Below are 70,764 nucleotides of genomic sequence, written 5' to 3'. Positions count from 1 at the left end.
GCTTGACTACGGAAACTCTCTCCTCGTCACCCTCCCCAACTCTTTCCTCCACAAGCTGCAGATATCATCCAGGACTCTGCAGCTCATGTCCTCTCCCGCACCAGGCTCCGTGACCCCATCACCCCCACCCTCGCCTAGCTCCACTGGTTCCCATCCCTCAGAGAGAGTTCAAAATCCTCGTCCTCACTTTTAAGGCCCTCCATGGCCTCGCCCCCTCCTATTTCTCTGATTTGCCGACCTATCAACCTGTCCGCTCCCTCTGCTTTGCTCCAGGTTTCCCGCTCGACCCGCCCTATCATCAGCGGCCGGGCTGTCAGCCTCTCTGCCCCCACCCTCTGGATCTCCATCCCATATTCCCTTCGCCTTGATCCCTCTCTTGCCTCCTTCAAGGCATGACTCAATACCCCCTTTTGGACTGCCTTCGGCCGCCCTCCTATCCCCTCTGCCCTCCCTCATCCCAACCTTGTCTCCCCACATGCTCGGGTCATGATCCCTGAATGCACAGCGCCTTGGGACGTCCTCCCAATGTGAAAGGCGCTTTACAAATGTAATTTTGTTGTTACTCCACAAGACCTCTGTTTATCCAGCAGTAAGTAGGAACCCAGTTGTTAGAACCCGATTAGGGTATCACTTTCTGGGGTAATAATCCCTCAAAAAAAATTGGGATCACTGAATCCATGCAATTGGCTGCCACGTTTCACCCAGAGAATACACAGTCAATCCACTTTACAGTATATGCTGTGAAGCACTTTGTGATAAGGCGCTGTATCAAATGTAAGGATTATTATTATTTTAAACTGGATTGAAAAAGTAAATCCCGATCATTACTTTCGAATGCAATGAGGCATTGGAATGAGAGGACACAGATTTAGTATTGTAAAGGGAAAATTCAGGACAGAAATCAGGAAGTATCTCCTTAGTCAGAGAGGAATTAACAACTGGACGAGGTTACAAGTGATATCTCCATAACGTGCAGTAACAGGTCGCCATACACAGGGGCATCCTTAGGGGACCTCACTGAGGACAACAACTTGCATTTATATTGCGCCCCTCACTCAGGGTAGCTTCCCAGAACGCTTGACGGTAATAACCAGAACTACGGGTCTGACACACACAATCTCTCTCACAGTCTCTCTCTCACACACTGTCTTTCTTTCTCTCACAGGGTCTCTCTGTCTCTCACTCACTCTTTTCCTTCCTCGTCGATATCGTCCACTTCGTACCTGGGAAATAAAACAGATATTTTACAATTTGATCATCTCCTCACTCTCTTCCCAGGATCTGGCTCCATCAGATAGAGGAAGCTTCCCCCCACCCCACCCTTGTGCCTGAGGTTGTCTTCAGGTCCCTGGGGAAGGTGAAAGGGTAGAAGCGCCCAGTCCCCAGCAGAGAGAGGAGCTGGGAGAGCGAGCGGTGTTCAAGTAGGTCAGAGGGGTGAAAAGATTTGCAGATGAGGACGAGGAGCTTGAATTCACTCCGCTGGAAGCCAGTGGAGGCTGGCGAGGACTGGGTCAAAGGGTGTGCGGAGTTTAGTGAGAGTGAGAACCTGGGAGGCAGGGACTTACTTATTTGCTGTGTGACTGTAACTGACCACCTCAGCCAGGATCCACTGCTCGTCCCCATCCACACCTTTCACCCTCGCGGCAACTTTATCTCCTGGTTTAACTACGTAATCGCTGGAGGCTGGGATAGCGCCACACAGCGGTGGAGGCCTGAGAGAGAGAGAGAGAATGTGGGAGAGAGAGATTGAGATCCTGAGTGAAAGAGAGTGAGAGAGGCAGAGAGAGAGAGAGTGTGTGTATGTGTGTGTGAGACAGGGAGAGAGATTGTGAGAGAAAGAGTGTGAGATAGCATGCGAGGCGGACAGAAAGTGTGAAGGAGACTGTGAGCAAGAGAGTTCCTGAATGATACAGAGTGAGGGAGGCAGAGAGAGAGAGAGAGAATGTGAGAGAAAGAGAGGATTGAGAATGAGAGAGAGAAAGAAAGACTTAATATCACTTGGCTCAGTTGGTCGTCCTCTCATCTCTGAGCCAGGAGGTTATGGGAGAGGGAGAGGGATTAGTGGAGGTAGTGAGGGAAGGTAGTCAGGAGAGGGGGGGGAAGTGGGGGTTGGAAAAGGAAAGGGAGAAGCTTGCTCACTTGTCTCCGGGTTTCCCGATCCACAGGGGCAGTGTCATGGCTGACTGTTGAAGTAGAGTCATGAGGACTCCACGCCTCATGGTTTTCCGGGGAGGCTCAGTATCGTTGTAAAGCCCAGCGTTACGTGCCGCTGTGGGTGAGGGGGGAACAGGACAATAACAGTAACATCTCTGTAATTACCCCAACCATCCCACCAAACCATCCCCAATTCAACCCCACCCAAAGTTCCACCCCAACCCCACACTAGGTCCCACCCCACCCCCACCCCAGGTCCCACTGCAGCCAGCTCAACCCCAACTCACCCCAACTCCAACCTAACCATATCCCATCTCAACCCCAACCAACCCGTCGGATAACACTTACCAATCCTTCTCTCTTCTAGCAAAGACTTGATTTCCGCAATTTTTCCCAGGGTTTTCCTCAAAATGCTTCAAATAAAAGAGAATAAGATTAGAGACTAATAGAGAGACCGATAAGAGAGACAAAGAGACGGACAGAGAGCGAGACGTCACAAGTTCCCCAACACTTACTTGCATTCAGCCTCAGCATCTGCTTTTGCTGTTGTGTACAAACCTCTAAGCTTAGTCCGGTAATAGGGAGAAACTGTGAGGGGGGGAGGCGAGAGAGAGAGAGGGAGATTTAATTTAATTGTTTATATCCTATTTCTCCCAAACACAAAAAAAGATGTCTCACCATCTCTGGCCCCCACCCCCGGCCAGTGTGTGTACCACTCAAAGAGAAAATTACCCATAGACAGAGGAGAGGTTGAGAGCGTTGGGAGATGGGTGGACAGTCAGAGTGAACGGGGAGGGGTTGGTTGGTTTCCATGTGTGTCAGACACCCGGCTGATCACGGTAATGGGTTTCCGTGTGTATCAGACACCCGGCTAATCACGGTAATGGGTTTCATGTGTGTCAGACATCCATCCGGCTGATGATGGTAATGGTTTTTCGTGTGTGTCAAGACACCCGGCTGATCACGGTAATGGGTTTCCGTGTGTATCAGACACCCGGCTGATCACGGTAATGGGTTTCCGTGTGTATCAGACACCCGGCTAATCACGGTAATGGGTTTCATGTGTGTCAGACATCCATCCGGCTGATGATGGTAATGGTTTTTCGTGTGTATCAGACACCCGGCTGATCACGGTAATGGGTTTCCGTGTGTATCAGACACCCAGCTGATCACGGTAATGGGTTTCCGTGTGTATCAGACACCCGGCTGATCATGGTGATGGGATTAATTTTCAAATAACTCACTCTTTTGCTCTGTCTGCATTCTCTCATGGGTTTTCTGAATGTTTAATAAATTGTGTTCACTTCTAGAACGTTCCTCCTGTACAACAATAACAACAAATTGCATTTGTACAGCTCCTTTCATCCCAGGAGGGCATTAAAGCGCTTCATAGGATTCACTGTAAAGTGTAGCGACTGTATATTTTGAGGGCAAAACGCGCACAGCAACAGCGTGGCAAGTGGGAGTGAACGGGGAGCCGGTGGTTCGAGAGTGAGGACAGCGAGAGTCTCTTACCTGAGTTTGCTTGATCAGCTGGTGCAAATTCCCCAGGAATTCTGAGATACGTGTATCAGTCGACACCAAAGCCATGGTCAACCTACAAAACACGGGATAACAAGCACTAGTAAAGGAGTAGGAGGTCATTCAGCCCTCCCAGCCTGTTGCACTAGGTTGTCAGATCTTTTAATCCCTTTTCCCTGCCTTTTCCCCAAACCCCGACCTCCGTTACTTCCTCAGTCCGTGTCCTCCGGAGCTGAGCTGCCTCCAAGTGACGGTAAGGTGGGGATCGAGCCCAAACCTCCGCGGCAATCCCTCCAGATATTATTTTCCGGCAGAAATCTACCCGAACTTGTTCTCGAAACAAACAACACTTGCAGCTTCCGCACATTTACTGCTCGCTCACTGCAGGCGTGTTTCCCCATTACCAGGTAAACACTTATGCTATCAGTGCTGATAACATCGCAGACACCGCGGTCACCGGGGGCCCCGCGGGAGTCATCCCACTCGGCTCCCGTTAACCCCGTTACCCTCACGGGTTGGGCGGTCCTGGCTGGACAAGCAACGGGAAAGCTTCCCAGACGGCGGTATCAATGGCCAGCCACGGACGGGGGCTTTAGCCGGTTAGACTCCAGCAGTTACCCCCCACCACCCAACAACGCACACGCTGGGTTTCCGCACGGGTCGGGTCGGGGCAGACGGTGGGGGGTGCAATCCTGGTAAATAAACACCGCCAGCCCCCAAAATACCCCTCCAGATTACAAACACCAACAAAAACCCCCCAAAGAAACCATTAAAACTGCTTACCCGGTTGCAATGGGTTTTTTTTTTGAGGGGGCGGTGGGGGGGAGGGGGCGCTGCAAACTTCAATCTCTCGCTCCCAGCGTCCAGTGGCGCGCGGGTAGTTGCTGGGGATTTGGAACGTTACCCGGGGGCGGTTGCTAGGGATTTGGAACGTTACCCGGGGGCGGTTGCTAGGGATTTGGAACGTTACCCGGGGGCGGTTGCTAGGGAAAGCTCGCGTTGCGGGTTCACCAGCGCAGTCGAGCGCCTCTGACCCGGCACCGAATGCAGAGCTTCGGAAGAGGCGGGGCCAATGCAAAAGGGGCGGTCCCAGCGCTCCCGGGCACCCGCGCATGCGATAGAGCTACAAATTCTGCATTCAGTGCATATTCCCGCGCATTTAATGCGGCTGCAAAAAAGAAAGTTGTCGCTCAGAAATCTGCAAAGGTGGAGCCCGGGTTGGCCTCCAGCGCAATGCACACACCTGCAGAATCTGCAGTCAAGTGCAGCACTCCCGCCCCCGTGCATTGCGCAGCGCAAACACCGAAATCCCTGGCATCTGATTCAGTGCCTTTCACCCCCGAGAGGACAACTCAAAACACAGAATATATTGTAAGTAGTGATGACTGTGTTTTTGCCCACAAACTACAGTCAGTTCACGTTGCAGTATATTCTGTGCAGAGCTTTGAGATATCTCAACGACTTGGTAAAGTGCTGTATGAAATGTAACGATTATTATTCCCTCCCCCCCCCCATAGTGCCAGAAGGTGCAATTACGCAGTGAGTCTGGCTCCCCTACTCCATTCCTCCCCCAGGGGTGGGTGGTTGCTGAGGATTTCACAGACAGGTTTATAACATAGGCATATGCATACATCCACGACAGCATGAGCTTCCCCTGTGCGCACTACAAGCATAATTCTTGCATTCCTCTCTCTAGGTTGAGGTCTTCTCTAACCTATTAATAATCCTTGCAAAAACATAAGTCGCTGGGAACACTCAGCGGGTCGCCCTGTCGGGAATCAAACCCCAGTCCTCTCACTTGAGAAGTGAGCGCTTTAAACAATACGCTGTAGATTCCATGTGAAACCGTGGTCCAGTCTGCCTGTTCAAGTGAACATTAAAGATCTGTTGCGACACTGTTTAAAAAGAGAAGGGAGTTTTTCTCTCCCAGTGATCTGGCCAACACACCCTCAGAATAAAATCGCTTGCTTCCTCAGGGAAGCACCAGCTTGCTCGCTGTGAGCAACACAGTCACTACACTTGACAGTATATCCTGTGAAAAGCTTTGAGACGTCTCAACGATGTGATAAGGAGCTCTATCAAATGTAAGGATTATTATCACATTTATATCGGAGTCCTGTAGCTCAGTGGTTAGAGCACTCGCTTTGCCAGTGAGAGACCTGAGTTCAATTCCAGGCAGAGGGCGAAACCTTGGGCAAGTTTCCTTACTCCACACAGAGCCTAATAATAATCCCTCCAAAACCCAAAACAATAATAAATTGGTCATTTTCAATCCACGACTGTCTGTGGGACATTGCTGTGCGCAATTGGCTGCCGCGTTCGCCCACAAATATACAGTCAATTCACTTGACAGTGTGTTCTGTGAAGCGCTTTGGGACGTCCTCCCGATGTGAAAAGCGCTACATCAAATGCAAGGATTATTATTATTATTATTATATTGACAAATAAATACTCATTTCCACTGGCAGGCGATGGTTGATGCAAATATATAATGTTTTATCCAATCGCATTACCACAGGATGGCTCCAGGGTGGCAGTGACGCTCCACCCCAAACAGTGAATTTATACTGCGCTTGAGAGAGTGATCAAATGAGAGAGGGAAAGTGGAGGAAGAGAGTTGACGTTTAAATAGAAAAGTTAGTTCTCATCCAGGACTTGATGTCTAACAGACATTCTGTCAGCACAGCAGTGGTCCTGGAGTCAAGGGGGAGGCAGAGAGGTACAGTTGATGTCAGTAGAGATGAGGTCACCAAGAGGGAGCATATAGATATTGATGAGGAGGGGACCAAAGACCGAGCCCTGAGGAACACCACACAAAACCGTGCAGGAGTTGAAGAAGAAACATTTGTGGATACAAAGTGGAGACAGTCACAAAGGTAAAATTTGAACCATTAAACTAACCTTAAAAGAAGAAAATGCTTTTAATTTATAACTAATCTTAACCTGTGGGCCACATCTCACACCCTTAACTCTAAAGCCAAAGGCAAAAATTAAAGATTAAAGCCACCAAACCCCAATTTTGGGGTCAGCCGGGTATCTGACACATGCAGAAACCTGTCACCGTGCTTAAGGGTATCCAAACCAGACTGACAATTCCACCATTCTCCTGCTCACAAATCAGACAGACCAATTGAGCGAGGGTCCGACGAGCTGGAAATACAGATTTTCAACTGCCGCTTTTTTTCTCTTTGCATCCTAATGAATAAGATCCAAACCCGGGATATAGATGATGTGAAAAGCGCTATATCAAATGCAAGGATTACCATTATTATTGATTATATATAAACCTGCGTCTCACAAATCCAGACTCCAGGTAACACCTTCCAGCTGCTGTTCTCTCAAGCCACAGTGTTTCTGAGATCCCCACTTCTCACTGCTTCTAGGAAATAGTCTGAAAATAAATCATTCAACACTTCAAATGTTGATTTCTTTTCCTTCAAACCATAATAGCTATGTGTTTCACATTACTAATGCAAGACCATTACACAAACAAGCTGAGGTTCTGTGCAATACCATGATTTTACACTCCTGCACTTCTTGCATTAAAATACCATCAAACTGCCCACTTCACACATCATAGTTTGAACCAGATGTAGTCTCTGCCAGGCTTCTGTCACTAGTTTATCTCAATGGAGTGCACACCATTGGCGGCAAAGGCAAATATCCATACTGATCTGGTGTGCATATATGCAACTCACAGTCCTCTTTAAATACTCTTAAGCATGGTGATGTGTTTCTGCATGTGTTGTTTTTTAATTTAACAACAAGGTTACATTTGTATAGCGCCTTTCACATCAGGAGGACTTCCCAAGGCGCTGGACAGAGTACAGCATTTCAGATCCGAGCTGGGCTCGGAGGGGGTGGGTGTGTGGGGGGAAGAGGGGAGTGAAAGGGGGTAGCCGATGGCATGGTCGAAGAGGAGGGTCTTGAGGCGGGACTTGAAGGAGGCTAAGGAGGGGGCGAGGCGAAGTGACTGGGGGATGGAATCCAGAGGTTGGGGGCTGAAGGCTCTCCCGCCAATGGTGGGGCAGGTGGGTCGGGGGACGTGGAGCAGCCAGAGCCGACTGAGTGGAGGCGGTTAGGAGGTCGCAGAGGTAGGGTGGGGCGAGGCCATGAAGGACCAGGATCTTGAACTGGATACTTTGAAGGATAGGGAGCCAGTGGAGTCGGGCGAGAATGGGGGAGATGGGGTCACGGAGTTTGGTGAGGGAGAGGACACGGGCTGCAGAGTTCTGGATTATCTGCAGCCTGTGGAGGGAGGAGTTGGGAAGGCCAACAAGTAGGGCGTTTGCATAGTCGAGCCTGGAGGTAATGAAGGCATGAACAAGAGGTTCAGCGGCCTGAGGGGTGAGGTAGTGGCGGAATGTGGCAAAATACAAAGATGTCACAGATTATTAACTCATCACATTGAGTCTATTGATTCAATCTATACAATATAATACAGTTTATAATTAAGAGCGCTTAACAATTCTGGCAGAGCCCAAGAGCTGAGGGTGGGAGCTGAAGGGCTGGAGGAGGCACAATTTGAGGTATGCCTTAAAAGAGGGAAAGGAAAGGGCAAGTCAAACCTGTATTACAAATTGCTGCATACAATTACAAGTAAAATCAGGTCTCCAGAAGCTGAATAATGTTTCCATTCATTAATTTCTGGAATAACAGCCTTGTATTCCATGTTGTTAACTTCAGCACTAACTCTCCTGGACCTTACACATATTTATGTGTGATTAATGGCACAGTATGTACTTTCCAGAAAAATCTGAAGGCTGAATAAATAGTTGTTTTCTTTACTTTTGAACTAGACTCTCTCCTTTGTACAGAAATTACGACTCCTTATTAAATTACCATCAGAGGAAAGTAAGAATATTATTTAAACAAGGGTTTAAATAAACAAGGATGCAAAATTAAATATATTTTTNAATGAATTTACTGCACCACAGCCATCAAGGGGGAATGCTCTGCCTAATTCCGTTAATAAGATGTTTTGCTTTCTCTCTCCTGAAACTTTTTGGTTTACTGTAGTCGTTCACAGAGTAACTTGTGGCCATTCTTTATTCTGAGCAGCAGCAAAGGTGATGTAACATTGGGTTGTCGCAAGCAAGCGAAATTCCAACAAATATCATTGAATGGATATAAAAAACAAAAAAACTCGTGTTTTTGTATTGTTTCTAGTTTCTAACTCAGACAAAAATGATAGCAACTGAGCCAACCTGTCACAACACTTCAACTGGGTCATTGCAATCAATCCCATCATTTATTTGAACTACAGTCATCTACTGTTATTTTCCCCAAGGTACTTTTAAAGTCTAGTTCAGGGCTAAATTAACCCCTTAACTCAATTCAATCAGCTGATAAACAAATAAGCCCAACATGTCCCATTTTTCAAATGTATCCGTTCAATATAACTATAAAATCATGAAATAATGACAGTTCACAGTTATAATCTTTAAGGCACAAAATATAAATATATCTGCATACAAGGAAAATCCACAGTAGTACAGATGATTAGGGATTTGCCATAAGAAGCATCTCTCCAGCACAGGTTCGTTAGGTTATACATGTGGTGTAATTTACATTTAACTTCAACTCACCACCTCGCACCTCAACCCATGAGTCAGAAGGCTTTTGGTCCATTTTCTATGTCCTAACGTATCTCATCCTGGCAAACTTTTCTAATGTTGACCCTCATATACGAATTCATAACATTCAGGCTCAACTACACAAACTCCCTGCTTGTCAGGCTCCCCAACTCCACCCTCCGTAGGCTGCAGAACATCCAGAACTCTGCAGCCGGTGTCCTCCACCGCACCAGTCTCCGCGACCCTATCACCCCCATCCTCGCCCGACTCCATTGACTTCCCATCACACGGAGGATACAGTTCAAGATCCTGGTTCTCACTTTCAAAGCCCTCCATGGCTCCCCCAGCCTCTGCAACCCCCTACCACCCTGCCGGCTTCCTCCACTCATCGGGCTCCGATCTGCTTCACGTTCCCCCATCTCACCTCACCATTGACAGGAAGGTCTTCAGTGACTCTGTTCTCACTCGCTGGAACTCCATCCTGCAGTCCCTCCCCCTCACCCCCTCCCTTCCCTCCTTCAAGTCCTGTCTCAGGACCCTCCTCTTCAACCGTGCCTTCAATTACCCTCCTTCCCCCCCTGCCCTCCACCCTCCCTGATCGCAACCCCCGCTTCGATCCGAAACATTGATTGACCAGCGCCTTGGGACGTCCTCCTGACGTGAAAGTTGCTATGCACATGTAATTTTTGTTTGTTTGTTCAGGAGACTGTACAACACCCACCAATACACCTGGATAATAAAATAATGTCTTCTCCCCTCCCCACCCCCAGCTCAGCTGCCAATCCATCCATTTGGCAGATTCTCTCCTTGTGAAAGGCGTTATATGAATGTCAATTTGTATTGTATTTCATTCTCTCAAATCAGTCAAAATAGTCTGTCATCGAGACAGCTTGGCTTAGTTAATGGGATAGCCTGGCACCTTGCCTACAAGTCAGAGACGGTTGTGGGTCCAAATCTCACTTAGAACTCACAGTCTAACTGGCACTTAAAAACAATGCTTGCGGAGGGCTGCATTGTTGTGAGTCCTGTCCTTCGCATGAGATGTTGAACTGAGGCCTCGTCTCCCTGTTCGAGCAGATATTAAAGATCCCACATGATTATTTGAAACGAGAAGGGAGTACAATAACAGCTTCCGTTTATATAGCACCCTTCACGCAAAGTAACATCTCAGAACGCTTAACAGCTTAAGTAGGCATTTCCTCCTTGTTTTGTCATGTTCTGGGTGGCCAAATGGCCTGTTTTGGTGGTGGACCTTCTTCGTAAAGCTTTGAATCTAAAATGAAACATTCTTAATTGTAAAAATCCTTCTGGATGGTACATAACACCAAGTTGTTTTCTTCATCAGCTGCAGAAATAGAGGGGCTGAAACATGCTCTCAAATCAAAAGGTACTGTAAGAAGCCAACAGTTTAATATAAAAAACAGAAGTCGCTGGGAGCACTCAGCAGGTCAAGCAGCATCTATGGAGAGAGGAACGTGGGTTCACGTTTCAGGTTCTGATGAAAGGTCATTGACCTGAAATGTGAATCCACTTTCCTCTCAGGGTTGGGCAAGCTTTCCGTCCTTCTCTCCCTGCTCTTGAACATTCCTGTCGTCCCTGCATATCACCCACACTACCTTCAAAACTCACCTTAAGACCCCCTTTTTAACTGCATGTCGGTTATCGCCCCTTCCCCACTCCACTCCCAACTTCAGCTCCAAGTCAGTCGCATGAAGCATTTAATTCTAATAGAATTATTTGCCAGAATCACAGAGGTAATAGATAAAGGGTAATTGATTCATGTCGTATTGATGGGTTTTCATAAAACAATTGACAAAGTACCACAGTTGTTGATGGTTACGAGTTCAAGCACCATGTTAGGATGTTCAATTTATACGGTTTAGGTTCATACCACAATGTGAAGTGTGTTGCATTGTTGAAGGCGATATCCTTCAGATGAGGCATTAAACCAAATCTACTTCTCCTGTTCCAGCTGCCACTTCCAGGCCGCTGATGTCCTGTCAGCTTATTTGATGGACATCAAGGCCTGGATGAGCGCAAATTTCCTGCAGCTGAATGTCGGCAAGATGGAAACCATACTCTTTGGCTCCAGTCAATGTCTTCTCTCCTGTGGGTCTGAAGTCCTCAACCTCCCCGGGATCTCCCTCAGACTCACCGAACCCATGCGCAGCTTAGGTGTCAGGTTCGATCCCCAGCTCTCCCTTCTACACCACATCTGGTCCCTGACCAGGACCACTTTTTTCCACCTCCGTCACATTGCTTGCCTCCATCCCTGTCTCGCAACCAAAGCAGCCGAAACCCTCGTCCACACCTTTGTCACTTCCCAGCTGGGCTATTCCAATGGTCTCCCCAGTTCCACAATACACAAAATCCAATTAATCCCAAACTCAGCCGCCTGGACACTCACCCGCACAAAACTCCGAACCTCCATCACACCAGTCCTTGCCAGGCTCCACTGGCTCCCAACTTCGGATCAATTTCAAGATCCTCTCACTCATTTTCAAACCCTTTCATGCCCTTGCACCTCCTTTTCTATCCGATCTGCTTACTCCCCACTCCACCACCCGCTGCCTCCACTCGGCTGGCTTGGGCCTCCTGTTTGTCGCTCGTGGCCTCAGCTCCACCATCGGTTGACATGCCTTCAGCCACTACTCCTTGAAACTCCCTCAATCCCTCCTCCTTGCTCCCTCCCTCCCCACCTTCAAATCCTGCCTAAAGATCTTTTTCATTCTGCATACGGTCATCTTCCCCCTGGAGATAACAACAACTTGCACTTATGTAGCGCTCTCCATGCAGGGTAATGTCTCAGAGCGCTTAACAGTGGTGGAGCCTGACTCCGAGCCGAGTTGAGGGTGGGGGGGTGGTTTTAGGGAGTGTAGAGGTGACCGTAAGCACGGTTGAAAAGGAAGGTTTTCAAGCGGGACTTGAAAAAGGGGAGAGTATGGGCAAGGTGAAGGGATTGAGAGAGAGTGTTCCAGAGCATAGTGGCTGAAAGCGCAACCTCCAATGGTGGGGCGGAGTGTGCAAGGGACAAACAGGAGGCCGGTGCCGGTCAAGCAGAGGCTCCAGGTGGTGGATTGGGGAGTGAGGAGGTCGGAGAGGTATGAAGGTGCCAGGGAGTGAATGGATTTGAACACGAGAGTGTGGATCTTGAAGTCGATCTGTTCGGTGATGGGGAACCAATGGAGCCTGGCCAGAACTGGTGAGATGGGGTACAGAGTTTGATCCGGATCAGTATGCGGGGGCAGAGTTCTGAATGAGCTGGATTTTTTCAATGGTGGAGCTGGGCAAACCGACAATGAGTGCATTTGAGTAATCCAGGCAGGAGGTGACTCACACATGCTTGAAGATTTCAGCTGTATTTGGGGTAAGGTATGGTCAGAGGCGGCCAATGTGGCGGAGGATGGTCCTGGTCAGGCACTGGATACGGGAGAGGGAGGACAGCTGGGGGTCAAACTGGACACCTAGATTGTGGTCTGGTTTGGTGAGTCTAAGGAAGAGCACAGGGAGGTTGAGGAGTTCAGATCCGCAGGAGCGAAGGTGTTGACGGGAGCCAAAAAGTATGGCTTCCGTCTTGTCCACATTCAGCTGCAGGAAGTTTGCACACATCCAGGCTCTGATGTCTGCCAGACAAGCTGATAGCACATTGGTGGACCTGGAGATGAAGCTGGAGGAGGCAAAGTAGATTTGTGTGTCATCCGCATATATGTGGAAGTTTACCCTGTGTCTGGAAGGGGTGAGAGGCAGAAGGAGAGAGTTCCAGTGGTCATTGCAATTGTAATGGGCAATTAACAACTGGAACAGATTGGCATTAAGGGAGGTAAAAGCCAGGACACTGGGATTCATTTAAAAAGCAGCTTGATACAGTAATGTGTTCGATACAGTAGGGTGTGTGCTCTGGGAGGAAGAGATTTCATGGGCTGTGATCTTGAGGAGTGGCTGAAGTATCTCTAGTTTTGACAATTTATGTCTAAACCTCATTGTCTTATATTCTTATTTTACCTTTCCAGCTGTTGTGAAATTGGATTCATCCAGCGCAGATCCACTCTATAGTGTTTTGTCTGGAAACAGCAGCTTGACTTGGCAAAGTACACCAGGCCAAAAGAAGGCTGGCCATACCTGGGCCATATGGGCCATTGATGCCATCAGCTCTGGGCAGCATTATTGGGAGGTGACTCTAGAGGGCTCTGCTGTGTGGTTTGTGGGTTTGGGGAGGAAAACTCTAAAACTGTCTTGGCTGTCCAGACCCAAACCTCAGGATGGCCAATGGGCTATGATGATGTGGAACAGGGATGGTTACCAAATCAGGTCGTTAGGCTCAGACATAGTTTTAGTTCATCTGAATAGAATCGGTATCTACATGGATTATGAGGGGGGGAAGGTTGCCTTTTATAATCCAGACAATCACAACCTTCTCATGGTACTCAACGGGCCTTTCAATGGACAGATTTACCCTTTGTTCAGACTCTGCGTCAGCGGCCAACAAAACATCAAACTCACAATTTCCTAATCTCCTAACATTTGCTTCTGCACTGAGGGGACCAACTGCACCAAAGGGTGGTGGGGGGGGAACCTGCTGCTGCGGGGTGGGGGGACACACACACACTGCATAAGTTTCTATGATTTTATCCTGACCTGTCACTGAAGGAAAAAGTTATGAACCTTTTATTGCTTGAAAACTAATTTGTTCTCGCTTACCTCTCTGTTCATTTTGCTGAAGAAAATAACAGATGTGATTCTATGATCAGTCTGACATATGATGTTCAGTGATATACTGGTGCTGTTGATGGGCACAGTATTTATCTGGGGAGTGGGAAACAAAACATTCTGTTTGCTCAGCGTAATGTTTTGTACTATGTAAGAAACCAAATGTCTAACTTGTTCTAAAGGCACACTATGCTTGATAATAAACTATCTTCCAATTAAATTTCAGTCTGAGGATGCGGTTCTAGTCAGGGTCCAGATATGGGGGAGGAAAGACAGCTGAGGATTGAATCTGCCTCCTCGGTTGCACACAGGTTCAGTGAATCTGAGGGATAGACTGGGAAGATTCAGGTAAGAGCCACAATTGAGGAGACGTTGACGGGAGCCAAGAAGGATGACTTCTGTCTTGTCAATATTCAGCTGCAGAATGTTGGCGCTCATCCAGACCTGATAATAACTTTTATTTGCCGGATGGTACCATGGGCTCATTAACGTGCACCTGAACAGGCAGATGATTTATCATCTCATTCAAAGGGTAACACCTTCACAAGCCAAACGGAGAGTTTCATGTATGGGCACATGATAGGCTCAGTCTCCAAGTAACTGCTGGAGGTTATATAATAATCTTTGCATTTCATATAGCCTCTTATCTCATCTTCTAGACGTCTCAAAGCTTTTACAGAATATACTGTAAAGTGAATTGACTGTATATTTTGTGGGCAAAAGATTAATTACATATAGCGCTCACGCACAGCAGTAACATACACACACTGTAATCTCACACACACACGGTGATTGTTGGATACTCCTTTAAGTGTAAATTAGCTATTAACAAAAGGACCAATAAAAAGAAGAGCAGGACATACTAAAGGACACTGTGACAAAGTGTATGGTGGATTTCCGTGTGTTTGGATTGACAAATAAAGAAGTTGCTAATATATCCTTGATTTGAAGCGAGTTATGTTACATGGTGTCAGAAGTGAGCTGACTTTGGATGGAATTGGATTACGAGATTGGAAACCGAATTAAAGAAACAAATGCAGACTGAAACAAAGAATATGAGGCCGTGATGAGGTATGTGCAAATACCAAGACCGCTGAAGTTAACTGGCAACCTGAAGCATAATTGGAACCGGTTTGAATGAGATTTGCAGTATTTGTCTTAGCCATTAATATACTAAAGCAGGGGGCAAGGGGGAGAGGGACTCTAGGAAGGAGGGAAGGAAGCGCTCCAGGGGGAAGGGGCTGAGGGAGGGAATGATGGGGAGGTGCTGCAAGATGGAGCGGGGTGATGCTCTGATAGCGATGGGCTTTGGGTGGGAGGAGGCGCTCTGGGAGGGAGTACAGGTCACTACAGACAATTGTCTCCTGGTTTCAATTCTGTCCGGAAATGCAATGTGCTCCCCGCCATCCTGCGGCAGTAATCCTCCTCAAACATCTGGTTCTGAGCCACAGTGAAGTGTGTTTTCCAGTTTCCCACAATGCCTGTGAGGACAGAGCTCAATGTCACAATAATAATTCATTTATAATCGTTGCATTTGACACAACACCTAATCACATCGTCGAGATGTTTCAAAGCGCTTCACAGGATACGCTGTAAAGTGTAGTGTCTGTGTATTTTGTGGGCGAAACAAAGGCAGCCAGTTTTCACACTGCAATGTCCCATTTAGGGGATTGTTGTCCAGGACACCGGAGAGAGAGAAACTCCCTTCTCTTTTCCCCTGAACAGGGCACAGACGGGGAGTGGGGTTTAACGTCCCATCCAAAAGACATTGTCTCCGAGTATGTGGGGCTCTCTCCCAAGCACTGCAGTGTCAGCTTAGACTGTCATTCAAAATCCCAACATGAGGCTCAAACTCACAACCTCCTGATTCAGAGGCGAGAGCACGAGTGACTGAGCCAAAGTCTGAGAGACTGAGACTAGAGAGAGAGAGCAAGAGTGAGGAACTGAGAGAGCAAGTGAGAGACTGAGCCACAGGCTGACACTGACTCCTTGTGTACCATCACGATCTAAGATGTGTTCTCTTACCTTTCCTCATGAATGGAGATGTTCTTTGGTCCAACACATCAAGCGGAATGGTTGAATAGTTGGTCATTGGGTTGAGTTTCATGGCGTTGAAGCTGGTGTGAGCAACGATGGTGTCCAGTTCCTTGCTGCCCAGCTCCTTGCCCAGAAACTCAGCCACCCGCTTGATTTCACGCCTCGGGTCCTGTTGCGAAACTGGGCAGTGAAATAAGCTGGCCGATTTAGATTTAGTAAGCAACAACACAGGCCAATTTGGTAGCTAATCACCAAATTAGCAGTAACCAGGGAGCCAGAGTCCTCAATCTGCAGGATTATTGGCCAAAACACTGGGAGAGAGAAACTGCCTTCTCTTCCCTTGGGATGTGGACAGACATGTAGAGAGAGCAATAACTTGCATTTATATAGCGTCCCTCACACAGCGTAATGCCCAGTGAGCTTGACAGTGGCGGAGCACATCACCAAACCATGGAGAGGTGACTGTAAAGATAGTTGAAGAGGAAGGTCTTCAGGTGTGATCTGAAGATGGGGAAGGAGGGGACAAGGGGGAGCAATAGACCAACAGAGGGAGTGTTCCAGAGTTTCCGGATGCAGTGGCTGTAAGTGCGGCCACTGATGGTGGAACTCGGGGCATGAGGGATGTCCAGGCCGGAGCCAGCTGAGCAGAGGAATGAAGGGATTTGAAAATGAGTGTGAGGATTTTGAAATCGTTCAGTGATAGGCAGCCAGTGGATCCTGGTGAGGCTGGTGTGATGGAGGTACGGAGTTTAATGGGGGTGAGTTTGCGGGTGGTGGAGTTTTGGACTTACTGGATTTTGGGGGGAGATTATAGAGGAATGCATTTGAACAGTTGAGGCGGGAAGTGATAAACACATGGACGAGGGCTTCGGCTGCGTTTGGGACAATGTATGGTCAGTGGTTGGATCTAACCCTGACCTGGGAGTGTGGACCGGCAGTGTGTGTGTGTTAGAGGATCTGGAACATTGTGACCTCCGACCCCAGTCTTTACCTCCTTCATGTCTTCATAGAACATGTAGAGAATGGGAAAGTTTCCTCTCTGCTCCCACCATCCCTTCACGTGATCATGCCACAACCCATACGTGACTAAACAGGGGAGGAAACACGCGTGTAAAAAGTTGTTGCATGTATAGAGAGACACAAAGAGAGAGAGATGGAGAGAGGGATGGAAAGAGAGCACCTCCCCACCCCTACGGGACGAACTGACCATTTCCCGTCAGGAATTTCTGTAAAAATTCCTCCCAAGTCCCGGGATCCGGCTGCAACATGTTCATTCGGTCGAAGTGGAAAAACGAAACCACATTATCCTTGGCGTTTCGAGCGCAATAAATGATCTAGTGAGAGAGAGAGGGTGTGTGAGACAGAGAGTGAGAGAGAGACACAGAAGGTCTGTGTGTGACAGAGGAGAGTGTGGGAGACGGAGTGTGAGAAAGGAGAAAGAGTCTGTGTGAGACAGGAGAGTCAGACAGAGAGGAGAGTGTGAGAGAGATGGAGTGTGATAAAGGAGAGACAGAGTGTGAGAGGTGGAGGAGTAGGGAGGGAGCAAGGGGAGATGTTTACCTTGCACTGTTTTTGAAGAAAGGATGTGGGAATGAGCTGGAACGGGAGATGCGTCTTAATCGGTTTTGGAGATGGAATCTCAGCAAGTAATTCTAGCCCTGAGAGAGACGGAGAGAGTGAGTGAGACAGAGAGAGCGAGAGACAGACAGAGAGCACAAGAGAGTCAGTGAATCAGAGAGTGAGTCAGAGAGAGAGTGAGACACAGAGAGAGTGATTGAGAGTGAGTGAAATAGCAAGAGAGTGAATGAGACAAAGAGGGTGACTGAGACAGAGAGAGAGTGAGACAGGGAGAGGGAGACACAGAGAGAGAAACAGCCAGAGAGAGTGAGTGAGACAGAACGTGAGGAGTGACACAGAGCCCAAGAGTGAGAGACAGAGAGGGATAGGCAGCGAGAGAGTGAGACAGAGAGAAACAGACTAGGAGAGGGCAGGGCAGACTGACCACTGGGCATTTCCGGGAAGAAGGCCTCGAGGAAGGGGCTGCGGTAATGGATGGGGCTTTGTTCACACTGCCTCACATCCCCTCCATGGAGCACACAGTCCACTATCTCCTGCATCCAGGTCGTGCCTGATCCCAGCCAGAGACAGTAACATTAACATAATTGTTATTATTAATACAAATGCCAACAATGGTTGCAAGAAATCGCTTCACAAGAAATACTATAAAGTGTTGTGACTGTGTATTTTGTGGGTGAAACCCGGAAACCCAATTGCATACTGCGACGTCACACAAACAGGCGTGGATTGAGTGACCAAATTATTTTATTTATTATTATTTTTTTGAAGGGATTATTAACCCCATACAGCAATTGACTAACAATCAGGTTCCTACTTACTGCTAGGTAAACTGTTAAGAATATAGGAATTTACCTGCATTTTACATACACATACATTTTGAGGGCAAGCAGGGATAAGGGAAGTACAGAGTTAACAAATTGGTAGGTGACACCAGTTGTGGTCTAAATCACGAGGTGTGTTCCAAGTGATCTGCAGGGTATCTGGACTCACCTGAATGATTTAACAGGCACTCGAGATGAGATAGAAAAGGTTTATGATTTAACAAGCAATAGAAGTTAACATTTTCATCTCAGGACCTGGTGACCTCAAGGCCTGGGCTGCTGACCAGAGCTTGTTTTTTTGGTTCTGTTAATAAATCCTTATGTACTGTGTGTATAAATGATTCTACAACTGTTTCACTGACATTGGGATTGTCAAGTCAATCATTAGCTAAGGTAATCTGGCGGTTTTCCCCCAGAAACCTAATGAAACAGAGCCATTTGCCAAAGAGAAGTACTAAATTAATTTAATATAAATTAAAAATGGTAATGGAGAAAAGAATGTGACTAAAGATAGATAAATCTGCAGAACCGGATGGATTCCACCCCCAGGGTATTAGAATAAATTGGAGAGAAAATTGTAGATGTGCTAATCATCATTTTCCAAAGCTCTATATATTTGGGAATGGTGCCCTTGGATTAGAAAATTGCAAATGTCATCCCATTATTTAAGAAGGGGAGAGAGAAACCAGGTAACTGCAGACCTGTCAGCTTAACTTCAGTCGTGGGGAAGTTACTGGAATCTCTCATCGGGGACAGAGTGACTGAGCACTTAGACAAGTATGAGCTAAGCAAAGGGAGTCAGCATGGATTTGTGAAGTGTAGGTCATGTCTGAAGAATCTTACAGAATATATTGTAAAGTGAATTGACTGCGTATTTTGTGGGAGAAATACGGCAGCCAATTGCGCACAGCAGTGTCCCACAAACAATCGTGGACTAAGTAAACTTATTATTATTTTATTTATTTGTTGTTTATTTTATTTATATGTTGCATAAACTTGGGTCTGTATTCCCTTGAGTGTGTAAGGTTGAGTGGTGATCTATCTGACTGAGGTGTTTAAAATAATAAAGGGATTCGATAGGGTAGATACAGAGAACCCAATTTCTCTGTTTGGGGAAATTCAGAACAAGGCGCCATCATCTTAAAATTAGAGCGAGGCCATTTAGGAGTCTTTCTTTCACGTTCTCTTTCCCGTCAGCGGTGCGGAGAACTTTAACGTCCACGCTGTGATAGACAGGGAACCAGAGAGTAAAAGAGAAATGTACTGACCTGCCTTTGGGTAGGTTGCGATCAGAACATCAGTCTTATCCGCCTCGAACTCTCCAACCTTTTCCATGTTTTCCAGAAAATAATGCGGGAGCGGTACTCCGCGGAACGGGATCAGCTGTGATTTCCTGATCACTGACGGATCCATTGTCCAGGAGAGAAGCAGAGAGAGCGATTGAAAGAGTGAGACTGCGAGAGACACTGACTCACAGATTCCTTTAGCGCAGATTCCTTCGGAGTGGAGGATATGTCAGTGAAGGCAGAGTGCCTGAGCAGAGGGTGAGGACAGGTTTATATAAGTACAAAAGTGAGATGATAACAAACTCTGACTCAATCTCTTATCTTATTGTTCAGGCCCAAACTGGTGAATGCAGCTCACACGCAAGACTTGTTTACAAAAACTATTGTGAAATACCAGGAACGTAACCATACCAACCAACCAATTAAAATTGACATTTGTGTCCTCCCAGCCTGGCTCAGTCCCTCTCGCTCTGTCTATGGCTCAGTCTCTCTCTGTCTCAGTCTCTCTTTCAGCCTTTGGCTCAGTCGCTCACGCTCTCGCCCTTGAGTCAGAAGGTTGTGGGTTTGTGCCCCACGTCGGAACGTCGACTCATACTATCTAAGCTGGTGCTCCAGCTGTGGGAGAGATCGCCACATTGTTAGAGACGCTGTCCTTCAGATGAGACGTTAAACCTCACTCCCCGTCTGTGTCTTGGGAGATCAGGGAGGACTTTAAAGATCTCCCATGGCGGGGAGGGGAGAGAGGGTGAGACTGTGCCTTTTCTCTCTTTCAGTGTCCCAGCAGAGATAAAACTGCTGGCTCATTTCATGAGTATTTGCGGGTACATCGCTATGTGCATATTGGCCACCTTAAACAGTCACTACACTATACAGCAAGACCTGTAAAGCGAACTCCCGGGATGAAAGAAAGAAATTAGCTGTACCCATTGCAGTTATTTTTGTAACCAAAGGATCCAATATGAAATGTAGATTGACACACATAGACGTTTCATCTTTATCTATACTCACGTGGGAGGGCTCCTGTGGGAAGACTCATTTCTTTGAATGGGCAACTCAATTTGGCGCGCTGGTGCAGCCGTGCTATTCTTTGTTCTTAGGTTTTATTTAATGGGCCTTCCCTCTTTTGTCGAGGATTTTTACTTTGATTTTCGCTTAGGCATCTTTATAATGATAAATATCAATATTTCATTTATAATCACTGGGACGTCCTCCCGATGTGAAAGGCTTTAAAAATGTAATTCTGTTGTTGCCGCGGCTTAGCTTCGTCTGTGTTCTCTGTTTTATTGCTGCTGCCACTTGGCTACGTGCGTGCTTTGTGATCCACAGCGCCACTTTAGCGAGGTGACCACTGGGCGTGACCACTGGGCGTAACCACGGTGAAAAACTGAAATATATATTTAGGCCATAACTCATGAACAATAGGAGATACTAGAAAACAAATATGCCCATGTCACTCCAAGTTGCAAGACGTTCCCGATGAGGTATAAATCAAGTCTCTACGTCATTCGGTTATCGTGATCCTTCTTGAAGCGCACACAGCCACAGAGACATTTCTGTTTTATTAATATAGATAATTGGTATCCATACAGCAGCCAACATTCAAGGAAGCGTGTCAGGAGTGTGTAACACAACAAGTGAAAAGCAAAATGTTTATTGTTACCAGGAGGAATTTCAGAGATGGAGGTCTCTTTGACGGTCTCTTTGACCGTGCCTTCAGCTCCCCTCTCGACTCTCTTCCTCCTCCTCGCTCCCTCCCTTCCCTCCCCTCACCCTGACCATTTCCCCCTCCTCTCTCCCTCCCTTCCCTCCCCTCACCCTGACCATTTCCCCCTGCTCGGGTCATGACCCAACTGTGCAGCGCCTTGGACGTCCTCCTGACGTGAAAGGCGCTCTATAAATGGAATCTTGTTGTTGTTGTTGAGGGGCGAGGAGAGGGGAAGAGAGAAAAAGCGAGTGGGTGGGGGGGAAGGAGAGGGGTGGGGGGAAGAGAGAAAAGGAGAGGGGTGGGGGGGAAGAGAGAAAAGGAGAGGGGCGGAGGGGGAGTAAAGGAGAGGGGCGGGGGCAGAGAGAAAAGGAGAGGGGTGGGGGGAGAGAAAAGGAGAGGGGCGGGGGGAAAGAAAAGGAGAGGGGCGGGCGGGGAGAGAGAAAAGGTGAGGGGCGGGGGGAGAGAAAGTGAGGGGTGAGAGAGAGAGAGTCGGGGGGGGTGGGAGAGAGAAAAAGAGAGAAAGTCGGGGGGAAGAGAGAAAAAGAGAAAGGGGCAGAGAGAGAAGGGGAGAGACAGAGAGAGAAGGGGAGAGACAGAGAGGGGGAGTGGGGTTGGAGGTGGGAGGTGACACACCCCGGGGGGGAGGGGGTCACTTTTTCTTGGTATCTTTACAAGCCACCACGTAGCGCTGAGCCACGTTCGGGGGGCGCGAGTAGCCATCAGAGTATGAGGTGTCTTCAAACAGCACCGAATAGTCCTCCTGTGGCTGAGAGAGAGTGAGGGGCTGTGTGTGAGAGACTGCGTGTGTGCGTACACACGCATGTGCGTGCAGCACCTCAGGCCCGCATGCACACAACGCCTCTCAAAGGACATCTGACGTGAAAGGCGCTCTATAAATGTACTTTTGCTGCTGCTGTTGTTGTCTGGAAGTTGACCCCATTTCTACAGATGAAGTCACCAAGAGGGAGCATATAGATATTGATGAGGAGGGGACCAAAGACCGAGCCCTGAGGAACACCACACAAAACCGTGCAGGAGCTGAAGAAGAAACATTTGTGGATACAAAGTGGAGACAGTCACAAAGGTAAACTTTGAACCATTAAACTAATCTTAAAAGAAGAAAATGCTTTTAGTTTATAACTAATCTTAACCTGTGGGCCACATCTCACACCCTTAACTCTAAAGCCAAAGGCAAAAATTAAAGATTAAAGCCACCAAACCCCAATTTTGGGGTCAGCCGGGTATCTGACACATGCAGAAACCTGTCACCGTGCTTAAGGGTATCCAAACCAGACTGACAATTCCACCATTCTCCTGCTCACAAATCAGACAGACCAATTGAGCGAGGGTACGACGAGCTGGAAATACAGATTTTCAACTGCCGCTTTTTTTCTCTTTGCATCCTAATGAATAAGATCCAAACCCGGGATATAGATGATGTGAAAAGCGCTATATCAAATGCAAGGATTACCATTATTATTGATTATATATAAACCTGCGTCTCACAAATCCAGACTCCAGGTAACACCTTCCAGCTGCTGTTCTCTCAAGCCACAGTGTTTCTGAGATCTCCACTTCTCACTGCTTCTAGGAAATAGTCTGTAAAAATAAATCATTCAACACTTCAAATGTTGATTTCTTTTCCTTCAAACCATAATAGCTATGTGTTTCACATTACTAATGCAAGACCATTACACAAACAAGCTGAGGTTCTGTGCAATACCATGATTTTACACTCCTGCACTTCTTGCATTAAAATACCATCAAACTGCCCACTTCACACATCATAGTTTGAACCAGATGTAGTCTCTGCCAGGCTTCTGTCACTAGTTTATCTCAATGGAGTGCACACCATTGGCGGCAAAGGCAAATATCCATACTGATCTGGTGTTCATATGTGCAACTCACAGTCCTCTTTAAATACTCTGAAGCATGGTGATGTGTTTCTGCATGTGTTGCTTTTTAATTTAATGTGGCAAAACACAAAGATTTCACAGATTATTAACTCATCACATTCAGTCTATTGATGCAATCTATACAATATAATACAATTTACAATTAAAGAGCCCTTTTTAATGTCCCAAATTGCTTGACAATTCTGGCAGGGCCCAAGAGCTGAGGGTGGGAGCTGAAGGGCTGGAGGAGGCACAATTTGAGGTATGCCTTAAGAAGGAAAGGAAAGAGCAAGTCAAACCTGTATTACAAATTGCTGCATACAATTACAAGTAAAATCAGGTCTCCAGAAGTTGAATAATGTTTCCATTCATTAATTTCTGGAATAACAGTCTAGTATTCCATATTGGTAACTTCAGCACTAACTCTCCTGGGACCTTACACATATTTATGTGTGATAGTGTGTACAGTGTGTACTTTCCAAAAAAAACCTGAAGGCTGAATAAATAGTTTTCTTTATTTTTGAACTAGACTCTCTCCTTTGTACAGAAATTATGACTCCATATTAAATTACCATCAGAGCAAAGTAAGCATATTATTTAATCAAGAGTTAGTCTTGATGCAAAAATAAAATATATACTGTATGAATTTACTGCACCACAGCCATCAAAGGGGAATGTTTTGCCTAATTCCATTAATCAGATGTTTTGCTTACCCTCTCCTGAAACTTTTTAGTTTATTGCAGTCGTTCACAGAGTAACTTGTGGCCATTCTTTATTCTGAGCAGCAGCAAAGGTGATGTAACATTGGGTTGTCGCAAGCAAGCGAAATTTGAACTATTGTCGTCTCTGCCAGGCTTCTGTCATTAGTTTGTCTGATGGAACGCACACCATTGGCACAAAGGCAAAAATCCATACCGATATGGAAATACCATATGGAAATACCAGATGCAAATATCCATACCGAACTTCCGTTGCAGTTTGAATTCACTTGATTCATGTGGCCCATGATATCAACGGCAAATGCAAAATCAGAGAGCCAACTTGCATCATTCAGCTGTGGGAAATCCGAATCTTTTTGTTTCATGCCGAAAAATCAATCAATCTCTGTTCTCAGTTCCCACACTCTTTTCAAGACCTTTCCTAAACTAAGCCATTCATGTGATACAGGACATCTGTGTGCTCAGATGCCAATTCCTGAAGCAGAGTTATAAATTGCCTGTGGTTTAATCCTCTTGCTTGAATGTAGTTGACCACTTTCGTAACTGTGTCCATGACATTGCTGAGTTTTAGAACACTCTTACAGAGGACCTCTTGGTGGATAATGCAGTGTAGAAAAACAATATTCTGTTCTGGATTTGTTTCTTTGACTTGATCTTGAAACCTTTTTTTGCTTGTCAGATTTGGGCTTCCATCAGTGGTCACATCCACCAATTTTTTCCACTCCTAATTTTAAGATACACTTATTTACTGCCTCCAAAAAGTCTTCTCCGGTTGTCGTATCTTTCATTGACTGCATTGATACCAATTCTTCTGTGTGCTCCAAATGTTTGGTGATACCTCGAATAAAAATTATCAACTGGGCTGTGTCTTTGACATCACAACTCTCATCGAGTGCCATTGAAAAACATGCAAAATTGCTTACTTTATTTTGTAACTGCAGATACAGGTTATCAGAAATATCCTCAACATGTCTCAGAATAGTTCACCTTGACAAGGTAATGTTCCCGAACTGGTTCTTCTGGTCTGGGCATAAAATCAAGGCAGAGTCAACTATACATTCCTTTATAAATTCTCCTTCAGAGAATAGTTTGCTGTTCTTGGCGATTTTGTGTGCAATCACGTAACTCACTCTTGTAATCTCATCCTGGGACACAAATTATTTTGTGAAAATGCTTTGCTCTTTTTGGATTTGAACAAGCATGTCATCAGCTTTCCTTTTTCTTCGGTAGAAACGTTCTTATATTTGTAAGCATGTTTGCTCTCAAAATGACGATTCAAGTTGTAGTCTTTGAGCACTGCCACACTTTCTTTGCAAATTAGGCACACAGCTTTTCCACCCACACTGGTAAAAAAAATTTAGAAGTCCATTCTTTGTTGAATAATCGGCCTTCGGGGTCCACTTTCCGCTTCTTTGATAAACTCATTTCAAACTACCGGCCTCTGCAGTGAAAAGTATTGCCCCTGTTGCTGCTGAAAAGTATTGCCGCGCGCGCGAGTGTTTGAAAATTCGCCATTTTCGACGTCAGCCTGATTCAACACGTAAGGGAACGTGTGCACAACTAAGCCGTGTGATTGCCTGATGTTCCCGGTCAGATTCAAATAGGAAATTTGTGTGACTTTCTGGGACTGAACCAACTGTAATTTTTTCTATTGCCGGACACAATGACGGGCCGGATAGAATCATATGGCGGGCCGGATATGGCCCGCGGGCCGTCTTTTGCCCACCCCTGCTCCGACTCCTGCTGCTGAGCCTGGCCCCCTGAGCTGCCCTCCGCAGAGCCTCGCAGTTACTGCGGAAACGATTGCTTTTATTCCCCAAGTTATCGATGGAAGAAAACTTTGGTTTAGTGTCGAGGTCCGTGCACCTCGGACACGGAATCCGATAAAGCCAATTTAGCCGCCCTTCACCCGAGGCCCCGCCCTTCAGCCGAGGCCCCGCCCTTCACCCGAGGCCCCGCCCTTCACCCGAGGCCCCGCCCTTCACCCGAGGCCCCGCCCTTCACCCGAGGCCCCGCCCTTCACCCGAGGCCCCGCCCCACGCCCTGTAGTTTGAGGATCTCGCGAGATCTTGAGCTCATTCGTCACCACAGCCCGGCTCCAGGACCCGCGCGGCTCACAGGCAGCAGGTGAGACCCTGACACACACACTACAGGCAGAGACCCTGAGCGGGTGTAACACACTGTACACACACACACACACTACAGGCAGAGACCCTGAGCGGGTGTAACACACTGTACACACACACACTGAGCGGGTGTAACACACTGTACACACACACACTACAGGCAGAGACCCTGAGCGGGTGTAACACACTGTACACACACACACACACTACAGGCAGAGACCTTGAGCGGGTGTAACACACTGTACACACACACACTACAGGCAGAGACCCTGAGCGGGTGTAACACACTGTACACACACACACACACACACTACAGGCAGAGACCTTGAGCGGGTGTAACACACTGTACACACACACACACTACAGGCAGAGACCCTGAGCGGGTGTAACACACTGTACACACACACACTGTACAGGCAGAGACCCTGAGGGACAATGTACTCACACGGACGCAGAGCGCGCGACTGAGAGAGAGAGAGAGACTCTCACTGCGTCCACACTCACTGCACAGAGACCCTGAGACACTGTCCACACACAGACCCCGCGAGCGAGAGAGACACTGAGATAAGGAGCAGACGAGGAGGGAGAGGCCTCGGGCTGCTGTTCTAACCCGGGGCCGAGCCTGGCGCTGCCTGGCGTGTATATAGCGCAGAAACGGGGGGCGAGAGAGAGGGGAGAGCCTGGGCCCCGGGGGGGGGGGAGAGCCTGAGCCCCCGGGGGGGGTGAGAGCCTGAGCCCCCGGGGGGGGTGGAGAGCCTGGGCCCCGGGGGGGGGGGGGGGAGAGCCTGAGCCCCCGGGGGGGGAGAGCCTGAGCCCCCGGGGTACAGCCCTCTGGAGAGGGAGCAGTTCCAGCAGGTGCTGTAAAGCGTCATCACAGCCGGATCTGGAGTCCGGCTCCTGTTAATTTCTGAGTAAAGTTTGTGGACAAAGGGCGGCTCATTGCTGTACAGGCGGGGAGGGGGCACAGGCAGCTCCAGCCCCACCTGCGGCTGTTGTTATGTTGTATTTCTTGTTTGTGGTGTAAACTGTCCAAATCCCTGACTGTGCAGCGCCTTGGGACGCCCTCCCGACATGACAGGCTCTGAGTAAGTGTCATTTTGTATTGGTTCTACAATCACTTAACTGACTGCATTGTTAGATTACAGAGGTGCATAACAACAACAACTTGCATTTGCACAGTTCATTCAGGCGGAGTGGCGTCTGGAATGAAACTGGAATTGCCAGTTGCTGTGGTGGTTGGTGTGCAAGAGGTCAGAGATGCTGTGGGGCAAGGTGGTGGCGGTATTTGAATGTAAGGTTTTATTGGGTTTGAAGGTGCGGTTAGTAGTGAAGTTAACCACTGTTATAATCTTATTCTGTTAGCCAAAATTTTATATTAGAAACTCAGTGAACAGAGGAGCCAAAGTCACTTGTATTTCATATTTTATTATTATTATATATTTTAAAGCTTGTTTACTTGATAAGGCGGAAGAGTTGCATTAGTTCAACAACATGGTTATCATACAACAAACAATATTTGCTGGTATGCTCAGGTGTAGCTATATTATTTGTAATAACAATATTAAAGTCAATATCAAAGTTCATAATTATTAGGCAAACAGCTCAAGGCGAAAGGTTGGGCAAGTTTCTTTACTCCGTATGCCTCAGTTTACCTAGCATTAAGTAAGAACCCGGACGTTAGTCGATTGGTGGATTACCTTTCCGGGGGTACTAATTTCAAAATAAATAAAAATAATTTGGTCACTCAATCCACGATATTCTGTGAAGCGCTTTGACACGTCTCGAAGACATGAAAAGGAGCTATATCAAATGCAAGTATTATTATTATTATTAGCTCATGCTTGGCTTCATTCGAAGGTACAGCCAGTACAGTCAGCAGTGGAATTAATGAGCGTGTTGAACCTGGGAGGTTCAATAGTAGCATTAACGCTCTGTTGAGCTGACAAAGCGAGTGTTAAAACAAAGGCCCAGATATTGCAGCTGTATGCGCATATCATTGCAGTTCTTCTGTTCTTTTGCTTTTTCCCCAATTTTGCTTGAATTTGCCAGAACCGAGGTCGAGTGTCTTGAGTCTCAAAACCTCAGGTGGAAGTTCTGTCTTCCTGGAGGAACAGAAAACGTAGTTTCTCTCACTGACTCGGAACAGAACACTCAGGTAACCAACTCAGACTGAACATAGCTTAGCTACACCTCTGTTATCATTGTCCTTTTTTTAAACATCGGGATGGTCCGAGCAAATCTGCACGTCCTCACCCACCTGATAGCTGTTTTCAGGCTGGTTTGAATAAGCCGAGATTGTCCACGAGTACAGTACCCGTGAATGGATTTGAATTAAGATATTGCAGGAGCGTTACATCAACAACCAACCACCGTAATAAACACATTGCTTACTTCTGAACCATTTGATCTCATCAAGGCATACATGCTATTATTTTCGCATAACATTTTATCTAAAGTTACACCAAAGTCCCCAAAACACACGTCATCCTCAGACATCAACTCTACAATTTAGCTGATTCTGTTTAGGCTTACAATGTCTACAAATCATGAGGGGATTTGATAGCATAGAAAGGGAAAAACTGTTTCCACTGGTGAGTGTGTCGGTGACTCGAGGTCACAGATTCAAAATAGTCTCTAAAAGAAGCCGAGGGGAGGTGAGAAGAAATTTTTTCACGGAGTGAGTTGTTCGAATCTGGAACGCATTACCTGAAAGGGTGTTTGAGGCCGATTCGATAACTACTTTTAAAAACATGGTGGACGGGTATTTGAAGAGGATGGGTTTGCAGGGTTATGGGGAAAAGGCTGGGGAGTGGGATTGACATTAATTGCTCTATTCAAAGAGCCGGCGATGGGCCGAATGGCCTTTTTTTGTGCTGTACGATTCTATGAAATCATTCCAATAAAGACTAATAATTGCTAAAGCATTTCTAACTGAACTAAAATATCATATTTTTGATTCCAACATTCCCCCCCTTGAATTCGGGAATCTTATTAATATTCTGAGACTCACACACACGTATATATTATTGCTGATTTGTTTTTGCAGATTGTTGGTGATGGTCTGCCTTTGTGTGCCACTGCTACTGATTTCTGTGCTTTTAACCGTTTAATTTCTGGATCTAATTGTTGCAAAACTAAGCTAAAAATTTTGAAAACATGTAATATCCAAGATAAATTGTTACCGTTGTTACCACAAACCCTACCAACCTGGTCATTCCCTTCACTAAGTGGGCACCTGTCTGCTTCATGTCCCCCACCAATCAACGGTTGGGCTTTCAATGTATTTGCCCCCACTTTCTGGTACTCCAATTGTCACCTTCCCTTGCCTCCTTCAAGGTTAATCTCAAGACTTCCCTTCTGACTATGCTTTTCCCTCCCCACTCCCCTTGTCCCCTAGCTTGGGTGCAAACCTTACTGTCCAGCACCTTGGGATGTACTCCCAATACGAAAGGCGATATATAAATGTAAATTTGTAACGTATATTGGGCTCTGTAGTGTAAATGGGCAAATCTACATCACCAGGGACAAAAGGCTTATATTTGAAGCAGCTCTGCATTGTTATAATATAACGTCAGCTGTATATTCCTGGCTGAAGCACACGATAGGCAATTGCAGAGAAGTCTCTTATGATCTTCCAAATGCTTTTCTGGATCTTTGTCACAACATCAAAGCGCTATAAGAAAAAAAAGTAAGAATTATTATCATTTACCTGCACTCCTATCTCACACCCAACCACGTAGCTTGTCATTGAACCACTCTCTGGCAGGCATCCTCCTGCACCTTGGACCACTAGTCATTATTTGGTGACGATCCAAAATCCTATTTACCATTGATTTAGCCAATTATGTGGTCAATTTTCATAAAGGTCAAATCTCTGAATACGGTTGATTTAGAATATCTGTTTTTGTGCGTTTCTTGTTTACTGCATGACCGGCGTTGATCAATGGTATTTTTGCAACAGACCTTAAGTTTTTCTGGAAAAATTAGAAATGGATGTTAGAGAACTTGAGTTCATTGTTTGGTAGCCTGTTGGGAGAGTAGCATGTTTCCTTATAATTTTGTGTTGCTTTGTAATTCAGAGGAATTAAATTACATTATAAATATACCAGATCTGGGCAAAGCCTTCCACTTGGAGACAATACTTTGGAGCTTATATAAACTGGAAACTATTTGAGGATGGATTGGATCTCAGAGGGGGTGAGCCTGGTATTACAAGCCTGTCATAGAATCGTACAGCACAAAAAGAGGCCATTCAGCCCATCGAGTTTGTGCCGGCTCTTTGAATAGAGCAATTAATGTCAGTCCCACTCCCCAGCCCCTTCCCCATAACCCTGCAAACCCGTCCTCCCCAAATACCCGTCCACCATGTTTTTAAAAGTAGTTATCGAATTGGCCTCGACCGCCCTTTCAGGCAATGCGTTCCAGATTCCAACAACTCACTCCGTGAAAAAATTTCTTCTCACCTCGACTTCTTTTAGATACTATTTTGAATTTGTGACCTCGAGTCACCGACACACCCACCAGTGGAAACAGTTTCTAACCTATCAAATCCCCTCATGATTTTGAAGACCTCTATTAGGTCTCCTCGTACCTTCTCTGCTCCAATGAGAATAATCCCGGCCTCTCTGGCCTTTCCTCATAATCAAGGTCCCTCATTCCTGATACCATCCTCATAAATCTCCTCTGCACCCTTTCCAATGCCTTAACATCCTTCTTATAGTGCGGTGCCCAGAACTGAGCGCAGTATTCTAACTGAGGCCTAACCAGTGTTTATATGGGTTAATCATAACCTCCTGACTCTTGTACTCTATGCCCCTATTTATAAAGCCTAGTATCCCATATGCCCTTTTTACAGCTTTATCTACCTGTCCTGCCACCTTCAAGGATTCATTTACCTGAACCCCCAGGTCTCTCTGATCTTTTACCCCCCTTAAGATTGTATTACCAGCCTATATTGCCTCCCCTCATTCTTTCTACCAAAATGCATTACCTCGCATTTCTCCACATTGAAACTCATCTGCCATGTGTCGCCCATTTTACCATTCTTCCTGCAGTCGGCTACTACTCACTGTTTACTACCCTACCTAACTTTGTGTAGTCCGCAAACTTGGAAATGGTACTTGCTATACCCAAGTCCAGATCATTAATGTATATTAAGAAGAGCAGTGGTCCTAATACCGATCCCTGGGGGACACCACTGTACACTTCCCTCCAGTCAGAAAAGCAGCCGTTCTCTGCTTTCTGTCTCCCAGACAGTTCTGGATCCATACTGCCACTGTCCCTTTTATACCATGGGCTTCTATCTTTCTTACAAGTCTTTCATGTGGCACTTTGTCAAATACCTTTTGAAAGTCCATATAAACTACATCAACTGCACTACCTTTATCCACCCTCTCCGTTACCTCATTGAAAAATTCTATTAGATTTGTTAGACAAGATTTGCCTTTAACAAATCCATGCTGTCTGTCCCTAATTAACCCATATTCTTCTAAGTGAAGATTTATTCTGTCCCGGATTATAGTCTCCAGGAGTTTCCCCACTACCGATGTTAGGTTGACTGGCCTGGAGTTCCCAGGTTTGTCCTTCTGTCCCTTTTTGTACAGAGGAGTCACATCCAGTCCTCTGATACCACTCCTGTGTCCAACGAAGATTGAAAAATTGTAACCTCTGCTATTTCTACCTGTGCCTCCCATTGTTCACATGGTTCGAGTCCGACTTAACCAACCGCCAGCACTTCATCTCGGCCAATGATTTTTTCCTCTCGCTACCGCATGGTCACCTGCAGGGTACCCCAAGGCCCCCTTCTTTTCCTCATCTACATGCTCCCTCTCAGCGATGTCATCCGCAGACATGGGGTCAACTTCCACATGTATGCAGATGACACCCAAATCTACTTCTCTTCCTCCAGCTGTGACTCCCAGTCTACTGATGTTCTGTCAGCTTGTCTGACATACATCAAGGCCTCAATGAGTACAGGACTCTGGCTCCCATCAATGACTTCTCTCCTATGGTTCAGACCGCCTCATCCTCCCCGATCTCTCCACAAGACTCACCGAACCCGTGCGCAACTTAAGCATCAGGTTCGATCCTCAGCTATCCTTCGTAACCCACATCCAGTCTCTGGCAAGTTCCACTTTCCTCCACCTCCGCCACATTGCCTGACTCTGTCCATATCTCAGTGCAAAAGCTGCTGAAACCCTCGTCCACGCCTTTGTCACCTCGACTACTCAAACTCCCTCACCACTGTTCTCCCCTGTTCCACTATTCCTGAAATTCAACTAATTCAAAACCCCGTTGTTCACATTCTCACCCGTATTGAACTCCTTACCTCCATTATCCCAGTCCTTGTCAGACTCCATTAGCTCCTTATCACAGTGTGGATCGATTTCAAGATCCTCACTCTTGTACTTAAATCCCTTCATGCCCTGGCACCCCCCTCCCTCTCCAACCTGCTCTCTCCCTACCCTACTACCCGCTACCTCCGCTCGACTGACTCCAGCCTCCTCCTTGTCCCCCGGACCGTCCACCCCACCATCGGTGGCTTTTGGCCACTATGCCCTAAAGCTGTGGAACTCTCTCCCTCAGTCATTTTGCCTTGCCCTCTCTCGTCCTCTTTTCAGGTCACCTTTGAAAATCTTTCTCTTTGACCGTGCCTATTTGACCTTTCCCCTCCACCTGGCTCAACATCGGGCTTCGCCACTGTTAAGCACTCGGAAACGCCATCCAGCAAGGAGGGCACTGTATAAATTCAAGTAATTCTTGTTGTAGATCTTTTAAAATCCATCAGAAGAACGGCAAAGGGGATCTCAAATTAACATCTCATCTGAAGTGCCGTTTCTCTGACAATGCTGTACACCTCAACACTGGACTGAAGTGTTAGATTAGTGTATGAGCTAAAGCCCCGCTGTGGGGTCTAAAATAGAGGCAAAAGTGTTCTGAACTGAACCCGACTGTTACATACAAGCTATTTTGCAGAGAGGGAAACTTAACAATTCGTCCTGAGATGTTAGTTAAGCCAACTTGGGATTTTCTTGTGCACCTGTTCATATCGGTAGCCTTGGCAGATCACCTGTCTCCACTCAGCCAAGGAACACCTTAAAGCACAGTTTATAATTTGAAAAAAAATTGGCTTTTCATGGTATGACTTTTATAATGCAATGTTAAACTCCAAGTTGCATCCTTGTTAAATAATCACCAGAAATTATTCCTGTTTTCAGGGTTTACACACTGTATGAGTGCCATGTGCAAGACCTGTACATGTTATATATCATGTTGAGACTTGATTTGGGGGTTTCTAGTGAAAGGAGGTGATGCTTGACTATGCTCTATTCACGTACCTTAAAGGAAGAAGGGCCCCGTTATCTATCCTCTTTGGTTTTGGTAACCCTGACAGCAGCCCTCTACAGTATATTATAGTTACAGACACTGTCTTCAATCTACACTCCTTTCCAGAGTGATTTATCAATGGGAAATGATCCAGGAACATGTCATGGTTCCAGCCTGAACAGTGAGCCCATGCTCCCTGCCTTTGGTACTAAACCTAGTATTGACCAAGAATGGAATCTAATGATTTCCTGTCCTCCCAGCTGACAGCCTTTACACTTTCTACACTTTTTAATGGAGTTAAAGGATGGCCTTTACACTTTTTGTGACCACGCATCTCACCACATGGCTGTTATGGATTATACAGTAACTTTTGAAGAGATGTTAAGATTAACATTTTTTACCATAACAAATTAGTTAAGTACAGAAATATTCCTTGTGAAATCCCCAAACACATTACTTGAAAATAAAAGCAGAGAATTTTGCACTAGTTCAGGAATTCACACTCTTTTCCTACCCCCTCCTCTCCCTGGTGACCCTTTCTGGTTCTCTCTTCTGCTCTCCTCACCGGCTTGTTTCTTTGCTATAACATTTTATATTGTAGATACCTTGTATTCTGCTGTATTTGAACTAAAATCCTAAATGTAAATGTGATATTAAGTGGGCCTCATGTTTTATCTTTTTCCAGAAAATTGGAGGCAAGATGTTGACTTTGAAATATCTTTCATTGGGAGTCCTGGTGTTTCAGACCACCACTCTGGTATTGACTATGCGTTATTCACGTACCTTAAAGGAAGAAGGGCCCCGTTATCTAGCCTCAACTGCTGTGGTCATTGCTGAGATAATGAAGATTGCAACATGCATTTTATTAGTCTATAAAGATTCTGGTATGTTCAATATGTGCATAAAATTACAACACCTTTTTGGGATATTTTTTATAAATCAGATGGAACACTGGAACGTTAATAATAATAATAATAATAATAATAATCCTTGCATTTGATCTCGTATGAATGTTGTGTCAAAGCCTGATAGTCTCACATGTGCAAAATGTTACGAGGAATTGAAGTTTGTAATCTCTGAAACGTAACAGCAATAACTTGCACTTAAATGGTGCTTTTCACATAGAATGATATTTACAACAACAACACTTTCCATTTATGTGGTGCTCTTCATGCATGTATAGCATATGGAGCTAAACTTGGAGTTAAAGATCCCATGGCATTATTTGAAAAAAAAGAGAATTTCTCCTGGAGTCTTGAACAACAATTTCCTAAGTAAAATTGGTCATTCACTTAATGGTTGTTTGGGGGACACTGTTGAATGCAAATTAGCTGAAGCGTTTGCCTACAAATACATAGTCACTACAATGTTCACAGTAAAATCCTGTAAAGGGCTTTGAGACTTTTCGACAATGTACTCAGGCACTATACTAAATGCAAAGATTATTATTGTTACTTATAGGAGGAGCTTAAGGTAGAATTATGGATGTTGACCAAAAGCACAGTTGAAAAGATATGATTTTTGGTGAGTTAATGGAGGGCGAGAAGAAGCAAGCTGAAAAGTTTTCAGAAGAGTTTCAAAGGGTAGAGATGTAGTGCCTGAAAGCTCGGCCATCAATGATAGTTCAGATGGAGTGAGGAATTAGCAGTGAACATCCACTAAACTGAAGGTATCTTGTTTATTTAGTTCTCAGTAGTACCTCCTCACCTTTGGCTTTGATTCGTATTAATATCTCTTGCTGCTTGCTCTGGCTCATCGAGACAGTGAGAAGAGTAGTGGAGAGATTTTGAAACAACAAACCTATGAATATGACAATTACTGGCAGGGTGATCATTTTTAAACAGATTGTTCATTTGTATGATGATGCTACTTTTCTTTGTTTGTCTTAGGTTATAGTTTTCGAACACTAAATAGAGTGTTACAAGAAGAAATCTTCAACAAACCAATGGACACATTAAAACTTGCCATTCCTTCTGGAATTTACACTCTTCAAAATAACCTCCTTTATGTCGCTTTGTCAAATTTAGATGCTGCAACATATCAGGTAGAGTATTAATAATAAGAAGAATATTGCCCTTTTTCAGTGTTATTTTTCAAATCTTTTCTTTAGATCCCTTGTCACTATTTTGGGGTCCTTTTCAATCAGTTGAGGGGTGAGAAGCAGGTGTCCCTGTAGCATGGACTCGTCACTGCCTGTGGGCTATTGTGTCTTGTGTTCATTACTGCAGCGTATGACCTCTTTGATCTGTCTGCTGTTTCCTATCATTCTACTGCAGCTGCTGGTCTGACTGACACAGTGGGAAATCTTGCTTAGTATGAGGCTGGGGTGCCTCTCCAATGTTTTGCTCCAATGTATTCATTATTGCATTGCTGCAGTGCAGTGCATGGTGGAGTGATCTCTCGTCCAATGTCTTTTTTTTCTTCCCCCCTCCCTCACTCATGCCCTGGATTGTTTTTAATGTCCCAATTCTATCTTCGGTCCCACGTTTTGTGTAGTTCATGGAAGTGTACAATTGGATGGCTTGAATAATACAGCGTAGATCAATGCCATGAAGTTGTTCAGCTATCACTGTGGTTCATGGGCTTCCCTGGTTATTACCAATGCTGTCTTGCATGGTATCCTACTGCCAAGGCTGGCTCCCAGGCAGCTTTGGTATAATAATGTAATAATCGTTGCATTTGATATAGCGCTTTTCACGTCTTCTCGAAGTCTCAAAGCGCTTTGCAGAATAGACTATAAAGTGAATTGACCGTATATTTGTGGGCGAAATGCGGCAGCCAATTGCGCACAGCAGTGCCCCACAAATAGTCGTGGATTGAAAATGACCAATTTATTATTGGTTTGTTTTGGAGGAATTATTATTAGGTGTGTGGAGTAAGGAAACTGGCCCAACGTTTCGCCCTCTGCCTGGAATTGAACCCAGGTGTCTCGCTTGCAAGGTGAATGCTCTAACTACTGAGCTACAGGACTCCTGGTTTTCTGAGTGAAAGCTTTCAACAGCTTAGATGCCTAAGTGCCTAAATTTGGCACAATCCACCAGTGTAGTTCCGTTTAATATGATCAACCTTTGTAATTAACTCATCCTGCCTCAGCAGTAGCACTTGCCTCTGAGTCAGAAGGTTGTGGGTTCAAGTCCCATGTCTAGAATCGCATCGCCTAAAGTGATACTCCAGTGCAGTGCTGCATTGTTGGAGGTGTCGTCCTTCGGATGGGATGTTAAAACTGAGGTCCTGTCAGCGTGGATGTTAAAGATTCCATGATGCTATTCAAAAACAAAAGGGAGTTTCTCCTGGTGTCCTGGCCAGGAATCCCCCAAATAAAATTGGTCACTCATATCATGGCTATTTTGGGACACTGCTGTGTGCAATTGGCTGTCTTGTTTTGCCCACAAAATACAGTCAATCCATTTTATAGTATATCCTGTGAAGTGCTTTGAGACATCTCAACGACTTGGTAACATGCAATATTAAATACAAACATTATTATTATAACAACAACTGTTACTAACTAAGTTCACCTCTGTTTTTGTCATGTTACATTGTTTAAACAGTCACTAAAAAAATTAGTGAGAAATGTTCACTGTGTTTTTTTTATATAGGTTACTTATCAGTTAAAGATTCTCACAACAGCCTTGTTTTCTGTGACAATGCTTGGAAAAAACCTGAGTGTTTATCAATGGTTCTCTCTCCTAACTTTAATGGCGGGTGTGGCTCTTGTTCAGGTATGTGCACGGTATTTCAAGGCTTTATTATGTAGGACTGTAACTCAATGTGAAAAGATTCAAATTTAGAAACTTCCTCAAACATTTAACAAGTGAAAATTCAAGTTTCAACACTGATATGACATCACCATCTGTCTTACATTTTGTTTTACATTTTCTTAGGTGGAAGAGTCACAATAAAATCTGGGAACCGTTCATTGAAACTCTTATCTGACAGTTATTGAGAATAAGTTGCCCTCAATTAAGGAGCACACTTATTTATTGTCAACTGCAGCCTATCTGAATACAGGTTCTTTTTCAGGGTGAGATGGGCAGGGAAATTCATGGAATGCTTCATCTTTGACATTTGTAGAAGAATTCCTGCTGCAGAACTTTTAGTTTCCTGTGAACTAGATCATGTTTGTAAAGCTACTGACTGGAATAGGAGTATTACCAGCCCATCTCAAGCCTCCCTTTCCTATCCAAGGTCTATAATAATGAGAGAGCCGTTGCCTCCCAGCTTCGCTCTTTCCTCTCCTCCCACTCCCTCCATGAAGCCCTACAATCGGGTTTCCATGTTCCTCAGGGCTCTGTCCTCGGTCCCCTCCTCTTCACCCTCTGCATGCTCCCCCTTGGTGACATCATCCGCAGACATGGGGTAAATTTCCACATGTATGCGGGTGACACCCAACTCCATCTCTCTGCCTCCACCCTCAACTCCAGGACTACTGGCATCCTGACCGACTACCTGTCCGACATCAAGTCCTGGATGAGGGATAACTTTCTCCAACTCAACGTCAGCAAGACCGAGGCCCTCCTGATTGGCTTGCGCAGCTCGGGCACTGGCAGCATCAGCATACACAGCTGCACACTCAACCTCACTAAGCCAGTCAGGAACCTGGCTGTCTTGTTTGACCCTGAACTGTCCTTTCTCCCCTATATCCGTGTCATGCACTGCCTACCAACACCTCTGCAACATTGCCAGACTCCGCCACTGTCTCACCAACTCAGGCTGCCGAAACCCTTATCCGTGCATTCGTCACATCACTCGATTATGGAAACTACCTCCTCATCGGCCTTCCCAACTCTTTCCTTCACATGCTGCAGATCATCCAGGCTCCATGATCCCATCACTCCCATCCTCGCCCGACTCCACTGCCTCTCCATCCCCCAGAGGATCGAGTTCAGGATCCTCGTCCTCACTTTCAAGGCCATCCATGGCCTTGCCCTCTGACCTGCTGACTCTACCAACCTGCCCGCTCCCTCCGTTCAGATCTCTCTCTACTCCTTTTAGGATCTTACTATCTGGAATATAGATGTATTATACATCCTACCACAGTGAAGTACTTCACATTTCTCTATATTTAAGCTTCATCTGCCAACTGTCTGCCTTCATATGCATTTGGATACATTTACTGCATTTCTTTCCTTTCAATTTCATTACTTTTGACCTATAGTTGGGATCATTAGATTGGCCACCTCTGCCCATTTTAAGATTTAAACATTTATTTGGTGGCTTTTTNAAACTTTCTTACTGCACAAGTCTGTGTCCTGTCTATTACAAAGAAAAGTGGATAACATTCTTCCTTTTAAAGAGCCTCTTGGCCTGTTCTGAATGTTTTGATATTAGTTGCCAATAGAGACCTGGAGCAGAATAGTGGGTTTTAATTTTGCAGATTAATTCGAGATGCAGACAGTCTACACTGAGAGGTTTCTACACATTAAACTCTCTGTTTTAGTGGCCAACAGACAGCGCGGAGCATTTGAAGAAGGAGCTCTCGGCAGGATCCCAGTTTGTGGGGCTTGTGTCTGTTCTCATTGCTTGTTTCTCTAGTGGCTTTGCTGGAGTATATTTTGAGAAAATTTTAAAAGGATCAAAGCAGTCTGTTTGGATTAGAAACATCCAATTAGGTGAGTAAAATAATCATTGGATTTAGATACTCCAATTGCAATTCTAAATCTAGTCTTGTATATGTACTACAATGGTATTTGGCAATTGCCTGGTTGTGAGAGGATTAACTGGGTGAATGTGTTGAAAAAAAGAGTCAAATAGTTCTTTTTCTTTTGATTAATCCAGTGTGCAATGCCGTGTGCAAGCTCATCAGCCGGTTTAGAGCATCCAAAGCAGACTGAATTCCACATCTGTATGTCACCTACGTGTGGAAATGTTCCTGTGCCTTGAATAGAATGTATACTCTCCATTTTTCAGCCTGCCTTGCCTGGCCATCACCACTCAGAAGGTTGGGGGTTGAATCCCTGGAATACTGTAGACCTCCCTGGCCCAGGAAATGAAATAGAGAGATCGCCACTGAGGATTGATTTGATTCCAATAATCCGTTGCCAGGCATGTCACCTCTAAGACAGCTAAGCCATTAAATGACTGCTTACTTTCTCCTCCTCCTCTTCCCCACCCTCCCCCAGGCGTAATCACTAGTTGGTTATTAGCCATCAGACAAGTGACTATTTAAGCTCTCACTTGGATATGAAGCCCTGGATATATGAGCATGTGTTCGCACACCTGGACTCGAGGTAACTCCAGCAGCTGTCGTTTCTGGCTTTACTTGTGAAGAACGTGATGTCTGCAGTGCTTGTGCATTGTATACATACATGCATGGTGCAGTGATATTTGCACGTATGCAGGAAGTAACTTTGCATGTCTGACAACCCAGCAGCTGGATATTTTTTCATGCTTGCTTACAAAGCAGGGCTTGAGATACTGAACCTAGATGACCACTTTAGAATGAACTCCACAGGCTGCAGATAATCCAGAACTCTGCAGTCCATGTCATCTCCCGCACCAAACTCCGTGACCCCATCTCCCCCATTCTCGCCCAACTCCTTTGGCTCCCTATCCTTCAGAGGATCCAGTTCAAGATCCTGGTCCTCATCTACAAAGCCCTCCATGGCCTCGCCCCACCCTACCTCTGCGACCTCCTAACCCCCTGCCTGTTCCCTCCGCTCAGCCGGCTCCAGCCTGCTCCACATCCCCCGACCCACTCTGCCCTAACCTTTGGAATTCCATCCCCCCAATCACTCCGCCTCGCCCCCTCCTTAGCCTTCTTCAAGTCCCACCTCAAGACCCTCCTCTTCGACCATGCCATCTGCCACCCTCCCTTCTCCTCCCCCCCCCCACCCTGACCCCAACTCGGGTCTTAAATGCTGTACACTGTCCAGTGCCTTGGGATGTCCTCAAATGTAATCTTGTTATTGTTGTTGGATATTATTTGAAACGAGAAGGGAGATTCTCCCGGTGTCCTTTCAATAAACTCCCCAAAATATCACCATCACAAACAATGTGTTGAGATTAAGTGATATTTTGGGGAATAAAATAGACCAATGGGGTCCACTGTAAATGGGATTTTATACTTTATTTTATTTTATACCTTGTTATGCAAGTGTTGGCTAACAATTTATTGTACAATGGAGATTAATGGTAAGAACTACTTATAGATACCACAATGTAAGTTTACAAAAAGGCCTACAATTGCATTGTTCTATGCGCTTTGTTTGGTTTTCATAGAACACAGGAAAGGTCTAAATTTGAGTTATGTGGGTTGCAGACTTCATCTGGTAGGAGCTTCAACTCTTTTGGATGTGAACGCTTCTCCAAAATCCAATAAACACCACCTCCAATAAACCTCACTGAAGTTCACTACATATGGCAACAGCCGGAATTGAGCTTGTGTTCTAAGAACTGGAATGTAAAGTTAAAAACAGAAAGTTGCTGGAGTGCAGTTTGCTCATCAGTGTATGAAGAATTAAGATTAGTCAATTTTGCTGTGATTTACTTTTTTTTAAAAGGAACCAGTATTTGGCAACAAAACATAAATGTTATCTTTTAGTATGAATTTTAAGAAATCAAACAACCGTGATGGTGTCCATTTATAAACTTTCTCGTATTGAAAAATTGTTTCATGTGAAACAAATATGTACTTCATTTACAAAATAATGCTGTTCAACTTTGTTTTTGTAGTTTAAAATTAAGCACTTAATTGTTGCAGGTTGCTTAGATTGGCCTGAACTTCCATATTATTACAATAGTCCTTGCATTTGGTATAGCGCCTTTCATGTTTTCTAGGCTTCCCTTGCCTCCTTCAAAAACCTTCCTCTTTGACTGCGACTTAAGTCATCTTCTTTCTCTTAACCTTCCTGAATCCAACCCCCAGCTTGGGTACAAATCCTAGATTTTCCAGCTCTTTGGGATGTCTTCTCGACGTGAAAGGCATTAGATAAATGTGATTTGTTGTTGTTCATGTAATGTGTTTAGAAGTTAATTGGCTGAAATAATTTGTAGACTAAAATGTGCTTTATTCGTATATTGGATGTTGAAATGCTTTTTGTCTCCTTTAGGTTTGTTTGGTAGTATTTTTGGAATGATGGGTGTGTACGTATATGATGGGGAGCGAGTAAAAGAAGATGGAATTTTCCAGGGTTACAACAACCTCACGTGGATTGTAGTACTTCTACAGGTAGGACTTTAAGCACCCTGAGACCCTACCCTGAGGGAAGGGCACATATTGTTCATAGGGCATTGCTGTATGCAATTGGCTGCCATGTTCATGCACAAGGTACACAGTTGCTACACTTTACAGTGAATCTGTGAAGCACTTTGAGACTTCCTCCTGATGTGAAAGGTGCTTTACTGAATGCAAGTAGTATTATCGTGTTCTGGGAATTTTATTTTTGGCCATCTCATAGCATTACATATAATTCATAACATCGAAACAGGCTCATTCAGAGCAACTAGTCCATGTTGGTGTTCATATTCTATATAAACACCAATTTAATCTATCCTAATCTCTAGCTTTGCCCCTTCCTCCCATTCCCTTTTCACTCATGTATCTCAATGGTAAAACTTCTCAGAAATTGCAAAATACTCAAGTATTGGACAATAGTATATGGAAGAGGATTACAGGAATCACTTTTAACTGAGTTGCTTTGTAATGTCATTTCTTTATAATATCCTTATTTTGAACAATTTCTTTTTAACCAGGCTCTGGGAGGTCTAGTAATAGCAGCTGTCATCAAATATGCAGACAACATTTTGAAAGGATTCGCCACATCAGTATCTATTATTCTTTCAACATTGATCTCATACTTTTGGCTGCAGGATTTCATGCCAACCAGGTACTGAGAATGATGGAAGTTGATTGTGTTCATTTCTTTGTCTTGTTTTGCCCCCGGAGTCTATCTTATCTTGCCAAACTTAGAAGCCTGTTGAATGCTGAGAAAGATTGCAGGCTTTTAATTGTTATACTGCAGAGGTTTGAAGGACTTCTTTAGTAATAGTTACTCAGTTTGGTTTTCTAAATCTTCATCTATCTTACACAGGGTTTATATTGTCAGAGGCTGAGTTAATTTGCTCCCAGCAGAATGGCAGTTGGAAAGGGAATTGACACTGGGTTGAAACGCTTTGGGAAGTATACTGGGCCCGCTCATGTTCGTGTAAATTATCTGGATTGAAGACACGGCGCAAGCCAGTTAAATTGACAGTTAACCACGGATATTCAGTCAGTGCAGGAAGCTAAGGTATCCCAAGGAGCTTGACAGGGTAGGCATCTTGGATATTCAAAATGAAGTTCCAATAAACACAATGTACTAAACGCAATGCATCAATCTGATGTAACCCCATTTATGGACCTGAGCGCCAGTGCTAATCTTGAGCTCATCCATTGCAGTTCAGTGCTGCAGTGTTATGAGCCCTCTCATTTGCATTCAATAGAGGCTTGTCTGCCTATTCAGGTGGATGTTAAAGATCCTCTGGCACTATTTGAAGAGAAGGACGTTTCGCACAGTGTCCTGGCCAACACTGTTTCAGATTATTTAATCGTTCACCTCATAGTTGCTTATGGAACCTTACTGTGTGGAAAATGACATTTCATAATAATTACCATAAAGTGTTTTTAAACATTTTGACTTCTAAAACACGACAAAAAGTGTTCAGTAAACCCCTCGGCTTACCGGAATTTATACCTAGCCGGACTGGGCTTAAAACTGAAAAATGGAAGATTTTTGCAGGCTCACAAGCGTGTAGACTCCCGCTGGCTGAACTCCTAGCCTCACCATCCTGGCTGGCCTTCAGAGGTCAGAGCTGTCGACTTTGTCTCAGTTTGACCTGCTTTGTAAATTGTATTGTAAATTGAACGCTTGGAGTATGGACAGCCTCACTGGGGACCGGGAAATGTTGATGAAGCCTGACTGAGCTTCCCCCTTCTCCAGGAATCATATGTGGAACATGCTCAGACTCTCAGGGTGGCAGGTACATGATCATGTGAGAAGAAAAGTATTCTCAGGCTATTTGTGGTTGTGCTTAGTATTGGAACCTGCTTCATTGAAAGTTTGTTAACAAGTGAATTTAGGAGTAACTATGTCAAGCAGAAGATGGCTTATTCACTATCTTCTGTGGGTTTTAGTGTATATTCCTTCTTAAAAATTAGGCACCCTGCTCCGTGGTTTGGGATGGAATTTGCTAAGGGGAAAGTTGAAACCTAAAGAGGTTAGATGGTTTGTTCAAACTGTGTGAAACACGAGGTCAAAACTTAAAACCTTTGATTTACATTAGTATGTAAACGATTGGAGAATTAATATTGCTTAAATTAACTAAGAAATTGTTAATCAGTATGAGATAGCGGCTAGGGGAATCTAAAACAGAATTTAGGAACAACTACGTCACTCAGAGGGGAGTGAGATTAGGGAACTTGCTGCTTAAAGCAGTGGTTGAATCAGGTAATATAGTTATTATAAATATATAAAGGTAATATAGTATGGAGTCCTGTAGCTCAGTGGTTAGGGCACTCGCTTTGTAAGCGAGAGACCTGGGTTCGATTCCCGCAGGGTGAAACCTTGGGCAAGACTCTTGGAGTATAAATGGACTGGTTGAGCCAACTGACCTGTACAGCGAAGAATGCTGTACATTCTTTGTAAATAAATTGGTCATTCTCAATCCACGACTGTTTGTGGGACACTGCTGTGCGCAATTGGCTGCTGCGTTTCGCCCACAAATATACGGTCAATTCACTTTACAGCATATTCTGTGAAGCACTTTGAGACTTCTAGAAGACGTGAAAAGCGCTATATCAAATGCAAGGATTATTATTATTATCATAAATCATGGTTTTTGTAGTAATTGTTGCTGCTAATTCTGTTTTATTTCAGTGTCTTTTTCTTTGGTGCATTACTGGTGATAACTGCAACATTCCTGTATGGATATGAGCCGAAGCCCACATCCAATCCAAGCAAAGCATGAAGTCATGATCACCAGCACTTCTTTTTGTGGGGTTAAAACCCGCAGAACAATGAAACTGCAAGCTGCTACCTGGAGATACTTCAAGGTTACAGACAATAGAACATGTTTTGTTAAAGGACAAAATATTTACTTTTAAGTTATCAAAAGTGAGGAATTTAATGTAATTTCATAGGATCAGGGTGGTATTCCAATAACTTGTGAAATACCAGAGGTGTAGAAAGATAAGTGGTACAAAATAATCTTGCTGTTTTAACTTTGGTACAATGTAAAGTCAGAAAGGGTTCAGCAATCAACAAGGTTTAATTTTCTTTCTTCTCTCATCCCACAAATTGAACAAATGTTAAACTGTTCACATTTTGTGCCTGAGATCCCTTTGATCAAAGGTGCAAACGTTTAGCCTAAAATTCAGGAGAATTGTAATTCTGATTATTTGTATAATTGCATAAAGATCTTCTTGCTTGTTCCTGCATTTTCTGTGCAGGTTTCCACCTGGTTGAGGTGCTCCTGAGCATAGCACATCTCAGTCCATGAGCAATCCAACTTTATCTTCACCAAATAATTATTTTTCATGTTGATATTTAATGTCAGTTGAGGTTAGTTACCAACAGTGACTTTGACCCAAACACCATTGAGTTTTGTTCTTTAAATGACTGTTTTTAAAAAGAACAATTTATATTTTAAGTTTTATCTGCTTTCCACACTTGTGAAAGATAAACCTGGTAGTCATGTTAACAAGCAGGTGAAGGGATGACAATCCTCATATCTATTGGCACTGAAACATTTAAAAACACTTGTGCAAGTTTCCATTTAATACTACAAGAGAAATTCCCTCCAGTGCATGTTTCTTCATTTTGTATTAATATTGGTTATTCATAAAATCTAACCACTGAGGTTAATGTATTAATTTGATCATTGTGTTTCAATTAAGGAATCCATTGTCAGAATTCTAAACACTTTATGGCAGGAACTTCCTCCCAATTACCTTTCAGTAGGAGAGACTAAGTGAAGGTGGTGTATGTGCGATGGAGGATTTGTGGTGGGATAAATATAAACAGAAACCAGGTGCTTTCTCACAGTCTGGTATATTATCCTGGATTGCTCTTCTGATCCTCCTCATAACCAGTAACAAAGCAACCATGTCTCAACCTCGTGCTACTCCCTGGCCTCTGCTCATTGTGGCTGTGATGGTAACTCTCCACATGGAACATTGCTGGTGTAAACCAGGCTTCTTAGCACTGAACTTCAAGTCATCAGGCAGCCATATTTTATATATTTAAAGATTTTTAAAAAATTGGCTTGCTAGTGGCTCATTTAGCAAAGCCACTGAAAATACGCCACACAGTCCAGAAAGGAACAAAACTGTGGAAAGTTTTTATGAAACTCTGCAAGACATTATTCTACATGAAGAGCACCTTACTCTCACCTCTCCTGGAAAGTGCGCAAACCACTCGGTTAATTATAGTGATTATCACGTTAAAAAAAACCTCAAAGCACTTTACAATATGAGATTAATTAGAAATGAATGAATTGTTATGGAGGCAAGTAGTAAAATGTGCCAGCAATGTCTGACAACTACTTAATTAGTTGTAGCCAATTGGGATGAGTATTGAAAGGTTTACTAAGAATATACAGTCCATGCCAGTGTTTATACTCCACATGAGTCTCTGCCCAATCCTATTCTCCCTCCCACACCCTTCTATTCCCCTCTACCTCAAAATCTAGCTTCCTCTTGAATGCATCTATACTATCTGATTCAACTTCTGCTTCAGGCAGTGAATTCCGTCATCCCATTATCCTCTGTGATAAGTAATTCCTCCTAAATTCTCTTTTGGATTCCCCTGTCGCTATCTTATACTTGTGTTCCCTGGTTACGGAATTTGCAACCAATGGAAATAGCCTGTTTATGCTAACTTAATCAAACCTTTTTATAATTTTAAATATCTACCTATCCTGATAGCAGTAACGTGCTAGCTTTGCTATCAAGCTAGTAAATCTATGCTGTACTCTTTCCATTGCTACTTTTTACTTATAGTGTGAAGACCAGAATTGGATCCATTATTCCATATGTCATCTAACAAAGGTTTTGCACAAATTCAACAAAACCTCTTCACTTTTATATTTTATCCCTCTGGACACAGAGCCTCAAACCCCAATGGCTTTTTTATAGCCTTATCTATAATTGAATTTGGGGGGGGGGTGAATAATGATTGGGATCAACTGATGTTCCCTTCCTTTGCTGGCACTCGCTTTCTGACCTTACACATGAAGAGGGGCAACTTGGGCAACGTTACAAAGTGCTGCTGTCAGAATGAACCAGCATTTTTAGGAAAAGGGGGAAAGGAATGTAATTAATTGAAATTAAAACAGCTGACAGGGAAATGTTTGTGATTGTTGAGGAACATTTTACTTCATTCCACAGCTCCAACGGTAAATTCTCCTTCTGGCATAATATTGAATTATATCAAACTAAGAAGGTGTTTATACGATTTCTCGGTATGGAAGAGGAAGCTGCCATATTTGGATATAGTGCTCCCGGGCTGGGAAAGAGAAAACTTGTTCATGATTTTCTCTTCTTGACTGTGCTTGATAGAACATTTATCTCAATTGAAAATTAGATTTACCTCAACTGTGCTGCTGGTGTAGTCAAGTCGGTAGTATTTATGCCCAGGTTCCCATGTGAAGAGTGGCCACTTGAGTAAAATGAGGGGCCTGCTTTCTGGGGAAATTGGAGTTGGGAGAGAAAACTGAACGGGATACAATTTATTACAATAAAAAGAATAGTAAGCTATGTAGAACTGTCCTGACTTTTCTTCTGTATTTAATAATGTAGCTTAGTATTGCCCAGCCCTAGGGTTACTTAATTTTTAAAATATTTTCTGAGAATTGATTCATTTCAAATAGGAGCCTTGTTCTAGTGTGTACACCAGAACAATTTACCATTTTGTGTTTTTCAAATAAAATTTGCCAGATTGACCTAAATAAGACAGAATAACTTGATTGTGTTTTAATATAGGGAAATATAGTAACTGATTTTTGGTTATGTTGTGTTCTAATCTTTAAAATAATTCATTATTTGCACTGTGCAACCTATTCATTTATGAGTAAATGCATCCAGGTTTTCTGTAGAAGATGTTATTTAAAAATGCAAAGTTCAGCAGCAAAAAACTTTGCCCAAAACTCCGTTACCTTTCCCTCTGTTCAGTTTGAAATGAGAAACAAAAGAAGCGGGCAGAGGGTCCACTTAGATAAGGTGAGGAGGAAAAGCTGCACATAACGTCAGGTGGAAAGTTAGCCATATGGGACCATATCAAATCAGTGGCATTTCTGATGTGCAGGTTCTTTGAGACCCTCCAATACAGGCATCTTCATTCATTGGTATCTTTTGGTATTTTGAGATTTTATAGAATTTCTGTTATATTCTTGTGCATAAGTGATTACCTTTCAAATTGCATAGTTTTCAAGATGTCTTCTATTTCTGTTGTGCTTTGTTCAGCTATGTCCCTAGCTGCGGACTAGACTCCCAACAAATTGTCTCTGGAAATTTATGCTACCTTCCGTGATACAAACTGCAATTGTAATGTTTGCATCTCCCACTGTTGAATGTTTATAAACCTCTTATATTAATTTATCTGAAGGTAAAAATGCCGTCCTCTTGCCTCAGGCAGCAGATCATGAAACATACTGTATTTATGTATTGAGGACTATTCCAGCACCTTTCTCAATCCAACATTTTTTCCTGTTCTGACGCATTTTTTCAATAGAAACAATGTTGTTTCTTTCTACAAAATGGTCCAGTAACAAAAATATATTTTTTGAATATTTTCTCTTTTTNAAAAATCACAACTGTCAATATATTACATAATTATGCAGAATATAAATTTGTAGGGTGTTGGTTGGGTGTATCTCAGGCATCAATATTTACTGTTACTTGGATGAATTTGATGACAATATTAATATAAACTCAGGTTTCACTTGGTATGTGTGGGTTTCCAATAGTAAAACCAATGTTATCACCAAGGTTGAGAATTTTTAATATTAGTTTCTAATGATTAAGTTTTTAATATATGATTGAATTGTACATGCAGAATAAGTGGTATCCACAGATGTACTGTTAGATACAGTACTTAAATAAAAGAGATATTTCATAGCAACAAGTGTAGTAGCTACTTGTCAGTGTCGCATTGGGACCTGAAATTATTGTATAATGTACATAAATGCAGAAGCTTGTGGAGAAAAGGAACATTAAAGCTACTGTTTGTGAGACATCACCTTAACATAGGCAATTCAATATAGACACCAAAGAGGTGTGTTGGGAATTCATACTACTCAGATCTGAATTGTCAGACATTGCACGTTGGTTGGAAAATATAAGTAATTAATTATTAACCTGAGCGGGGTGAACTGATTGGGATTCAAAACACATTACTGAAGGTTTCAAGCACAAAGCAAAATTATCTTTCATTTGGTTTTACAGTGCAATATTTTAGCTATATTATTTTGTTAACAACAATCCTTTCCTCCTAAGATTAATTATTCGTCATTAAATTTAGCCACCAAAATTGTTGGGAGTCACATTTGTTAATTGTGGTAATTTTTATACCAATTTTGTTCCAAAAAGCATTTATTGCATCTTATGTCTATGTAAATTAGAAACTGATAGATTAATAATTGCCAGTATATAAATGATCCAACTATAATTTTTTAATAAAATTGATTGACAAGGGTCCTCCAGGTGGGTCAGCGGGTAATGGGTTTCTTGTTAATCAAAATATTCCAAACAACATTGATTAATATCAAGTAATGTAATTAAAATATTCCAGTTATCCATAAGATAATTCTTTATCAATAGACAAGGTTTACGATTTGAACAATCTACATGAAAAAATAAGATTTCTATTATTTGAAAAAAAAGTTTCTGCAACAACGTGCCATATTTACATGGATTTTTCAGAATCCTTGTTTAATCTTGGAATTTGAATGGTAATTGTGTTATATACAACTGTATGGATGCTACTGAAAAAAATAACTCAGTAGGATTCGCTACAGTGAAACTAATGTAGATAATTACAAAATTGCTAGGCAATCCTTTTTACAAGGTAAATTTGGAAGGTTAGTAAATCTCTCCCACAATCTGCTCATGACTAACTATTTCAGCCTCTGTCTTGCAACAACAATAAGATTACATTTGTATAGCGCCTTTCACGTCGGGAGGACGTCCCAGGGCGCTGGACAGTGTACAGCATTTCAGACCCTAGCTGCGGTTGGGGGGAGAAGGGAGGGGGTAGGGAAAGGGTGTGGCCGATGGTCGAAGAGGAGGGTTTTGAGGCGGGACTTGAAGGAGGGGCGAGGCGGAGTGACTGGGGGATGGAATTCCAGAGGTTGGGGGCAGAGTGGCTGAAAGCTCTCCCGCCAATGGTGGGGCGGGTGGGTCGGGAGATGTGGAGCAGCCAGAGTCGGCTGAGCGGAGGGAACGGGCAGGTTGGTAGGGGGGTTAGGAGGTCACAGAGTAGGGTGGGGCGAGGCCATGAAGGGCTTTGTAGGTGAGGACCAGGATCTTGAACTGGATCCTCTGAAGGATAGGGAGCAAGTAGAGTTGGGGGAGATGGGGTCATGGAATTTGGTGCAGGAGAGGACACAGGCTGCAGCGTTCTGGATTATCTGCAGCCTGTGGAGGGAGGAGTTGGGTGAGGCGGACAAATGCCTTGCACAAATTTAACATTTGTTCCATTGCTCTTTAATTGTTTGGCACTATATATAAAATGCAGAATTCCATTTGTTTTTTATGACCTTGACCCTCAACTTTTTTTTAAGAGACTTGTGTATCTATTCCTTGGTCTTGCTGCTCAGCTCTTGTTAATATTATCTAGTATTTTTCTTTCTTTGTTCGTCCTCCCAAAATGTACTGCAGATTTCTAAACATTTAATTCCATTTGCCATCTCTCTGCCCATTCTGCTAAACCAATCAACCTCATAAAATCGTAGGCTATTGCCAATGGAACCACGACATCTGGTCAATCAAGTCTGATGATTTCTTTCCTTCACGTGAGCCACGCTGTCTAATCCCACTTTTTTTTTTTTTGGTCAGCTGGGTGTCTGATACATGCGGAAATCCATCAGTGCTTAACCAAACTGAAAATTCCATGCATCCCACCTACAAATGGAAATTCCAGAGATAGATGGAATGCGCACTCTCTCACCAGAGGGATGCATCCTGCTTATCTAATTCTGGAGTGGTTAGCAAAAACCAATGCTTGGGGACCCCAGAGTGGCCACTTTGTGTAATTCCTATTGAAAAGAATTAAACAGAAATGCCGGTATGAACAGTGAGGCCTAATTATTTTAATTTTCATAAAATAACAAAAGAGTTTTATATTGTAAAGTACAGTCCAGAAACTGTAAACATGCATCTTACCACACAAGGGTCATGTCCTTTCTATTTTGTTTTAGATACTAAACAACCTTTGCCTTCATTTATCCAATTGTAAGCTATCTTTTGATAGTCTTTTATACAAATGTGTGCTCCAAAAATCAGACTCTTTTATACTCCGCCCTTCACTATCGAACATTAAAATGTTGTAATATGTATTTCATGCTTACAGGAGCAGTAATGGTTGGTGATCAATGGGAATTTCTTAAATTGTATTGTGTATAATCCATATCCTGTGACTATTAAAAAAATATTTTCTATGGATCAGTTTCATTTCCATTCACGAGGAAAATTAGTTTACAAACTAACTTTCGCTATACATCAATATAAATCCGAAAGCACAAATATTACTAGAATTCTGAACCTTAGTTGAATTTTGCCAATGTCATACTATGTGAAATTGCTTCCTAGATAGAAATGCTATACTTGTAGGTTGGTGCAAAGTGCCAAGTAAGAATGTATTTTCAAAGCTAGTAATGTTTAATCCAAGATCATGTGCATATTTGGCAAATCGTGAATAAAGTTCCCTGCTGTGCAAGGACTTTTTGGAATATTTATGTAAGATACAGGTTGTTAATGTAAAATAAAATTGTCAACGAGCACATTTTCTGGTATTTTAATCTTTTGGGGAAGAGGAAGGGATGTTCGATAAAGAAAAAAATTGAACAGAAACACCAGCGTGAACAGTGAAACACCAGCCTTGACCTGAGCCCCAATTATTTTCTTTTTCAGAAATATAAACCCTAAACGGGTCCCACCCAAAGTGTTCACGTTGACAGAAATTGGATTTCATCCTGAATGTGAAATATGCATTATTTAAATACTAGATTAAAAAAANCTATGTTGGAAATCTGAATTAAAAAGCAAAGTAATGCAACATCCCAAACCTTTAACCTATTCACTTTCGGATGCTGGTTGATCTGTGCATTTCACATGTGGGTAGCCTGGATCCTATAAATTCATTCAATGTAACACTGCAAGAAGGGGTTGGAGGGAAAAACTGAAATTTGTTTGTTTGGTTGATGATAATAGTCCTTGTATTTTGTGGATGAACATCTGGGGTCAGTAACAAGATAAAATTAGCAAAAGCTTGGAAAAGCAAGAGTTAATTAGGGTACAGATTTATAAAAGACTTGATTTTTTGGGGGAGGAAATAATTGTGCAGATAAAAAACATCTGATGAGGTGCCACTTAAAAAGCTTGTTTCAAACATTAAGACGTCTATTTTGAAAGGGAATGTGGCAAAGAGGGGAGAAAAAGATGGTTGAAGTATGGAAAACGAACAATGTTTTTCAGACTAGTGGAATGTATACAAATGTAATTTTGTTGTTGCTGCAGTCAGCCACATATCCCACGTTGTAAGCTGCGGCTTTTGTTTCACATTTGGACAAAAATTATTATTATTCGCCCACAAATTATTTGCCCACAAATATACAGTCAGCTCACTTTACGTGTGTTCTGTGGAGCGCTTTGGGACGTCCTCCCGACGTGGAAAGCGCTATATCAAATGCGAGGATTATTATTATTATTATAAAATAACATACACATTTATATAGTTTTTCAAGCAGGGAGGACCTCTCGAACCGCCGGCTGTGCAGGCGAGCGAGGGGCGGGGGCCAAAACAGGGTGGGAGGGAAAGGTGACTGAGGGAAAGCGCTCTGGGTCGCTATCCTGCGTGAGGGGGCGCTATATAAATGCAAATTGTTGTTGACGTGGGGGAGGTATGGACCAGGATGGTGGGTCTGGTGTTTGCAGGAGGAGCTGCCGGTAGGCGGCGCTGCAGCTGCAGTGTCGGCGCATGCTCAGCACCGAGTGAGCCGAGGTAACGCCGGGTGATAATCACGTGATCCTGACGGACCAATGGAATTCGTGCCGCGCGCGCGGTCGCCATGGCAGCGGTGAGGGCGGGGCCCGGCCGCCGGGCGGGAGCGCGCTGCGCTGTGTGGGCGGCGGGAGCGCGCCGGGCGAGAGCGCGTTGGTTGAGCGTCGGGGCTGCGCGATGCCGCCATGATTGAGGCCAAGAAGAAGAAGCGGGTTCACCGGAGCCTGATGTTGGCCAAGAAAATCATCATTAAAGACGGCGGGACGGTGAGTGCGGGGGCGGCGGTGAGCGGTGGGGGGGGCGGGGGAGCCGAGCAGCGACGGCGACTCCAGCCGGAGCTGCCTCGGCCCGGCCTCGGGTCCCGGGCTCCCGGCTCAGCCCTCACGGCGGCGGGGCCTCAGGCGGCTCCGTTGGGCCACAAGTTGCCGCGGTTCAGTGACAGCTTCAAGTTTCGGCGCGATCTGCGATCCCTGTGGGTTTTTCCGGATCGCTGTTGTTTAATTCGGCGCACATGTGGGGAACGTTAGTGATGTGGGAATCGGAAGTGTTTAACGCTGCTCTTGCGGTGTGTCTGAGGCCGACCCGAGCAGAGGGCTGGGGAGAGGGATCGTTAACTGAAAGGAAGTGGGGAAGCTTCGACATGAAGAGGAAGGTGTCAGGTCAGAGCAGAGGAGGTGAAGGCGGGTGTGTGTGGGGGACCAACCCAAGAGTGGAACTGTTCGAAACTGAAGATGACGACTGTTTTGTTAATGTGGGACTTGTTTTCGCTTCCAATTCCAGTGTGTGTGTGTGTGTGTGTGTTTTTTTTCGTGTCGGGGAGTGTCTTGACGCGGGCGGAAACCCATCACCGCGCGGAAGAGCATCCAAACCGAGCTTGAGGATTTCACGTGTCCCGCGTGCACGCGGGATTTCCGGAAATATTTATCGTAAGGGAATGCGTACGCTCTCCCTGGAGGGGCGCATCCTGTTTGCCTAATCGCGGAGAGTACTGGGCCCAGGTTGGCAGGAGCCGAGGCTTGGGGACTCCACAGAGCCTATCAGTCTGGCGCGTTTGCCTCCGAGTTAAAAGATTGTCGGTTCAAGCCCCACGTGAGGACCTGGACTCGCAGAGTCTCAGCTGACGGCACCTCTGACAGTTGGTCCCAACCTTTGTGGTTAATTTCCTCTACAGCAGCGATTTTCATTTCAATAGGTGCCTTTCATGTCATGAAGATGTCCCAAAGTGCTTCACACAGGTGACTGAGAGTCGAAACTGGAGGTGGGGCTACGAAGCAAGGTCGCAAAGATAGATCTTAAAGTGGGTTTTGAAGTTGGAGAGAGTGCGGGCAAAAGGATTTCAGAGGTTTGGGGGTTTAGATGTAATTTTCAATTGCTATGTCGAGTGTTTGTTTTAATCTAGCCCCAAGGAATCGGTGCACCGAGTGTTTACCATGCGGTGATCGTAATCTTTCTGGAGTTTTTTGCTTGGGGTCTGCTAACTGCACCGACCCTGGGGGTAAGTTCTTAATGCACTGTTCATAACTAAAATGACTTGATGAAACCTAACTGAAGATTGCTAAACTTTTTCAATTTGTTGATCAGACTTATCCATATCAGGTCAGTTCTATTGTAATGGGAAACGATGAGTAATCTTTTTAACCGATTAGCCATTTTGCTTTTGAGGCATTGGAAAGCCATTGCCAGCTGCCAGCACCAACCTCCCCACTGGAACAATCTACTTCACTCTTTCTCCTCTGCTGTTTCTTCAAACTATTTAATTTTAGTTTTGAAATCCAGTCCAGGCCCATTATAATACACTTCATTATTGAGCTGTTTTACAATGCAATTTACATTTATATAACACCTTTCACGTCTGAAGGACATTTCAAAGTCCTGTAGAGTATTGGTTAGAGCACTCGCCTCGCAACAAAAGGACCCGCGCTTGATTCCCGAGCAGGGTGAAACCTTAGGCAAATTTTCTTACTTCATACACCTCTGTTTACCTTGCAGTAATTAGGAACCTGGTTTGTTAGTCAATTGGTGGATTGTTTTCCAGGGGTAATAATCCCTTTAAAACCCACCCAATAATTTGGTCATTCAATACTTGACTATTTGTGGGACACTGTTGTGCACAATTGGTTGCCATGTTTCGCCCACAAAATATACAGGCAATTCACTTTACAGTATATTATGTGAAGGAGTTTGAGATGTCTCAACGACATGCATCAAATGCAAGGATTATGACCAAAAATGTGGACAAATAGCATAGGCCTTCTGGAAGTGATGTCAGCAGCGACCTGATGCCTTAGAAATTGTCCATGTTTAATATGAAAACTGACCTGCTTTCTTCCCACGTCGCAGAGATGTCATAGGTCCTGTGATTAGTGACATTACTATGCATAAGTGTGACTTGCAGTACAATTTGAGATTTTATGAACCTCAACTACCACATTATTAAGGGGCCACATCATATTTATTTAAATTTCTTTCCAGGTTGGGAAATGGCAGTTAGGGTGGGGAGTGGAGGGAAATGAAGGCCATAGAGGAGTTTTTCACTGGGGAAAGAGGAAGCTTGCTGTAAGGAAACAGCACGGCCCGGCGCTTGGTGTCTGTCCTTGGTTTCCTCTTCCATGATGGCCGAGGGAGGTTCCGATCATTTGTACTTTCATTAAACCACAATACGCTGCTCTCACTTCCCCCATCTCTCTGCTTTCTCTCATACATTCATATATTATAAAGTCCTGATGTGGGAGGGGAGATTAAATGATTACTATATCAAACATTCTAATATTGCTTTTCTGATATTTCTAGGTTTTGCATGAGACCTTTCCCAAGCACACATTTTTGATGAATGGCTTAATTCAGGGAGTGAAAGTAAGTACAAGATTGATGCAATGTATTTTTTATAAAGTGTTAATGCCATAAACCAGTGACATTTATATGTTCATTTATATTGAAATGTTTAACCTTTAGCTAATGCAAGTAAAAAGTCTTGTTATTAATATGAAAATTAAAATAATTCCAGTTGCTTAAATTGAGAAGTGTCCTGGGCAGACATTAAATGTAAGTTAAATTACAAAAAAAAGGCTGAATTTAGCTACTATGCTTAATGACTTAGACTGAATGGGGCTAATACTCAAGAATAAACCATGCTAGGAGAAAAGGACATCCTTTAAAAACAATGAAGCGTACAGCAGAAGGACCTTCCAAAGAACCAATTCGTCAGAAATTTACCAAAAATTATGAGGTTTAAGAAAAACTGGAAGATGTACAGAGTTTGATGAGGGGGTGAGCTTTGGGCTGTGTACATGCTGTACCAAAGTGGATAAACATAGTTTGAAGAGGTTGAAATCTCTTGAAACCTGACTTATGCTCCAGGGTCCCAGGGAAGAGATTGGTTAGCAAACAGTCACGTAGAGCTTGCCTGGTGAAAAAAGAAACGTGTTGTTAATTAGCTTGTCACTTATCATGTCGAAACAATGTGAGATAGATATGATGCTGTATTACATATCATTTAAGTTCAGATCCGGAAATCATGCCCATGTTATATAGTGCACCTGTGAGTGCTGCGTCCAGTTCTGGTCATTGTGACATAACAATACTGTTGTACAGCAACTTATTAAAAACTTTCTGAAACTCCATGTACATACATCACAGTATTACCATTATCTATTATCTCATTTGGTCATCCATGCCGTGTCTAAATTAGCTAATTGTTTAGACCCGTTCTCCTGCCCATTTCCCATACTTACCCTTTATTATTTCTCCTCTTTAGGTGAAGTCAGGTTTCTGACAAATGATTTTGAATGTGCAATATTGCAGCTCATAACCTGATTTTGTTTTAAATCATTTCATTGGAATGAATTAACTAAGAGCATTTTTTTAATTGTTCTATTTCTGTAGGGATTACTGTCATTCTTGAGCGCACCCTTGATAGGTGCACTCTCTGATGTATGGGGCCGAAAGTCTTTTTTGCTGCTAACTGTGTTTTTCACCTGTGCTCCTATTCCATTAATGAAGATCAGTCCATGGTAAGTATATACGGAAATACAGTGAAACTCCCATAAGCCATATCAATTGGGACCATAACGTTTAATATGATTTACGTGAAGTCCCAGTTGCAGGCAAACTGCAGATCATATAAAACATGATTTAATCAATAATCTACATGCATGCATAATTCACTGCAGCCAGTAAGTACACATGTGGTACTTTGTTACTGCAGCTGATAATTGCCCATGCAATGAAGGGTCAAGATTACTTTGCCACCAATTCAATGCGCCTTGATAGGGTTTTAAAGTCTACGAGAGAAGGATAAAGATGGACAGTTTTTAGAAGAGAGTTTCAGAGAGCATGATGGCTGAAATGTTGACCACTAATGCTGTAACCGAATGAGCAATAGACAGAACCAAAAGAGTGTAAAGGATTTAATGGAAGGAAGTTGAGATTCATCCAAAGGCAGATAGAATTATAAGAAGTTACTGGGGCTGTGTGCAGTTGCCTAACGCAATGATGTGTGGCGTTGAGAAACACAGTGTTGTGGGGTTGGTGGCTCAGTACTGCCACTTGTTTGTTATTGGCCATATATTTGCTACTGGCTGAAATATTTGTTCCTGAAACATAATTTGCTATAACCTGAATATGCATTGTGTGAATGTTTATGCTTCAATAATGAAATAATAAAGTAGGAAAAAGTTGAGACAGGAAGGATAACCTCTCAGAAGATTCAACAACAACATTTATATTTATTTAGTGCCCTTCATGTAGGATAGCATCTTGGAGCTGAACATTGGTGCAGCTTAACGCTGAGCTGGGGAGAAAGGAAAGTGACTTGTAGGCATGGTTGAAGAGGAAAGTCTTCGGATATGAACGGGAGCAAAGCATAGAGATTGAGGCAGTGAGTTCAGAGGTTTGGTTGTAGTGGCTGAAAGGACTAACATTAATAATATATGTAATAGATCCAGTGGGACCTAGTTTGGGGTTCGCTCACCTCATTCTATATTTATATTCATACAAACATTCCTTATAATATTTGCTGTTTTCCTACCTTCTAGGTGGTATTTTGCAGTTATCTCCGTGTCTGGTGTACTTGCTGTAACCTTCTCTGTGGTGTTTGCTTATGTGGCTGACATAACCCAGGAGCATGAAAGAAGCATGGCCTATGGACTGGTATGTGAAGCTGTTTAATACACTTAACATTCCAAAGAGGGGCACCTGTAAACACAGTGAAACTCTGATAACTTATCACCCCCAAGGGAAATGGCTCAAATACTATTTATCAGAGTTGATTTATTATCCAAAATGCAGTATCTTGAAAGTACAAAGTACTCAAAGAGTGGAGATTTTGAGGGAGTGAAGACAACAACAACAAATTGCATTTATAAACCGCATTTTCACGTTGAGAGGATGTCCTAAGGTGCTGGGTGTTGGAAACAAGAGAAGGAAAGTGTAGTCTGGGATGATCCAGGTTTCTGTGAGGACGAAGATGTCAAACGTTTTTGTTGACAATGAGGTTGTGGGCGGTGAGGGCTTTGTTGGAGAGAGTGTGGACATTTTGTAGGGCAACACGAAGGGGACGTGCAGCAGAGGAGTTTGCAGGACGGTGGTGTGGGGCGAGGAAGGAGAAGGATTAACAGGAAGGGTGGGAATGTGGATGAGGGAAGAGAGGTTCATTCCTGGGTGCTGCAGCTGGTAGCCCTTTCGGGGGTAATGGGGGATGGAGCAGTCAGGATGGCTGCTGTTGGACAATTGCATAGTGCCACGATTAACCCAGGTAGAATTCCCAGGCTGGAACAGAGGGAAGCTACAGGAGGGAGAGGAGGTGGGGATGGCAGTAAGAAAGAAGAACCAAGCGGACGTAATGGAGTATAGTAATGGAGGCTAGTTATATGCGGTTTGATTATTTATCTCAGAGACTAGTTATCAGAGTTTCATTGTATTTCAGAATAATGTGCGATGATGAACTTACAAAACTGTGAAACACCATTGAAGTAATCTGTCCTTGAAGCTGAATCCTCTTGATTTTAGATCAACATACAGTAGAGAGCCGGCTAATTGGGTTGTTTGCATTGTTGATATGAAAACAGTCCCGATAATGGCATCATGCAAAATATAAACTCGCTACAGCGCTATCTAAAACATTAGGAGTTATACAGTTATTCTTTTGCTCTTTTACTTTCTATCTCGTCTATTGTCTATCGTTTATTGAAATCCTGTACACTGTCCAGTGCCTTGGGACCTCCTCCCGACGTGAAAGGCGCTATACAAATATAATGTGGTTGTTGTTTCTATCATTTTCCCTCATTCACTTTGATTTTGCTTCCCCCACCCCAAACTCTGAGTCTCTCTTTCGCTCTCTCCCTGTCTCTGAGTCTCTCTTACACCCCATCTCCAACTCACTCTCAATCGCTCTCTCCCTTTCTCTCTCTGAGTCTCTCTCTCTCAGACTCCATTTCTCTGATTCTCTCTTTACCTCTCCTTGTCTCTGATAAATTACTGAATAAATACGCTTCTGTGTTGATGGTTCATAGTGGCATTGCTCTGAGTCATTCTCTCAATTTGAAAAGGCCCTTTATGAAATGTAATAATAATTATTACTAAATGTGGATAGTTAGTGCACAGATAAGCAGCATTCTGTTATATTGCACTGACCTTCACACTTGGGATTGGGTGTTGCCCAGACTCATTGGGATTGGAGAGGAGCAGACGGACATTTCCTTCTTGTGCTCTTAAGTGAATAGTTGAAGCAGTTTCTTTGTGTTAGGTGGCTCCTAAATATATACAAAATACTAAATAGGATTGAAAAGTAAACCTAGTAAAACGCTTTCCATTGCAGCAGGACAAGAGGACGTGTTTAGGATTCTGAAGGGCAGTTTTAAGACAGTCACACAGAGAATCCAGCAGATTCATCTATTTGAAAAGTGTGGCAGGATCTTTAATGTCCACCTGAACAGACCAGATGGAAATTGGGTTTAATGTCTCATTTGAAAACTGTCACCTTGCCAATATCTACAACCCTCTGACCAGTGAAGTGAGAGTGTTGCTAACTGAACCAAACTAATGCTGACAAAGTGTCCTTTATGAAAAACAAAGTAAAATATTATACTTGAATTACCATTTTCTGTTTAAAACTTGTACGTGAATGCCAATTCTTCACTTAGACATGATGGCACTTAATTGGTAAAGGTTTGACAATGTAAAATGCTTTCATGTATTGTTTAACCAAGAAATATGCAGATTACTTTGTTTACTTTTTGGGGGTTTTCACCAATAATCAACCCTGACCATCTGAGTTTGTCTTTTCTTCACTACTAGGTTTTCTAAAATGAGTTATGTACCTCTGTTATGTGATCTGAAAGGTTTTAATCATCTATAGTAATTGCATTTCATCAGATTGAAATATGTTTCAAAGTTTAAGATTGTTTTATTCACAATATGTTTCTATGTTCAGAATGTATTAATTTCTGTTGTCTTATATTAGGTGTCTGCAACGTTTGCTGCAAGCTTAGTTACCAGCCCAGCCATTGGTGCATATCTGGGGCGGGTTTATGGAGACAGCCTCGTGGTTATCCTGGCCACAGCTATTGCGCTACTCGATATCTGTTTTATTCTGGTGGCTGTACCAGAATCACTGCCAGAGAAAATGCGGCCAGCCTCTTGGGGAGCTCCCATATCCTGGGAGCAAGCTGACCCATTTGCGGTGAGTGTAACCACTTTACTAATGCTGATTTCTGTAAGGAATCAAAAGTGTTAAAATTTAGCCATGGGGATTATGATTAACTTGAACTACAGCATTGAGTTTCAGATCTTTTTATCTAAATGTTTTAAGGGAACAATGGCTAAGAAATAACTGCAGTAAAACCCCATCTGACCTTTGGATGAGAAGTTAAACTGAGGTTCCCATCTGTGCCTGTTCAGGTGGATGTTAAAGATCCCATGTCACTATTCGAAAAGAGAAGAGAGTTTCTCCTGGCCAACAATCCCACAAATTCTAGTGCAAGTTTTGCACATGTACATGGCTATAAATTGACTCCAGTCATTGTTTATAAAGATCATACTGTATTTACTTGAGCTTTAACTACTTCCACTTAATCGCAGCAGATTTGACAAAATATTGTCAGTCTTGATGGTCCATATTTTATAGAAGGGGAGCTAGATAGACCAATAGTCTGCTGAAACTGTTACTAGATGCATCATATTCTCTTTCATATAACTGTGCTGATTATCATTTATTTTTGTACTCCAGTCTCTCAAGAAAGTTGGCCAAGATTCAACAGTTCTCCTGATGTGTATTACAGTTTTTCTCTCCTACCTCCCAGAGGCAGGCCAGTATTCCAGCTTCTTTCTGTACCTCAGACAGGTAGGAATACCATTTGGTAAAATCTTTCACAAGTTTTTAATTGGATGCTGAAACAAACAATTTTGTTGGTAGGGGAGGTTGATAGATATTGTGTGGTATTGTGTGGTATTGCCTCATACTCCCGTACATCCCCCTGGTACACCAGCCATCTCCGTTCCCTCAAGGCCAAATGCGCCTGGACCAAATCCAAACTAACGGTCCATCGGCAGATTTGGCTTCACCACACCAAGACCTCCCGCTGCACTCTTGCCTCCGCCAAATCCTCCTTCTCCTCCAAGGTTATCTTGGAAGCAAAGGACAACCCCTGGCTTCTCTTTTCCACCACTAACCATCTCCTCCATCCACCTTCCCATACCTCGCCCATCCTCTCCTCAAAATCCAACTGTGAGGAGATGCTGGACTTCCTCGAATCTAAAATCGAGGGTATACGTTCAGCCACCTCAGCCCCGTCCACAGCCACCCCCACATCACCTCTCCTTTATGACCCACCCACCCTCTCTCTCCCTCCTTCCTCACCACGACTGTCTGCAAACTCAAACCCACCACCTGCTCCCTCGATCCCATCCCCATGTCTCCCCTTGTTTCCCAGCTCCACCTTCTGGCCCTCCCTCAATTCCCGCCCCCCCTAAAAACATCCATCATCATCCCCATCCTGAAAAAACCTTCCCTGGACCCATCCCACCTCTCTGGCTACCGTCCCATCTCTAACCTCCCATTCCTCTCCAAGGTCCTGGAACGAGTCGTCGCGTCCCAGCTCCGCTCCTTACTCTCTTGCCATTCCCTCTTTGAACCCCTCCAATTCGGCTTCCGCACTGCCCATAGCACAGAAACGGCCCTGATCAAAGTCACTAATGACGTTCTGAACATCTGTGATCAGGGCTCCCTCTGCCTCCTCGTCCTCCTCGATCTATCTGCCGCCTTCGACACTGTCGGCCACTCCATCCTCATACACCGCCTCTCCGCTTTACTCATTCTTCACGGATCTGCCCTTGCCTGGTTCGATTCCTATCTCTCTCACCGTCTCCAATTCGTTGCTTCTAACGGTTTCTCCTCCAGCACCCGCAATGTCACATCTGGCGTCCCCCAGAGCTCTGTCCTTGGCTCTCTCCTCTTTAATAACTACATGCTCCGCCGTGGTGACATAATCCGCAGACATGGGGTCAACTTACACATGTATGCGGACGACACCCAACTCTTATCTTTCTGCCTCCACCCTCAACTCCAGGACCACTGCTGTCCTGACAGACTGCCTGTTGGACATCAAGTCCTGGATGAGGACAAATTTCCTACAGTTGAATGTGAACAAGACTGAGACCTTCCTGATTGGCTCACGTCAGCAGCTCAGGCTCTGGCAACATCAACCTCCATGGTTGCACATTTCAATTCACCAAGCCAGTCAGGAACCTAGGTGTCTTGTTCGACCCTCAACTGTCTTTTCTCCCTCACATTCAAGCCATGACCCGCTCTGCCTGCCCTCACCTCCATAACATCGCCCGACTCCGCCTCTACCTCACCCCTCAAGCCACTGAACCTCTTGTTCATGCCCTCATCACCTCCAGGCTCGCTATACAAACGCCCTGCTTGTCGGCCTTCCCAACTCCTCCCTCCACAGGCTGCAGATAATCCAGAACTCTGCAGCCCGTGTCCTCTCCCGCACCAAACTCCGTGACCCCATTTCCCCAACTCTACTTGCTCCCTATCCTTCAGAGGATCCAGTTCAAGATCCTGGTCCTCACCTACAAAACCCTTCATGGCCTCGCCCCACCCTACTCTGCGACCTCCTAACCCCCTACCAACATGCCTATTCCCTCCGCTCAGCCGGCTCTGGCTGCTCCACATCTCCCGACCCACCTGCCCCACATTGGCGGGAGAGCCTTCAGCCACTCTGCCCCCAACCTCTGGAATTCCATCCCCCAGTCACTCCGCCTCGACCCTCCTTAGCCTCCTTCAAGTCCCGCCTCAAGACCCTCCTCTTCGACCATGCCATCGGCCACCCCCCCTCCCCTCCCTTCACCCCCCAACCGCAGCTCAGGTCTGAAATGCTGTACTCTGTCCAGCGCCCTGGGACGTCCTTCCGAAAGGCGCTATACAAATGTAATCTTGCTGTTGTAAAAGAAGACAGGTGGAGAGCTTTTGCCCACTTTTGTGTGAATTATATGTCAAATTTGTGGGATATTCTGTCTGAATGTAGTGAACGATAAGGTATTAGGAACAGATAGAGTTCAAAAGGGCAATTAAATAAAGAGTTAGGAAACTTACGACTGAGAGAGAGCAAGTAAAGACCAGAGTTATAACAGGGTTGCCTTGACTTAGATGCTCAGAGATAGATACTTTCATAGAGTTTCTGTTTCAAACTGTATGACATCAATTGACCAAATTAATTTATACCTGGGATTGTTTATCCGAAAATGAATTTGCACCGAATTATAAAGTAACTGAACTGCCTAGCTATATTTAATAACATCTACCCTTGTTCCTATGTTATGTTGTAACAAAAGTTGATTTTTGTTCAGTTATGAAATTGAAGGCAGCTGACTTTTTGTTTTGAACAGGTCATGGGATTTTCATCAGAAAGCGTGGCTGCCTTCATAGCAGTTCTTGGCATCCTCTCCATTGTTGCCCAGGTACATTTATGATTTTCTACCTTTACCCAGGTGCAGCTTTATTACCATTCATAGTCCACTTCAACTGATTACTGTCGATTCCAGCTGTACAACAACAACTTGGATTTATATAGTGCCCTCCACGCCGGAAGGCGTCTCAGAGCGCTTCACAGTAAGGAATCCCAGGACCGAGGGAGGGGGGGGAAGGTGATCAATGGCGCGGTTGAAAAGAAAGGTCTTCAGAAGGGACTTGAAAGTAGGAAGAGAGGTGGTGAGGTGAAGGGAGTGAGGAAGGGAATTCCAGAGCCTAGGGGCAGAGTGGCTGAAGGCACGGCCGCCGAGGGTGGAGCGGAGGATGAGGAGGGGGCCAGACCCGGAGGATCGAAGGCAATGGGTGCTGTTTGAGAAGAGAGGAGGTCAGAAAGGTCGGGGGGTGCAGAGGAGTGGAGGGATCTTGAAATCGATCCTCTCTGGGATAGGCAGCCAGTGCAGTCTGGCAAGGACTGGGGTAATCGGGGAACGTAGTTTGGTGCATCACTGTACCCAGTGATGCGCTTCTGGAGCCTGGTCCACTGCTTTCTCCTAGGTACAATCGAGAAACCTGACCAGAAATTTGCAAATTGGGGTTTTGTTTTATTCATTGAACTTCAAGTTTAGGAGCTTCAAAGTGCTATTCAATACTGTGGAGGGAAAGAGGATGAACATCAACACTAACATTGCAAACCTACATCAATCATTCCACTCAATTCTGTGAAGAGCTTTGGGCATTTTGATGACTTGAAAATGTAATAATTATTATTGTGTTTTGTTTACTCAAGCAAAATTGTCTTTCATATGGGAAGGATATCCCGAGGCGCTAGACAGTCGAGGTTTGCACCCAAGCTGGGGTTTGGGAGGGTTGAGGGCGAAAGGGGGGAAGATGACTGAAGCTGTGGTCAAAGAGGAAGGACTTGCGACATCCTTGAAGATGCCAAGAGAATGGGCAAGGCGAAGGGAGGAGTAGAGTTCCAGAGAGTGAGGACAAAAAGGCTGAAGCTCCGACCACCAATGGTCAGGCCAGGGGATGTGAAGCAGGCCAATCCCGCTGAGGGGAGGGAGCGGGTGGGTTGGTAGAGTTTTAGAGGTAGATTGGACAAAACCATGGAGGGATTTAGAGTGAATGTGGCGGAGGTAAGAAAAAACTGAACATGCTTGTTTCACTTACACTTTGGTGTGAATGGAAATTCATAAACCCAGTGAAACAATAGGCTTTGGAAATTCTGCAACACACGATTGGACAATGTTTAATGTAGAAATTGCACTAAAGCAGTTTTCTAAATGTTCACTAAATTTCTCTTTAAGACTGCTGTTCTAAGTTTGCTGATGAGATCAATTGGTAACAAGAAGACTATTCTGCTCGGTTTGGGTTTCCAGATGTTACAATTGGGCTGTTATGGCTTTGGCTCTGAGCCCTGGTATGTATATCAAGAATTTTTCTCATGAGTGTATCAATATTCATATTATAAATGCTCGGAAGGAATCAGTCAATCCTCTGCCATTGTTAGTCCTGATCTTGAGCCAAGTGGTTCTGTTATTTTAAGGCACTGTTAATGACAGACTGGCCAACTTGTCTTGTTGGTAGGACTTGGAGAGTCACTGGCATTTCCCCACTCAACTTCTGTTGATCCTGCAGGCCAAAGCCCTAATGTAGGTTGTGATCCTAGCTGGACAAGGTAGAGGGAATTTTGCCAGACAGTGTTTGCAATAGTTAACAATTGACATTTTATACAGCACTTTCACATTAGGAGTATATCTCAAAGCACTTCACCCAACGGACTAGAAACCCAGGCTCACTGGTGGGGGGGGTTGGAGAAAGGTGATCGGAAATGTGGTCGAAGGATTGGTCTTTGGGCAAGTTTTGAAGGACGTGAGGGAGGGGGAACGTGACAGATGGAGTCCCAGAGAAGGAGCAGAATGGCTGAAATCTCACCCACTGCTGGTGGGATTGAGTCTGTGGGGAGGTGAATCAGGCCAGTGTTTTCTGAACTGAGGGAGCAGCTGTGGTCACAGATTAGCTAGTTAAACTTCAGCAATACTCTTAATGCACATTCTGGGGTCCCCAATCCTTCGTCCTTGCCAACCTGCAACAAATGCTTTCTGTAATTAGGTAAGCAGGGTACATCCCTCTGGGGAAGAGAGCAGATGCAGCACTCCAAACGAAGAGTGATTTCCATGTGTGGATTGAAGTACTTTTGAGATGTTATCCTATATAATGATTGCTATGTAAATCCAAGTTGTTATCAGGTAGCATGCATAATTGGAACTCAGTCTAGTTCACATCCTGTTAAGCATGCCGATTTGTTTCTGTTTGTATCAGACATATGGCTAACCAAAGAAAATTGAAAGAAACCTGATTATGGTTTGACCTCTTTGACAGTGTTTTAATAAACAGTGTCATTCATTCTTACATTTGCGAAAAATGAAGAACATAAGAATCGCTATACCAAAAAAGACCAAGGTCCATCCAGTTTGCCTTCCACCATCCTGGCAGTCGCATACACATGTCATGTCTCAAACTATATACTATATCTCACGATATTATAAATTTATTTAATTTGCTTTTGAAAGAATCGATATTTTCTGCTTCCATTGTCTCTCTAGGGAGCCTGTTACATACATTTACTAATCACTCACTGAAATAGTGTTTCCGCAGATTTGTTTTGAATTTAACCCCCTTCAATTGTAGGCCGTGTCCTCTGGTTCTACTCTCTGGACAAGATAAAACAGTTTATCATGGTCTACATTATCCAGTTCCTTTAGAATCTTAAAAAACATCTTATCATATCGCCGCTCAACCTTCCCTTTTCCAATGTAAATTTGCCCAGTTTACTTAATTAAATTGTTTGCAATTGATCTTATATGAGTGAGCAAAGTATGATCCTGTCAAGCAGTGTAACTAATATTAATGATTGCAGGATGATGTGGGCAGCAGGCGCTGTGGCAGCTATGTCCAGTATTACTTTTCCAGCAGTCAGTGCTTTGGTTTCACGCAATGCTGATCCAGATCAACAAGGTAAGTTGATTGTGTGGAAACAGACAAACTGGCAAGAACCTACTCATATTTTTCTAAATTTGATAAGGACACCTGTGGTTTTGAAAGTTATCATAACTTTTTGTTTAAAAATGTGTTTGAGAGATGTCTTGCGAAAGTCAGTTGTAGACAGTATATTTGAAATTATTTTAAGAATGAATATTCAGCAGTGTCAAATACGTAAAGCATTTACCACTACTCTCAGTTTGGTGTCATGAAATTGTAGAAATGCCAGCACATTGAGAATCACTATTTATCATCTCATAATTGTTTAGATCTTTTAAAAATCTCAATTAGATACCCTTTAACTTGAATTTTCGAGCTTGTCTGTAACTTTAACTGTTTACCTCTGATATGGTCTGTGTGAACCTATTCTGTATCCTCTCTTTATCTCTGATGCCCTTTCTATAATGGAGCAGGTAGAACTTCTCCAAATCATGCACAACTTGACTACATTGGATGTCAGTAAGAGTCTAGCAGCCGACTTCTTGGAATTGTTACTGACAGAACATTTAGAAACTGAATTCAAACATTTTGAATCTATTTCCAGGTGTTGTTCAAGGTATGATCACGGGGATTCGAGGCCTGTGTAACGGCCTGGGACCAGCTCTGTATGGGTTTATATTTTATATATTCCATGTGGAGTTAATTGAAGTACCAGAGAATGAAGTGGGATCTCTTGACAGCCGGACGACACACAACCATTCTCAACAGGTAAGTACAAGGTATTTGTGGCTTGATGGCTTTGTTTGTGGCCTGGGTGTGGGTACGCAATATTACTTGAGAGGGAAAATAGGCAGGTAGAAACATCAATTTAGTTGCCATTTATTCTTCTGTCTCTAAATTAGTTATTAAATATCAGTCGTCCCACTGATGGGTTGCTTTGTAGCCAAGAGTAATTTGAGCTCCAATTCTGTACGTAGATGCAAGTAATTGAAACTTGCAAGAGTAGGCATTTGCCCACAAAAGACACAGTCACAACATCTTACAGTATATCCTATGAAGCCCTTTGAGACATGGTCTCTGCTTGAAAGGTGCAGTATCAAATGTAAGTATTATAATCAGGTTATTATACACTTACATCCTATATCTCACATTTCTAGTGCAAACTGGATATCAATCTGGGTTTTTAATTGCTAGAATCAGGCTTTTTTTTTTGGTCTCGGGGTATCTGACGTGTGGAAACCATCATCACGCTTAAGAGTATCCAAATCAGACTGCGAGTTCCCAGTGTCTCAAAGCGCTTTATATTGTAAAGTGGTTTTGACTGTGTGTTTTGTGGGCGAAACGTGGCAACCTGTTTGCACACGGTAATGTACCACAAACAGCCATGAAGTCAATGACCAGTTTTTACTTGGAGAATTTGTTGCCCAGAACACCGGAAGAAACTCCCTGCACTTTTTGAACAGTGCATGAGATCTTTAACGTCCACCTGAACAGGCAGACAGGACCTCGGTTTAACGTCCTGTCTGCCGAAGTACAGCACTTCCGATCATACAACACACTCCCAGCACTGATTGGAATATGTGATTCTAAGTCCCATGTGGGGGTTGAATCCAAACCTTCTGACTCCGAGGCGAGAGCACTACCACTGCGCCAGGCTGACACACTGCCACCAACAAATGGAAATTTCTGTTTCTGGAATGGAATGTGCACTCTCTCCCTGGGAGTACGCACTCTGCTTATCTAATTCCAGAGAGTATTAGGTGCAGGTTGGCGAGAGCCAAGACTCGGGAACTACATAGGATACGACTAGAGAACATTGGACTTAATCAGAGTTGTCCACTCACTGATTAATCTGAGTCAGCAGCCAAGATAATTGTTTCTCGAGTGGTAAACAGATGTCAAGGCACTCTGTGCTTGTCCCCTCCTTACATCACCGAACCTTGAGCCTTCAGCAAACTGTGCCTCTAACCTCGGCAACTCCCCCTCTCTACCCCTTTGCCTTGCTTGTCTTTAAATCCCACCTAACATCAACCTATTTAATGGCCCTTAGCTGTGAGCCGTTGATGGATTTGACTGTTAAAACATTTTAGCAACAAGACCTGTTTGATTAGTTTTATGTATAATTATTTCATGTTAACTGTAAATTTTCAGTGGTTCAATTGATAATCGTAACAACAACTTTTTCATTTCCATATACATTTTCGTGTTAAGTATTAAGAATTGCATAAGAAAGTTGCATAAGAAAACATTGTAACTTTTTGTCTTTTTAGAGTTCAATACTTCCAGGACCACCATTTTTATTTGGAGCGTGCTCAGTGCTGCTGGCCTTGCTTGTGGCCTTATTTATCCCGGAACATACAAACACATCTGTACGATCCAGTAACTGGAAGAAACACAGCAACAGTCACGGTCACACACACAACCCACAAGCACCTACTGAGGCCAAGGAACCATTACTCCAGGACACTAATGTATGACACAGGACCCACTGGACCCACTACCGAGCACTGAAAGCTCAGAGGCTGAGTCCTATTTTTTTNAGAAAAAAGAGGCTGTTTATGGTGTTAACCTGTAAAAACGATGCACGTTTTTCTGAATATGGACATCAGGTAATTCAATCAGGATTGTATTCATCCTGTTAAGGACAGCAGCAGGTAAGACATCCAGGACTCTGCAGGTTGGAACTGATTGAGCTTTTACAAAGCATAATGACTAAAGTATTTACCAAAAAAACACGCTCTGAAAGGTTTCTTAACTGTGGTGATTGTTCGAGGATTTGTGACTAGATATTATTCCAAGTCCCAACAACATGGCATTTTTTTTGACACAGTGTTTGGATTTTGTGCCATGTACAGATTAGTCACAGTGTTTGTTTGTTTGTACAGTTCTGCTTTAATTTAAGGTGTATTGGATATTAGTGAATGGCTAAATTCCAGTACTGAGCAGTCGATACTCCGATGCTGGAAGGGTTCTGCTGTACATGTCTCTAGACCTTCTTATGCTGTGTCTGAGTGGGACAAATGACTCTTATGTTCCATCTATTTTGAGCATTACTGTGGAATCCAGGGTGGTTAGATACGTAAGCCTTAATGTAGTAGATGCACTTAAATACAAACTTAAAAGCCTGCTATGGTGCCAGTTTATCTGAAAGAAAAATCATCCAAGGCAGCATGACAAATGTATCTGAAATAAAAACACTGCACGAAATATCCTTTTCTTTCTGGTAATGCGTCTATAGAATGTTTCATCAGAACTTTTAAACTAGCTTCTTGATCGTTCAGCTATTTAATTCATGCACCTCAGACCTTATCTCTGTCAATGGAAATCATGTTGGTGCGAATATTTGACTGGAATGCAGACCAAGTGCTTTGTTTGAAGCTTCATTTCATTTTGCCTCAGAAAGCTAGTCTAAAAACGGTTTGTCATGATAATGCTTGGTTTTATTCACTTTAGCAACCTTTTTGAGATACAATTTGTAATTTAAACAGTTTATCGAGACCACCTTCCTCTCTGCCTTTTTCTTCTGTCTCACTTTTATATGCATTTATAGCTGATGTAATGAGTAAATTATATTTATTTTATCTTTTAACCAGAGTATCCTGAGTAAAACCTAAAATATTTCAAGCCTTGAAATGCCATTTTTTGGGTTTAAGAGTTCGCCCTTGAGATTGTGGCCTTTTAATATGAACCATATTTTGGTAACTAAAAGTAAAAAAAACATATAACTTTGATTTAATCAGAACCAGATTTGAAGCAGTGTATGTAAGGCAGGTATGGATTTTCAGAAATTGTCTATTTTTGTGTGCAGTTATAATTGAGCAAAAACATTGTACTGTATTTCTTTGTGTAAAGTAATGCCAATACATGTATAAAGGAAATCCTAAAAATGTTCATTTCATTCTATTCTCTTCTCCTTTGTACCTTGTTTTTGGAAAATTGTGGATCCTGAGATGATAGACAGTATTTTTCCCCTTTTCCCCATTTCATTTTGCAACAAACTAGTTTCAAAGCAGAATGTCTTAAATACCAGTAATATGATTATCACAATGTGTACCTAACACACTGTAAATAAGTCATTCATGTTTAGTTCAATAAAACTAAATATTTTACATTAGTTGTACTTAGATTTTCATTTTTTAGTTTGATTTCCTCACTAAAAA

General features: G+C 43.8%; 4 protein-coding genes and 1 long non-coding RNA gene across 7 annotated transcripts in view; 3 read left to right on the top strand and 2 right to left on the bottom strand.

The window, feature by feature from the left end:
* sgf29 (SAGA complex associated factor 29) overlaps positions 1 to 4,717 on the bottom strand; it is a 5,963-nt gene extending 1,246 nt beyond the window's left edge. Inside the window, exons 1-8 of one of the 2 annotated variants that reach the window (XM_007902925.2) lie at positions 4,459 to 4,717; positions 3,670 to 3,751; positions 3,399 to 3,474; positions 2,670 to 2,742; positions 2,503 to 2,567; positions 2,140 to 2,269; positions 1,566 to 1,712; positions 1,188 to 1,223 (exon numbers count right to left, since the gene is read on the bottom strand). In XM_007902925.2, coding sequence (XP_007901116.1) covers positions 1,188 to 1,223; positions 1,566 to 1,712; positions 2,140 to 2,269; positions 2,503 to 2,567; positions 2,670 to 2,742; positions 3,399 to 3,474; positions 3,670 to 3,744 — 602 coding nt within the window. In that variant the 5' untranslated portion in view covers positions 3,745 to 3,751; positions 4,459 to 4,717. The remainder of the gene's footprint in view (positions 1 to 1,187; positions 1,224 to 1,565; positions 1,713 to 2,139; positions 2,270 to 2,502; positions 2,568 to 2,669; positions 2,743 to 3,398; positions 3,475 to 3,669; positions 3,752 to 4,458) is intronic. The other variant, XM_007902924.2, reaches the window with a different exon arrangement.
* A 10,038-nt stretch (positions 4,718 to 14,755) lies between these two features.
* LOC103184747 (sulfotransferase 1A1-like) lies at positions 14,756 to 19,976 on the bottom strand. Its single transcript, NM_001292481.1, is given in 7 exon segments — positions 14,756 to 15,439; positions 15,984 to 16,164; positions 16,987 to 17,081; positions 17,203 to 17,329; positions 17,556 to 17,653; positions 17,998 to 18,123; positions 19,663 to 19,976. Coding segments are annotated over 7 exon segments (906 nt in total). The 5' UTR covers positions 19,808 to 19,976; the 3' UTR covers positions 14,756 to 15,305.
* Positions 19,977 to 22,373: 2,397 nt separating this feature from the next.
* LOC121849230 lies at positions 22,374 to 24,122 on the top strand. The gene is made up of 3 exons (XR_006085162.1): positions 22,374 to 22,469; positions 23,491 to 23,542; positions 24,066 to 24,122. It is a non-coding gene; the product is annotated as an uncharacterized LOC121849230 (long non-coding RNA).
* Positions 24,123 to 26,914: 2,792 nt separating this feature from the next.
* Positions 26,915 to 46,075, top strand: LOC103184746 (UDP-N-acetylglucosamine transporter). The gene is made up of 9 exons (XM_007902919.2): positions 26,915 to 27,210; positions 28,175 to 28,280; positions 34,137 to 34,335; positions 35,341 to 35,495; positions 37,051 to 37,173; positions 38,892 to 39,063; positions 41,503 to 41,621; positions 42,146 to 42,279; positions 44,308 to 46,075. The coding sequence occupies exons 1-9, from the start codon at positions 27,197 to 27,199 to the stop codon at positions 44,396 to 44,398; spliced, it is 1,113 nt and encodes a 370-aa protein (XP_007901110.1). The 5' UTR covers positions 26,915 to 27,196; the 3' UTR covers positions 44,399 to 46,075.
* Positions 46,076 to 52,771: 6,696 nt separating this feature from the next.
* On the top strand, positions 52,772 to 70,719 carry mfsd14a1 (major facilitator superfamily domain containing 14A 1). Of its 2 annotated transcripts, none has more exons than XM_007902917.2 (12): positions 52,772 to 52,913; positions 54,047 to 54,142; positions 55,438 to 55,500; positions 56,530 to 56,657; positions 57,681 to 57,795; positions 60,107 to 60,325; positions 60,872 to 60,985; positions 63,538 to 63,609; positions 64,930 to 65,042; positions 66,543 to 66,640; positions 67,209 to 67,372; positions 68,875 to 70,719. In XM_007902917.2, the coding sequence occupies exons 1-12, from the start codon at positions 52,833 to 52,835 to the stop codon at positions 69,079 to 69,081; spliced, it is 1,470 nt and encodes a 489-aa protein (XP_007901108.1). In that variant the 5' UTR covers positions 52,772 to 52,832; the 3' UTR covers positions 69,082 to 70,719. The 2 variants fall into 2 exon arrangements, with proteins under 2 accessions (XP_007901108.1, XP_042191457.1); XM_042335523.1 differs by lacking the exon at positions 52,772 to 52,913 and adding an exon at positions 53,059 to 53,398.
* The last annotated feature ends 45 nt before the right edge of the window (positions 70,720 to 70,764 follow it).

Source organism: Callorhinchus milii, unplaced genomic scaffold (assembly GCF_018977255.1).
Source record: "Callorhinchus milii isolate IMCB2004 unplaced genomic scaffold, IMCB_Cmil_1.0 Scaffold5, whole genome shotgun sequence".
NCBI classification, from domain to species: Eukaryota; Metazoa; Chordata; class Chondrichthyes; order Chimaeriformes; family Callorhinchidae; genus Callorhinchus; species Callorhinchus milii.
This window is presented reverse-complemented; position numbering and strand designations above follow the sequence as displayed.

Excerpts from the sequence above, each read along its gene's own strand:
- LOC103184746 (XM_007902919.2), top strand. Across the intron at positions 39,064-41,502 it reads GATTAGAAACATCCAATTAG|GTTTGTTTGGTAGTATTTTT; the intron begins GTGAGTAAAATA and ends TGTCTCCTTTAG. Across the intron at positions 42,280-44,307 it reads CAGGATTTCATGCCAACCAG|TGTCTTTTTCTTTGGTGCAT; the intron begins GTACTGAGAATG and ends GTTTTATTTCAG.
- mfsd14a1 (XM_042335523.1), top strand. The coding sequence starts at position 53,159 with ATGTGGGGAACGTTAGTGATGTGGGAATCGGAAGTGTTTAACGCTGCT. Across the intron at positions 60,326-60,871 it reads AGCAAGCTGACCCATTTGCG|TCTCTCAAGAAAGTTGGCCA; the intron begins GTGAGTGTAACC and ends TTTGTACTCCAG. Across the intron at positions 63,610-64,929 it reads TCCTCTCCATTGTTGCCCAG|ACTGCTGTTCTAAGTTTGCT; the intron begins GTACATTTATGA and ends TTTCTCTTTAAG.